Source organism: Eretmochelys imbricata, chromosome 1 (genome assembly GCF_965152235.1).
Source record: "Eretmochelys imbricata isolate rEreImb1 chromosome 1, rEreImb1.hap1, whole genome shotgun sequence".
Taxonomy (NCBI): Eukaryota; Metazoa; Chordata; order Testudines; family Cheloniidae; genus Eretmochelys; species Eretmochelys imbricata.
The window spans coordinates 156,060,976-156,133,064 of NC_135572.1; the positions used below are offsets into that span (position 1 = coordinate 156,060,976).

The window sequence follows — 72,089 nt, forward strand, 5'->3', positions numbered from 1 at the left end:
AGTAAAAGAGGCTTGCATAGGACGTTCTGTGTAGTTACTTATAGCTGTTGGCAATCACTCTATTATTAGTCTCTGAAGAGAAAGCAAGCAGGCCTATTTGGGCAGACTGCCTTTTGCTGGGAATATCAGTGAAGGCAGGGAACAGTTCAACCTGGAAATACCCCAGTCAGGAGGGAGAGAGACATAGCTTCCTTCCCCCTAGCCATTGCTAAGAGTGGGTTGACTTACTGAACCAATAAGAGGAAATAGAGGTGCAGCGGACCCAAACTGTGACACTCCGCATATAGCGGACAGCTAATTTTTTTATTCTTGTGTACGTTGTTTCAAAGGCCCCAATGCAGGGAGGACAGAAACACCGGTACATGCTTAAGCTTTCCAGGGCTCCATTTGATCTCTTCAGGATTCAACCCCCTGAATAGTTACTAAGAGCTTGGGAACGTCAGTCGGACTTGTACTGCATTTCTAACTACTGATGTGGAAGTGCTTATTGCATTTTGCATAGTTTAGCAATTGATCCTTTTACAGTTAACACCCTACTGATGAACTGTCCTCCTAATCTTGATTTCAGGGGGGTTGTTTTAAAGATCCTACAAAATCTTGACTATCTAGATCATGAAGTCTCCCACCAGACATATGGATTTGGAGCCGATACCACAGGACTAGGTAGTTGCTTAGCAGTCTACCCTGCGCAAGGGGCAGTGCGTAGCTGCACTGCCCCAGGAGCAGACGTTGAAAGTCACAATTCAGGCCCCTGCTCTCCCCTACTCCAGTGGGAAGTGCCCCAGTCCTTTACCACACACAGATTTCTTCCCTCTCTTCATGTTGCCTCAGCTATGCTGACTGGTTTGCTGTGGGGCTTAGTCAAGGCTCCACCTTTTGCAACCCCATGCTGCACATCTAAGCGGGAGGAGGAGGAGTGACTCCTGAGGCTGCTCTCCTTTCTGCACTGAGAGCTGCGATGCTGGTAGCTGTGCAAGACATTTTATGCCCCCTCATTCCCTTGTGCAAGCATGTAGGGCAAGCAATGATCTTGTGCTTAATCATTCACACCTTCTCATAAAACTGCGAGCCAAGCAGTGTGAAATGTCATCAAGAGAAGATTTTATGGAGCGCAGTTAGAATGGCATTCAATGTAGCATGGAATAATAGCTTCATATTAATTAATGTAATGCCAGAAAGCCTTTAACTGAAGGTTGAATAGAAAAGGACAATTGAAAATATTGCAATGTTGGTAGCTCAGTGTTTCACTTATGTCAGTAGTGCTGTGTCCGTTTACACCAGCAGAGAATTTGCTCATAGGATTTCCAAAACTACCACTACAGGACTGTACGTTTCTTAATAATATAGTTTTCAAAAGTACACAGAAGGTGAAAACTAGATTTGACTAGAGATGTGCTGGAAAAACAATTGCACTCCATTTTGCTAGCAGGCTTAAACTCAGGGAATCGCAGACCCGAAAGCTTAAGACAAGATCTCGTCAAAGAATGGTGACTAACAAGCACAGTTTGGCTGCTCTCACTCTCAGGAAGTAGAAACTACTTCTCCTTGGAAGCAATTACAGTCCAGAAATGAACTGAGGGAGAAGATGATGATCTCAGCCCTGCAAACCATGCTGCTGTCACTCACACTGAATTCCATTGTCCTGGGCCTTTGGTACATACAAAGATTGGGTACTTTTCACTAACACAGAGCTTTATAGTGTTTTGGAAGGATTTTCAAGCTCTTCTCTTGCCTGGTCTTGCTTTTTTACAAAAAATAATGAAGTCTGAGGATACTAAGGTAAAGTAGTAAGATTCCTTTCTTCTGGAAATTATATTAGAAAGAGAGAACCGCAATAACCTTTCCTCCTAAGTGAAATACAGAGGACTGGAAAGCAGGTCACATCTTGGATGACTATAGGTGTGATGGAGAAAACTATTAACTGTGTATATAAAAGAGTCCAATTTAGAGTGATATGAATCAAGAAGCAAAGCTGAGCAGGGAATTTTTTTTATTTTTGTAGAGCAGAAGAACATAAGAGAAATCACCCTCGCAATTCCAGGTGCGCCCCTCAACACAACACAAATTCCAAGAAATACAAATGGAAATGTTGTTTAGAGATTTCCATTTATATTTCAAGGACTAATTGTTGGAAAAATGTGTAGATGTTAGCTCAGATTCTCTGGCCCAGATAAGCTGTGTTCAACACTAGACAAAGTTATTACTTATTACGGCAGTGCCTGTAGGCTCCAGCTGAGATCTAGGGCCCACTGTACTCTAAAAACACAAGGTGAGAGAGAGTCCCTACCCCAAAAAGCTTAGACAAGGGTGCAGAAAAGTAAGTACTGTAAAAGTTACTTCATGGCTCCGTGGGGTGAACGGGGGGGTTAATCTGATATCTGGAACCCAGATAGGATAGGAGTGCTGTAGAGCCGCTAGACTGGGGGAATCCTCAGGAGGCCACTTAAGCCAGCTTTATAGCCTCTTTTGTGCCACTGGGTCCATAGTCCATAACATGCGATTGAAAACGTAAAGTGAGGAATTATACCCTTGACAAACTCATGAGCACTTGCATAGTTTGGAACAACAATTTCAAAATTTAGCCTTACATTTTTTTGTAAGTGCTGTTTGGGCTCAAGGCATTTTGGGAAAAAATACATTAAAAGACCCTCACCTGCAATTTGCATGTATTCAAAAGTTATTTTAAGCTACAACTGAAGTCTTCTAGATCTCCGGAACATGAGTGTGGCAATACTCCCCCTATAACTAGGGATGTTCAGAGTTCAGGTTGGGTCAGATACAAGTGTGCAAAAGGCTGAAAATATAAGAACAGCCTTCTCACGGTATCTTGGCATTTTCATTTGCAGACCTGAATAGAAATTCAAAGTTCCACATGGTGGAACATCTCAGAATAGTGGTGGACAACCTGCAGACTGTGGGCCACACGTGGGCCCATCAGGGTAATCCGCTGGTGGGCCGCCAGACAGTTTGTTTACATTTGCACAGCCGCCTGCAGCTCCAGTGGCCGCGGTTCGCCGTTCCCGGCCAATGGGAGCTGCAGGAAGTGGCTCGGGCTGCAGGGACGTACTGGCCACTGCTTCCCACAGCTCCCATTGGCCGGGAATGGTGAACTGCAGCCACTAGGAGCTGTGGGCAGCTGTGCAAAGGTAAACAAACTGTCTGGCGGCCCACCAGCGGATTACCCTGATGGGCCGCGTGTCACAGGTTGCCCACCACTGTCTCAGAACCTCAAATGATGGTGCTAAAAAATAGGTCACTGTTCAAGGGGTCCTTACTTTATCTGAACTCCTTCACTCATCCTCACTCTAAAGTTGCATCTCTACTTCCCCCCACTCCCCTTACCAGTCCTGATCTGCTTTTGAAGACAGATAAGTGCACGTCAAAAAAACCTTTGGACAAAGAACACAGCAAGTATGCAGCTTTGTGCTGGCACCTTTCTCAGTTTCGAACTAGCAGCCCCTTTTTGTAGGCAAATAGCCCAACAGCAGCCACTGAAGTGAAGAAAGTGGAAAATCCAACCAGCCTCAGCAGTCCTGGTACAGACGGCAAGTTTCTCTCCCAAAAAGTAGTAGTGATTGGCCGGGCTGGGACATCCTGCATGGGAGAACATTCAGTATTAGTGCAGGATCACCTCTGCTATGAAAGGGAGAGTATAAATATCAAGTATATCACAGCAGAAACAGAGATAGGTTGAATCTGTTTAGGTGTACTTTTTCTTTTAAACAGAAGTATATTATATTCAGGCAAGATCTGGCACTCTGTTGCTATTAATGCTTATCCCATGCCCTGCTGATGAATCAGGAAACAACCAGAACAGGGTAGATAGCATCTACTTGAGAAAAGGAATTAAACACAACATGTTTGTTGAGGGCCCCTAAAATCTGAAATTAACATATTTTAAAGAAAGAGCCCAAGACTGGCCATTTGCATTCCCTTGTACTCACTTCAATAAAAAGAAGAGCTGTTTAAAAGGCAGGAAACATTTTTTGCCAAAATTTACTCAAATTGTTCCTTGCTTTTCTTAGCAAAATGTTTTATCCAAATTTAAAAAAAAATTCAACCAGCGGTATTAAAGGTGGCTGTGAGCAATGAATATGTCTGAGCTTGAAAAGCTTCCGAAACGACAACAATAGGTTGTGAAGAAATATGAGGCCCAAAGCATTCTCGTCAATTTAAGGTAAGCATTGTAAAAGATACCTGTATGGATTTTTTGCCTTGTTAAAAGTTGAATACTCTTTCCTGTACCATGTTTACAGAGTATTTAGACACCCCCACCCCTTGCTGGGTACCTGTCATGTTCCCAGTTATCCAGGGACAGTTTTGGCAGCCAGCAGAATAGTAATTGTAGCTGTAGCTTATGAAGGTATTGGTTAGTCTCTAAGGTGCCACTAGTACTCCTTTTCTTTTTGCGAATAAAGAGTAACATGGCTGTTACTCTGAAACATATTTTATCTCATCATTAATATCAAAGGAAAGTTCACAGGAACTGAAGGAAAACTTACAACTGATTCTGGTTCTGACTTCCAAATTTCACCTTCTGAGATTTTCCCCATCGAACACAGTATCTGAAAATAAAGAACTGATCAGTTCCATTCGTTCTTTTAAAGGGCAAAACATTTGGCTTTCAGTTTTTGCTCTAAGCTGATGCTGCTATAATCAAGATAAGGGTTTAGCAAATAAGATTGTATGTATTCAGATTTAACAGAAAATCTGATATTTGCACATCAGATTGCTGGGAGGGGCTGTTATTTACTGACATACTCCCAGAGAAGCACCTCTTTCCTAGCTGTGTAATCACTCCAGTGTGAGTGGTGGTGGTTTTTCTAGGAAAGAAAGATATTGGTTCAGGATGAAGGAGTAGAAGAAGCCTCCTTAACTCATTCAGATCCTAATTCAGCAAGGTACTTCAGCAGCACATCTCTAATTTAGTATGTGAGTAGTCCCGCTGAAGTCAGCCAGGCTGAAAATTAAGCACATGCTTAAAAATCTTGTTGAACTAAGGGCCTCATATTAACCACAAATCTGTGGCCCATATCCTATCAAACTGACATCGAAGTAGTGCACGCAAGACATGTAGATGTAAAACAGGTACATGAAAAATGTATCGGAAGCTAATTTTGAAAAAAGTTGACCCAACACAGGAATAGGATTGAGGTCATGTGAGGGAGGGAGAGCCTAGGGTTCAGTGCTAGAAAAGCAAAATATATTCCAAAAAAAAAAAAAAAAAAAATAGTTGGTATCTATTGGTGGGCATGAAAAAGTGCTAGGATTACATGAAACAAGGAGGAGAGTATGACAGGAAGGTGAACATTATCTTTTTAATGCGCACATTTCCAAAATATAATGTGGATATCTTAATTTCTTGATATTCTATCCCAGTCCTTTGCAGAGTTAACAACATCCGACATCTCCTGAGATGTGGTCCAATTTCAGACACACATCAGATGATTGGCAGGTCTAGCAGTTTGCACAATTAACAGTGTTATGGGGATTAGTTCTTAAGTATACATCACTCCCAGGATACAGTTCTTTCCTGTTGCCCAACATCTAAGCTCTTCAGCTTTATCCTGAGCAGGAGCCTTTAGAGGTTCTGCTTTAATGCTTTCATCACTTGATGCATGACGATACTTTATTGATTACCTCCCTCATATGAGATCCCAAAGCTGACCCCTTAACCTCTTATGAAACAAATAGGAGATTCCTTTTGTTGAAGTGGATCTGCCCATAAACCACAACGTTTACAAAAATAGCTGGGAAGATGTCATTTTTACATACAATGAAGTGTGTACGTTCCTATAAATCATCATCATTCAAGATCAACCAAGCACAGGGCCAAACTTCTTCTACAGGACTGCAGCACAACTATCGTTCTTGAAAATAAACTTTGGGGCTGAGCTTTTCAAAGCTGCCTATGGGATTTGGACACCATCGTTGCCAATTCCTGTCCTTTTATTGCAAGTCTGACAGTATCTGATGTCTAGCTTACAGCTCCAGTTCCTAGAGACACATGATTAGGTAAGAATCTCAGCTTTAAAAAATTAAATGTCTAGCCCTCATGGTTGCAGAGGAAAGTATGACGTGGGTGCCCCCGAAAGGCTCAGAAATGGAATTGCAAACAAAAAGAACCCAATTTTAATTTTTTTTCAAATCTCATTTTTAATCCAATCTCATGATTTTTAAATGCTTGAGACTGGTAATGCTGAATTTTCCTTAAAATTAATTCCCACTGGGCATCTCAATCCCTTACATGGCTTTGAAAATCTCAGCCTTGATTTTGCAAAACACACTTAAAAGTTCTCCCCATGCAGCATGCCATAAGTATGGAGCTGTACCTCTCTAGCTGCTCTCTCTCCAGCCTGCACAGCCCCCTCCATGTACCCACTCCATTCTGTAGCCGTCTCTGTGCCAGCAAAGTAGATCCTACCAACTGGCTGGCGAATGATCCTTTAAAATGGACAAAAATAGGTTGTATCAGCCAGATCAGGAAAGCATGACAAAATTCCTTGGGTAAAAAACAGGAGAAGGGTGCTTTAAATACCAATCAACACTTAAGAGTTAGCAATGCAGCACGCTATTTGGATAGTCAGCCTTTCATTTCATTTCTTACATTAGACGCTTCCTGGTGCTCCTTATGTTTTCTAAAGGCTCAGAAAGTATTACTGCAATCCTCCTAACGCTATTTTTGAGTGTGATTCTGGGGCTCATGGAAGTCCAAAAGAGAACTAGACTGAGACAAGGCTTGTTGTCGCTTGTTATCATAGCCAGGACTCTAGAGATGAAAGATGGAGTTGCTAGCACTCTGAATAGCATACTGTAGCCCCCATAACACTTAAGAAGAAAGAGACAGTGGTTTGTTTTTCCTGGATCACATAGCTTTGCTGGGATCTGCAATCATCTACTTTAAGGCACTTTAAGTTCAGTCTACTTTAAAAATTGACGGCACTATATGGTCATAAATCAGGATTTCTTTAGTGCTCTTAGTTACTTTAGAATTGCAGAAATTTACATTTCAAAAAGGATCCAGAGCACTTAACTGAACATAACTGCACAACTGAATGGCAACGGCCAGGTTGGCCACTGCTGCTTTTTGGGGTCACTCCTGTTTTTATTCAAAAACCTGAATCGGGGAGGACAAAATACATGGTGGCACAGTAGTTACTGCAATAGACTCTGTCTGCTAATAGGAACAGTCCACTGAAGTCACTCATGTTCATAAATATTTACAGGATCAGGCCTTTTTACTTTATTTTTAAAATACCAATAAAATATATTAAAAAACACAAAGGAAATGGTAAAGCCAATCCCAAATCTGAAAAGCAAAACTGTCATGAAAATTTACCAATTTGGGCACGTGCACACACACACAAAAACCAATCCCCCCCACCTCCAACAATCTACTCATCTACTCTTCCCTGTAGTCAATGATGAACATGAAAATACTAATAATGAGACTCGTCCATCAAAAAAACCTAATCCAGGCAAGTGGGGAAGTAAAATTTTACAAGGCTGTTTGAAGTATTCCCTAAGCAATACTCCAGGTATAAAGAAAATTTGTTCACAGAGGACTTAAGGGCCTTACAGAGGATATTTAGCTGTTCATTTTTATCTTTCTGTTCTTGAGTCCCTTAGTGAGACATTGTACCTTCCGAACTGTGTCATTATCCCTGGTGGGAAGTAAGCGGTGTAGCACCCGCCAGAATACTGCTCCTCACACCAGTTCTTCTCTTCATAATGCACTGGCTGTAAAACAGAGTTAATGAAACCTCAGAAGGGGGAAAAACCCCTAAGGACAAAGCTGTTACAAGAACTGAGAAGGCAGCAGTGAAGAATAGCTTATGATTTGTTGTATCACCTTACAATGCCTGACTAGAGATGAGCCCATTTAACAAGTCTCTTAATGCAATGTGGATGAGACATACGCCTTAACTTCAGACACTGCAGGCCTTTTTTACTGGTTAAATTGGACATTGTAGAACTGGATCCTCCCAATTCTCTTGTTTATGTAGACTTGTGCTTCAAGCAGCAGAGGCAACATGGAGTCAAATTCAGCCTGGGTGTAAGCAGGTGTAATTCCCATTGTATTCAGTATAATTGCACCTGCTTACTCTCAGGTTGCCTAAGGCCCCAAAATCACAGATTTCTTAGGACTGGAAAGGATCCCCGTAAGCTATCCTTACTTATATACATTACTCAATAATTGCTCTGTTCTGTTCATTCCCTCTGGGGCACCTGGCATTGGCCACTGTCAGAAGACAGGATACTGGGCTAGATGGAGCTTTGGTCTGACCCAGTATGGCCGCTCTTCTGTGCTTATACAGTGATTATGCAAAGTGTGCCACTTTTGTAGCAGTACAGTATATGGGAGTTGTGTAAAATGGCATGCTGTTGTGACTCATATCTAAACATTTCAACCACCTAAAATTGCCCTCAATAAAATAAGGGATGTTTATAATATAAAGCAAATGAGTTTTCAGAAACTGGGAGAGCATACAAACCCTAACAGTTAGTTTCCCTTACTAGGAAGGTAAAAACAGAAAGAAACAAAAGCAGACGTTGCTATGGGAGGGAGCAATCGTGAGACAAAAAGGAACACTATGCAGGGCACAGGCTGGATGAGGAGGCAAGCCGTGGTGCAGCAGCTGAAAACGGCTGAGATTTAGCATATAATAATAATAATGAAGGTAACACTCCGCACTGAGGCGTTAGTGGCTCATTTTAAAATGAGCTCCTGTATTTTTAACTGCTTCACATGAACACATGTTAATCACTCTCAAATGGGATGTAAAGTTTGTCAGTATTTTCCATCTCTTCTGTACAAACTAATAAGCATGGTGAAGAACACTAATCCTGATTAAACATAGGATACAGTGCCAAGAATACTGATTTTATTGCTACTTTCCAACTTCACCCTGTGCCTTCCAACTACAATAATGAGATCGACAGGATGTGTTATGTTCTTACATGTAAGGCTTCCTCTGATCCCAAAACCTTTGCATAGAGCTCGCAGATCCTCCTCTTCCTATGGGAGAAATGCAACAAAGATTTAAACACAAGGAAGAAAATAATCCACTGCTGACACGTTCTTACTTTGAGAGAACAAAGATTATTCTGTGTCTAAATTGGAGGTTTCAGTTCTTTTGGTTTTATTCTGATTACTGAGAGTTTGGAGGCTGGGAGTTGTACTTCAGAAATGAGTCAATAAAGTTGACTGATGTACTGACATACTCTGTTTTATATGAGTCAACTTAACAAGCAGTTTTGCAAATCACTCCCTAAGACCCTGATCCCAATCATCTCAAATTTATATATTATCCAAAAGTCATTTAATCTGCCAGAGAAAGAGAGAAGTGAGGGTTTGTACTTTTGTCTCCTGGCTGACAGCCTGTGCTGAATTTTGATAAGGGAAACAAGACACTGCTGGCTTGTGCTCTCAGGGAACCAGTTTGAAATTTAAAAATCCCTCTTCCTTTTTCACTTCTTTATTTGTATGGGGCTGTACTTCCTTCTGTAACAAAGCAATAGCAATGGAGTCTGTTCCCACTTCCCAGTCATTTTCTGGCCCTTGTTGTCTGGTACTAGACATAGCCCACCGTTTCCCAAAAGGAAAAAGATCAAAATGAGACAAGTGCACCAGTTAAGAACCAAAAAAGAAAAACAGACCCATGCTCAATCCATTTTTGATGCAAATCCTGTCTCATTCATAGAAGAAATGTAGGCCCCCAGACACAGCACAAATACAGGAGGGCAGAGTATATAGGGAATCTACACAAGTGGGATCCGCATCCCCCATGTATTAGGGAGCCCAGCTTTGTGGCGGTTCAGCTACTTCCCTGTGCAGCAGGTTTCAGGGGTGGTGCAGCAATGGGCTGGGGAAAAGTGGAGATAGAGGATGCCCCACTATGCAGCTCCAAAGCCTATTCCATGCTGCATAATGTGGAAACAGTAAGAGTGGAGGCTACTACACATCCAGAGTTACAGTAGCAGCCATGGAGTGACTGGGCCATTGGTCTGCGCCCAGAGGAGGACTTCTTTCCCGCTCCACCTTCGCAGGACCCATGCCAAGCCCAGCTACCAGGGCTCTTGACAGGGAGGAAAGATTTGGTCCTTTGTTATATTTCCTCTCCTTTCTGCCCTTTGAGGAATCACCTGTTCTGGAAGCAGAAATGCTTAATGTGACAGACTGCGAGATTCACTGTTCTCACAGGATTTTCAGAGCCAATGGGTTCAGGTAAGTGCATGGGGCTTCTGGAGACTTGCTGGATCTGTGCCCATTACAGTGTGTGTGTGTGTGTGTGTGTGTGTGTGTGTGTGTGTGTGTGTGTGTGTGTGTGTGTGTGTGTGTGTGTGTGTGTGTGTGTGTGTGTGTGTGTGTGTGTGTGTGTGTGTGACACACACTGACTGTGCTGATACAGTTTAATAGTGTGCTGTCACCTGCCATAAGCCAAAACACAAGCTCTTCCAAACCCTTGTCAATTCAATTCAATTCACAGACATACCGAGCAGCCCTAAGTAACACTAGGGGGAGCTCAGAGAGCTGCAATACCTCAATGAGGGAGTCACACTGCAGTCAACAAGGAAAGGGAGCCAGTGATAATGATTAGAAGAAGACCTCTTCGCTAGTTCTTTCTTTATCCTCCCTAAAGGAAGTCCCTTCTATCCATCTCAGAAAAAGGCCCAGCTTGGGTGCTCTAGCAAGGCAATTAACAGAAAAGTGCCAGGGGACTCTGCATTCTTCCACTGGAGGCCGGGTTTCCAACCTTGCAAAAACAGCAGGGGATCAGCCCTGAAAGCCCGGGGTTCTCAGGAATCCCCCAAAGCCACAGCCACTCGACCACGCCTAGGACACTCTGCTTCTCCCCCCCACCGCCACCCACCCAGCTCTCTAACACCACAGTCCATTGGAGCCATATGGCCATTGACAGCCCATCCTACAGATGCTCCTGGAGTTATCCTGGGTGGCTCCATCACACACAGGAGTGCCACCGAAAAGTTAATACAATCTCAGGCTGTATTAACTGTCCTGACTCCTCCTCACAGAGCTGTGGCAGGAATAATTAGCCTCCCTCCAAACCCAGCCCTGGTCTGCCCTCTTCCCCGATGTGGATCACAGAACCTCCAGAAGATCCCATTGCAGGGTCCTAGGAAGGTGAACTGCATAGCAGAGGTAACCAACTTTCCTGCGGGCAGATGGAGGTCCTTGTGGGAAGAGAGCGACTAGGCTCCGAGAAGCTGTAAGCTCCACTGCTATTTGCCAACTAAATTGCAAAGACAAAATGACTTTGCAAAAGCAAAAGTAAATATTAACCTGAAAACGGCATTTTCAGACAGCCAAGCAAACAAATGCATAGGAGGGCATTATATAGCTTTAATTCTCAATAACAAATAGCTGTTTCAAAAGGGGTCGGTGACAACATTTTATCGAAGAGACTTATCTGAGTGGTCCCCACAGCGAGGGCGAATCTTTGCAGATGTGCCTGCTGCTCACACAGCTGTGCCTTTTCCCCGGGAATGGTTTCGTATTTTATTTAGATGGCCTATTGCTAACACTCTGTCCAGAGCGTACCATACATCTACATGCGCTGCGGGCAAAATCCTCATCTCCAGGCCCTGGGCTCAATCACGGCTTCCCACAAGCCTTGAGCAAAGGGAACATGTCACTGCGTTGCTCCAGAAGCAGCCGAGGAAGCATATGGTGACTCTAAGCATCGAAATCTACCTCCTGGATTCCCTCTGCTCTGTGGAGGAAGTACCTGGGGCAGGGTACTTCCCCAGTGCCCTGTGTAGCTCTGCTAGCCAGCAGATATTGTATTGTCCCTGTTGCACTGTGCAGGAGATGGGGGTGGCACTGTTGCAGCCAATGGCGGCTATTCTCCTCCCTGCACTAATACTCACAGTCTGGGCAGCTGGCACAAGGGAGCACCAGATGCCCTCTTGAGTGGCTCTGCAAGCTGGGCCACAATCTAGCCCACTGTCATTAGTGATTGGTCTTTGTCTAGGGGAGTCTCGGGGTAGTAGGTGGAGAGGGGTTTCACTCCCACAACAGGTGGGCAGGCTGCAGCACTGTTGCACTGACTCCTGTTCCAGCCAATGGGCTAGTGTAGTGGCCATAGCCTACATGCAACCCCTGGAACACATGGTTTCTGGATCCTTGGAAACCCAGTCCCAACTTCAGTGACTCCATTTGGGGGAGCCCCACTACATAGCTTACAGGTGGGTGTGGAGATGCCTCCTGGCCAGCCACTCAGTCTGCCTCTTTTCCCTGTGTAGAACTAAAGTGAGGCTTAAATTGTGTGCATGGGATGGATTTCTCATTGTAAGTAATATACTACATTGAGCACAGTGTACGTTAGAACCATTCTTTACCACTGAGAGTCATCAATAGTTTAATGTTCACTCAGTAAATATTCAAAGTCCCATTGTTTAAAAATTAATCTCAGAGTCAGATAAACATGTGAACGCTTTTGACGCCAATTGATAAATTGGTCTGTCTTTCATGGCACTCTTATAAATCACAAAAGTGTCCTTTTATTGCATAGAAATTTAAACTGTTATCAAGTACTGCATATGTTCCATTGCACTTAATATACTGACACATGGTGAAACAGGCATTTGGTGTTAATGATAGCCTGAAATGCTGAACACAATGGATTTCAAGGTGCTTGCCCAGCTTTTGTTCTGACAATCACCTATTGTAGTTCCAGCCCAAAGCTGAAATGCAGATGGAGAATATCTGGTCTATTCCTGAAAAAATGAACGAGGCTCAGTGGAACAGTGCTATTGCTCTAAGAGCTGGTGGAATAATGCTCCACATGATCCCACTTTACAAAAGCTGCGAGAGTTCACATATCGCTGATTTGAGGACACCAATATTGTCTCTAATTGGGCTGACCTTTACTGTTAAAATGTGTACTTGGACACAGAACATTCCACGTTTTTAAGTTTGAACATACCCTGTCCACGCTTAAATAAAGGTCTCCCCCGCAACCCTGCCATATAACTTTAGCTTTGTTGATTAGTCCAGTGAAATGCTAGGGATATTTTTGAGGGCAAAAAACTGCTACCCTTTAAAACCTATTTTTATTTATTTTTAAACAATAGCAGGGAGGAGACTGCTGTAACAAGATAGTGGACTAGATCTTCACGTGTGTTGAGCTCTGCCTGGCACACCTGAAGACAGAGGGTCAACGGTAGCTTTCTGTCACCTTCTACCCCCTAATCCTTAGAGCTGGTTCATCCCGTGACAAACTGGAGCAGCCTCAAGGCCGCGCTAACTTACAAAGGCTGAAATGGCCCTCTAGAGTCTGATCCAAGATCACTAGAGCACTGAGCACTCTGGCTCAGCCCCTCCCACTCCTGGCACACCCACTCCACTGTGTGGGGACAGAAGAGCAGCAGTGGGGGCATGGAGCTGGCTATTCTGGCTTTATGCTACCCAGGCACTCCCGAATACAAGAGGAATCCCCAGTTGGCCACTAAGTGAAGCTTTCTGGCCGCTTTCCACTGCCCAAACAGCTCAAAGCAGTCAAATGGGAGCCTGAAGACTTGGCTTTAACAAAGGACAGGTAGACGCTGCCATGCTTACTGCCATTTTGGATAAAGGCTTCACATGGCTCCTAAGGGAACAAAATTTAAGTGTTGCACTTTTGAAGTGACAGCACTGTGAACGGTGCTTAGTTAATAGCCAACATCCCTGTAATTATTGCATGCAGAAAATGTTTTGTCTGCTATAGGGGTGTGGGTGCGGGGAGGAGAGAGACTCTGAAAATTTAAAACAAAAACTTAAATCAGATCCTGTGTAAAACTATGGCACTTTGTTCTTACCTTTCTTCCTTTGTGAGATGTGTCAATCTTCTACACTTTCGAGCGAGAATAAAACTAAAAAAAGAAAACCACACACACAAAAAAGGAATGATGGCATCCATTATCTACACAGTGCCCTTTAAAATGCTATCAGCTGGTGGCTTGATGATGCAGGCTTCCAACATTTGTCTTTTATCTTTAGGTCTTTAGTCTTTACCTGGTGGCCACTTCCCAACCCTTTCAATTCTTACTGAGAAATGTGGCTATAAACTTTTCTTCAGTTCTGCAGGATTTAAGCTCAGCTTTCAGAAAGTTTCTAAAGGTCAAATATTTATCTCAGGCTGTCTGCTGGAGAAATTTACTAGGGCTACAGTAATGGGAAGAGAGGAAACGTCCTTCCCCAGGCAGCAGAGGGGAAAGTAACCACAGGGCAACAGTAGCCAGTGCATCTGGTGCACTCTTCCTCCTGTGGGGAGGGCGTGGGGTACAGACTGGCTGGTGGATCTATGAAGTCATATTTCTCCAGGCCAAGGCTTAATTTGTGCTGGGGCTTGCCAGGGCTGAGCCCTGGCACCTCTAGCTTGGCAGTTCATAACCCCAGCACCTCTGGGCTTTCTATATCAGTTATGAATGTAAAAAAATTGCTTTAGCCCCCAGCACCTATTCGGTTGAGCCCCAGCACCTCTTTCGTTATAAATTAAGCACAACTCCAGGCTCAGCCCCAAACACCTCCTCCACAGGTGTGTGCCACGGCATTGGCGATGTACAGACCTCTTGCTTTGGCCCCTGCCTGCAGGGAACCACACTCTGGTCAGGGTCAGACGATCCATAGGAGCTGTTTCATGGCATAGTAAACCCACTCATGACAGCTGTAGGATTTGATATGGTAATGGCAAATTACGAAGGCTAGAGTAGAATTAGGTAGTATAGTTCAATAGCCTTATATAAGGAAATGTTCCATTTCATTTTTGATTATTGGGGTCAGGGAGGAAAACCACATTTATTGGAAAGAAATCTCTTTTAATAGGGTTGGCTGAAAATTTTCATAAAAAAAAACGGCGGGGGGGGGTGAAGGATTGTAGAAAATTTTAGGGTTGTTTTTTTTTTAAAATGTTTGATTTTGGAGGTTTTCCCCCTGCCACCACCAACTCGCTTTACTTTTTTGCCTCCTCTCTCTCTCCTTATCCTTTTTCCATTTTGATAGTGGGGAGGCCAGAGGCAAAAGGAACAGGGGCAGGGAGGGAAACAGAAATAAAACAAACATCTTTTTCCAGTTTTTTCCCCACCAAAAAAATTGAAAATTAAAAAAAAAAGTGAAAAATTTTTAAAGACAAAAGTTTGGGAGCAAAATACTGACTATATTTTGTGAAATAAAATAATTCACCACTTTTCAACCAGCTCTACTTTTTTGTTAATATTTTCAGATATTTTCCTCCAATGGTAGGTTTCCATGTCTCCTCAAACCCCAGGCCCACAAAAATTAATGGGTAATGGCCCTCTTCTCTTTTACCCCATTATGGCAGGAACACTGCAATTGGGTTTGGTATCATCAAGTGTCATTCCAATCACAGCTTCCTCATCTTCAATGAGCATGGTGCCACAGTAGTCTAGAAACCAGAGAGGAAAAAAAAACGGATTTTATTAATCCAGGTAATCTGGAGAACTATGACAGAGAAGGAGGTGAAACCACCAGTGTGGTGTGACAAAGAATATGTCTGGCTCCACGGGATTGTTCTGCCAGAGATTGTGTGCTGTTCCTGGGGCTCTGAGAAGTACTATTTTCTACCTAGGTGAGATATTTTAGATATGGGATCCTGAGACTCTTAGCAACCAGTTCCGGACATCTTTAAAAAGCAGGGACAACATAAGGATATTCATATAACTGAATTTATGACCAAAAAGATGGTGTTATAACCGACATGACTGGGGTACCAATTAATTGCACAGAAACACACTGTTCTCGAGCATTGCCGGTGTTTGTGTCCAACAATTTGGCTAGCACACTAGGTTTTTATGACTGGCATATGCCAGATACAAGAGATTTCAGGATGCTTGTACTAAATGTTCTGGAAATACAGAATATAATTGTTATTAAAAACATGGCTCTCAAAGCACCAGTTTTCCAGAGCACTATGGAGATCTTTACAGACACCAATTGTAAATCTCCCCAAAAGCTTAAAGGCAAACAAAGACTGTATGGTGTATTCCTGCAAGAATTAAAGAGGCACTGTGCTCAGCGCTGTCACTTTAAATGATTTGGGCAATATTTCAACTTCCACACTCTTAGGATCTCTAGCTGGCCAAGACATATGGCTATACGTTTTTAGCTACAAACTATTCTCAAGACAAAATTGTCGCAGTCATGCAGTATATGGCATGAAATCGCTCTCCATTATGCCCCAACTGCACGATTATGTTTAGGTAACTAATGGCAGAGATATGTCTCACTCCAAGATGTCACTGAAGAAAAAATGTGGGATGGGGGTAAGGAGAACAACAAGGAACAAGAGTTAGTTATCCCAACTTCTTCCCTCATGTCCTTTATACTCTCTCCCCCCGTCTCTTTTTAGGACTCAGAGAAGTAGCTGAAGAGAGATGAAATCCCCTTCTAATGTGGACTCTTGTATTAGCATAATATAATACAAAAGAAACCCCCTGATTAAAATGTAATACCCTGTTTCCTCCAGAAAGGTTCTTTGTAGTATATCATGCACTTGATGACTGAGCCCATGGGAACCCGGCTGATCAGCTGGTTTCTCATTGGTGGTAATGGTGGGTTGAAATGAATCTTCAAATCAAGAATTGGGGGAATGGCACTAATAACATACTTGGCCTGGAAAAGAAATAGTAAGTAAACGAAATACATTATCCAATATTTGAGCCTCTCTCTATTACAGCTGGGGAAGCTTTACAGTATGTTTGTTGACAGTAATATCTTCCAAAGCAAAAGAAAGTTTGCCCCACAGCATGCAAGTTATAAAATAGACCACTCAGGATGTCTTGGTTATAGAAACTCTAAAATGATAACAAGTACTGTACAAATGACTATCCAATTGGGCAGCTATTCCTTTCTAACTGGTTGGAAGACTATTCCTCTTACAAAAGGTTCACTGGGCTCCTTTTCAATTGACCTTTCATTTTCTGGCTTGGAAGCTAACTCTGAATTGTTTCTGGAGAATGTTTCTCTTGCACTGCATTGCTATTATCATCCTGGAGATATTCTTTTATTCTGAAGCTAACTGAATGCAAAGGAGTAGAAATAGTAAAGGAATGGCACAAATACACATTCTAGAATTCTCTGCTTCTCCGGTGCCCATCCCAAGCTGTGTTATTGGTATTTCTTAGGGAATACCAGAAAATGTGACTCCTGGTTATTGTGACTTTCTTCTTTGCTACACTGTGCCCCTGTGTTACAGGCTTATTGAGAAGACAAGTGGAGCAACGAAAGATTTTAAATCCCTACAAATATTTGCTCTAATGTAAGGTAATGAATTACCTTGTATAATTCATGGTCTAAGGTCTCCACAATGACATTTTCACCTGACTGATCAATGCGGACTACAGGTTTCTCTAGCTTCACTCGGCCTCCCAGGCGTTCCATTAGCTTCTCACTAATCTGACCAGAGCCACCAACAAACTTCCTCTCCTGGAAGAGAAAAAGAGACAGTTCAACAATAATGTGAGATGGACAAACTGATTTGGATAAAATAAGAATCATACAGAACATTTGTTCTCAACCCTCAAAATAAACCCAACTTCTTTTTGACCTTTTGGAAAGTCAGGTGACTTAGTTTGGAAAGCTTATGGCTATTATTTTACGCTTTTGTGTACACCTCTGAGCTTGCTGGGTCTGTTCACCAATGGGACCGAAAGTGCCAGAAATCTCATGACAAAGCTGTTCTCATGTGACTTCCAAACCAATTCTGGAGATCCCAGAGGTCCAGCTAAGGTTTGGATAAGCATTCAAACTTGTGAATGCTCAGCTGAAGTCAGCCATCCTTGTTGGAGGTCTGCCCATCAGTAATAGTAACAATGATTGCCATAATTATACATAAACAGGCTACAAAAAGCAAGTAGCATGCTCCCAAAATCTGTCCAGTAGTATTAATTATAACTAGATTTTTTTTAAAAACCTTCTCTCATATATATCAGAGGTGAGCCAAATAGGTTCATTTCAATATAGTAGAGTGCAATTAAACATACATTCATTTCGTGCAAGAACATTAGCCGATTCTTCCCTTTCTTCATGTGTGTTACTTGCATTAAATACACTGCTTCGCACACATTTTAGGGTTATATAATACATAAATACAGGCATTTATCTTCATCAGATTGGTCTGACAGTCTTATGAACTATGAACATTGGAAAGATTTGATTTTAGTTACCTAGCTATTGGTGGTTGTGATTCAAATACTAGTCTGTATCTATCTAGGCACTTTTGCAGTTCCCATCACCTTACACTACTTAAGTACCTCTCATATATTTAGCCTGTGAGGACAGGAAGTATTACTAGTATTCCCATTTTTCAAAGAGGATGAACTAAGAGAAAGCGGGTGATCTGCCCAAAGTTGGAATCAGGAATTGAACCCAAATCTCCTGATCCCCAGTCCAGTGCCTGAACCACAAGAATGGCCTTCCACATTGATGCAACCTGAACCCTATTAATACTGAAATCAATGGCAGCTATTGTCTCTATGTAAAGTAAAAACTATGGGAGTTTGGCTGCCCTGCTAATGCAGCAGTGAACAGTCTTCGTCATTCTTGTCCTTCCTTTTAAAAACAAACAAAACAAATGAGTTTAAAGGGCTTCTGCCAAGAGGCATGCGGTGTTCTTCCAAAGATAAGAGCGGACGGTTTACTGTACCTGCCCACCATTGGTGGTTGAGAATATCCTGCCTGTCCCCCCGCACTGCTTCACGTACCACAGGAACCAGAGAGCAGAGACCTCATGAGGCTCAGAGGTGACATCCACATTCACAAACAGCGTTGCAAACCTCTTGCTAGTACTGCACATGGGATCAAAGTAAAGTTGGTATGTTACTATAAAAGCAGTAAGATGATATCCATCGCCTAGTCCTATTCTCTAGCAACAGCGAAAGAAAGGAGCCTCGCAACCCTCCTCTGCCAGTGATGTTAACAGGTATTTTGCCCTCAACGTCAATGGGACCAGGAATGGCCCGTGGTAATTAAAATAATTGTTCTTATATAGTTCTTTACACAGGAGAATTTCAAAAGAGCTTGCCAAAAATTAATTAAGCCCTACAACATTCCAGTGAGGTTAGTAAGTATTATCCCTGTTTTAAAGTGGCTAAGTGACCTTTACTGGGTGACACACTCCGTGGGAGATTATATTTTCTTCTGCTAACATCTGGAGGCAATTGTCAGTCATTCAAGATTCAGGGAACAATGAAGCAAGGCCAGACAGCTCTAATGGGCTTTGAAGCTCTGCACGTCAGCTACCTACCCCTCCAATCCCCCCATGTCACCCATGAGACCTGCAGTCCTTTCTGCTGCTGATTGTACCTGTCTCCCCACTCCTTCAGCCAGCCACAGTCTCCTCCGCTGTATAACCTCCTGAACCCTTCAGGAATATGGGAGTCTACGAGGACAGTAAAGCTCAGCAGAGACTGTGAGAGAAGCTCCAGGTGGGTAGTGATCATTCTCATCCTTGTTCTGTCCACATTTTGGATGGATTGCCATCCAGCTGCCTCCTCCTCTGTCCTTTTAAGAGTAGTAGCGTGCAGGTAATCAGTCAGAATTCCCCTTTGTGGGGACACACAGAACAAAGAAACAGCCTTGGGGGAGTCAGGAAAAAAGCAGAATGGCGAGTAGGCCTTGAGTGGAATCGTTACAGATTTATGAGGCAGACTGACAATAAAGGAGAAATCGTGATGCTATTTGCACAGCCATGTAACTATGTTGTGCATTGGACCCTGGGCATGTGCAATGGCCTCTGCCAATGAGTATACATGTAGAAAAAAGTGGGCTGTGAAATTTGATCTTTGTTTTCTCTCTTACTGTTTGTGCTTTGATTTAAGAGATGACAAATCTACTGAGAATTATTACAGATGAAAGATCTGTACAAGTTTTCAGGATGGGTTAAAAGATGTGTGAATACAGGCAGGAGTAAACATTCTTTCACTGAACTTCAGTTACTTGCTCTCTCCTCACATTGCACATTTGTATAGGTGTATTAAAGCCATGTGAAGGAAGTCCTATGTCTTCTGAGCAGAAGATGCTCATTTCAGCCGTGTAACACCACATGGGGCTCTGCAGTTACTGCCTTTGTCAACTGCAACCCAGCAAATAACCTCCAAAGCCAGTCAAAAATCCTGGTTTTAAACTATTTTGTCTTTTGTTTAGTCAAACATTTTTTAAAGCAAAAAGGCTTTTAAAAAAATTAATGCATTTAAGCAAGTTTAAATTCAATTCTTCACAGTAACAGCATCTTCTCTGTCTGCTTAATGAACAGACATTTCCACTGAAGCAAAAGGCCAAGAGCAGAGTTGCCCTCCAGGTAGGCTTGACCTTTGATCTGCTTTTATGAATGTCCTTGACAGCCCGGGAATTTTGTCTATGGGCAACTGCAATAGCAACACTACAATTTGATAAGCAGGATCGTTTGCATGTTTTGACCACCATATTTCAGCTATTCATCAGCATCTTAACTAGATGCCCAGCGCTCACCAATAAAATAAGCAATAAAAGAAGTAATCCTGTAGGGACTAGTGGGGGATTTTTTTTAGTGCTAGGTGATATTTTAAGGTAGTGATTAGATACTTGTCCATGATATATCCATGTCATTGAGAAGAAAAGCATTTCTGGAGGCAGCAATTCAACAAAGATGAAACCCAGCATTTCAGTTTAGTAGAAAGATTCCTTGTGCCAGTTTTCTTATAATCCTTTATTATAATCAGTTACTATATACCTTTGAGAAGATTAGGTGTAAACTGGGAGTGCTGGGCTCTGAAGCTCTTTGAAGTAGTGATTGATCACCCCTGCTAATGTGATACTTCCACATGTGTGCATGTTTAGTGGCTTCATGCTATTTCCTCTCTGTTAGTCACTGAGAAATTGCATGCAATCTGTGTCTATAAAGATTCTACCTCTCTTCCTTTAGCACCATAAAAAGGTTATGATTAAACAGGCATTTATTCAGTTCTTATTTATATATATTGTAAATATGATCAGCTCTGAAAGATGTTTTATTATATTTAGTGGAGGAATAAATACGTGTATTAATATTTTACAGACATATAATACTTTTAGACAATGATCTAATTTTTCCATAATATTTTGCCACTTTCCCATTATTTTTGGTATTTTAGCTCCACAATTTCATCTATTATTTCATATGGAAGTGGCTGTTTGGTTTCAATCATTAGCACACAATGCTATTTAGGCATGAAATGTCAAACTGAAGCAAATCTGCATAATCTGTCAGACAAAAGGAAAGAATGGAGGATTACCCTTCTGGACGATTGCATTCTAGGGATAGAAAAACTGCTATGGCATGTAACCTAACTTTTGATTGCACATGGCAGATCAAGTTTAGATGTACATATAAAATCTGAAAAGCATCTTGGAATTAAAACAGGCGGACAATTACGTCAAAATTCAGGTAAAATGTCAAGTCATAGTCCATCACAGATTAGAAAGATGTGACTCTCCTTGCCTGGTGCTGTACAATATTGTGCAAGATTGTACAGGGCCTCTTTTCCAATTTAAGAGGCTGGATCACCTGTAACTATGTATATGAAAGATGGCTGAGCTACACCATGCATTAACAAACACTATGCTGAAGTTACCTACCAAAGATTTTGAAAATGCACATTGCCCAATTCAAGAAACATTTCATTCATTCTTATTCTGTTTCAGTTGTCATGGATAATGATACCAATGAGAAACTCTCTGAACGCCTTTATGTCATAGTATACTAGTGGATACTTGAATGGTTTTCTTACAGACAGTACATACACTTACTTAAGTCAATAGCATTTACTATTGTTGCTCAAACTTGTTCTCCTTAGAATTTGTCTAAAATGGTTTATTCCCAGGGATCTTCCCCTTCGGGACTTCCTTCGGCAAGGTCTATGGATAACTGATTGCAGTACAATTAGATGCCTTAGGATTTTGTTATTTATGTTACATTTCCAAAGGTACAAATAAAGGCAAAAACCATAGGAAGGTTTTGGACAAATGCCTGTTGCAACTGTACTGTGTGGAGGACACCCATTCACAGTGAGCATGTGGCCACTAGTGGCTGGTTGAAGCTTAGAAATAATAGTAAGTGTGCATTTTCTAGCTGAAAGATAGCAAATAACTTCCTTTAGCTTAAGCAGGCACAGGTCTGTGTTTCTAGAGCTGTAGGCTCATCCTGGTTCTAGCTCCTGGGTGTAGTTTATTTAGTAATTCTGATAGTGTACTTCTAGAAATGGGTCTGCTTTAGAGCAACACCATGCTATAATTTTCTTATGTATGACAAAATCTAGTCAAACTGTTCTTGAGTTACAGGTGAAATAAAAATTAATGTGATGTTTGCATAACAACAAGCAGTACTGTCAGTATCTCCGTGCTATATAGTGCTGTACAGTGGTAACAAAAGGGGACACTTGGGTGTTAAGGTAATTCAGTCTCAGGACTGTATACTGAATTCTTACAGCGATTGTAGAAAATCAGCTCTCCTAACACTAAATAATTGAAAGCAATATCTCATCCAAAGTTCTATACAGGAACCTGGCTACACCAGAGCAACTCTCTTTTATTGCCAAACATTCAGAACTTCTGATTAAACTAATTACAAAATCGGAGTCTTGTTAAATCTCCTGTCATCTGACCTGGAAGCATTACACTAGACTAACCAAAAAGCAAAAGAAAATAATCTTTTTGTGCATAAAAAATATTTACAAAAACAACAGAAAAGCTGCAAATTTGCCACCATGAAGCAATACCACTATGAAGATTCAAGTCTGTAATTGCTTTGTGCTGTTTGTTTGCTCTTAAAACTACAGTATCCCTTAATGCTATGCTGCCAGATTAAATTCCAGGATTTAAGGGTGCTGCTAGCTATCAACAGATGTCTAAAAACTACGTATCTGAAAACTTAACTCTCTCTGATTTCTGGAATGCCCAAGATACATACAACATAAATTTCCAAGTTTAGTGCATGAGGCAAGCAGATATTTTTCAGTTCATCCAAACAGGCCTGATACAGAGCCAGCTGAATCCAGTTATAAGCAGATCATCAGCAAATGAAATAAAAGAGTGTATAACAAGCAGAGATGTTACCCATGGTTTCAATGCTAGCAAACATGACATTTTCATCTGATCTTTATTTGAGTTAAATTAACATGGAAAATAACGGGATGCCCTGTGTATTTGCTCAGTTATTATAGTTATCAAACCTGATCTCCATTTAGAACCCTCTGCTCTTCAGAAGGTCATTAATATGACCTTCTGAAGTGAAGGTCATATTAATGAGGATGAGCCATGGATGTTCAAGCATCAGCGTCAAGCCAAGGCAGTATTTGGATGGGACGCCTCCAGAGAAAAAAATCAAGTGCTGCAAGAAGTGCTGTTGTTGATTTGGTAGGTGATTCAATGCCCCATCATAATGTCAGTGAACACTGTATGTCTGGAAGTTTTGTCTTTCAGATTAAGATGTAAAACCAATATCCTGTTCATTTGTGGTCATTAAACCTCTTAGCGTATTTCAGCAAAAGTAGTGTTAGCTGTGATCAAATTTCAGAGAGGATAATTAGAATCTGCCCACTCCAATTACTCCGGGCACTTTCAATGGGACATTGTACTCCTCACTTCCTGTGCTTAGATGTTGCTCTTCACAGTTGGCCTGCAGCACTATCCAACTATAACCTGTTATACATTTTAATATAAAAGTGATTCTTACTTTGTCCAACAAACTTTGTCTATGAAATCTTGCATAGACATTTTGTCCCATTCTTCTGCATGTGGTGCCTTCCATGGGGCTTCATTAGGAATCTAGGACAACAGAAGAACAGCGAATGTTCAGTAACAACATTGCACACTGTGGATCTGTCTTCACTACATACAGTGGACTGGCACAGCTACATTGTGCAGCTATGCTGGCACAACCTGATAGGGTAGACACAGCATACACAGACAGAAAGGATTTTTCTGTTTGTGCAGGAACACCACCTTCCTGAACCTAGTTAGCTAGGTCAACAGAAGCATTCTTCCATCAACACACTCCGATTTGTTTTCAGGAATTGGCTTAATGGTATAAAGGATGGGACTAGAAAAGTGATCCAGAAATTATGCTTTCCCAGATTTATACCAATCATTTTTTTGGGGACAAAAGGTTTTTTCTCAGCATTTACCTTAGCTTTCTATTCCAGATAAGACTCTTTCTATTTTTACTTTATAGGCAGAATTCTTAGGTACATTTTCAGTGAAAACACTTAGCACAAAATTCTGCTTTTCTGAAAAACACCAGCCTTTCTCCCTTTTACAATAGTAAACTTGTCTCTTAACACAGACTAATTTTTAACTGAGTCAATTGATTTCACATTTAAAATTAGAAGATACAGACTGTGATTTAAGACTTTTTTTTTCAAACAAACTCTTTAAAGAAAAGACATAGTTGAATAGTTTTCTCTGATCAGTATATATTTTTGCTATTATTTTTAGTATTATTTATTCTATAAAAATTGAGGCGGTTTTCAAAGGCAAGAGAGCAACTCTTATGGATAGAAAAATATCTGAGAAGAGAGTCAGTATCAGAAGCTGAGTAATAGAAAATGTATTATTTTGGGGGCACTAATTCAGTTTCAATCATAACAATGCAAGACCACAGTCACAAGCTCACCTGCACTACAGAATTCTGTTAAATGTTCTTGCTGGAAATTTGCACAAGTTCTTAACAGAAATAAAGTGGACTTAGCAGAAGATTTAAAAAAAATAGACTAAAATGTTGCCTAGTGAGGTAAAATGCTGTGCTGGAGAGAAGTATGCAATTCTATAGCTCCCCTGTTTATGTTTCGAAGCACCTGCACTTTCCTTTTTAAACACTCCTAGCTCAACAGTATAGTGAGAACCAGTGTACATCACCTTTAATATGTACTTAGCTGATCAAGTTAGGTTAAAGACTCTGAGGAAGGAGTTTAGCATATGTTAAAGGCAGTGTGCCTTGCCTACACTAGGCTATCAGGACATGCTAGTTAGTATGTGTCATTTAACATGTGCTAACATCACATCTTTGAATCCCATACAAGGGCTAACTGCATTGGATAGCTGAGCCTCTACACACCTCCTTTCCCATTTCATCCATCGTCCTCCACAGATTGTTGAAATCTAAGACGACAAAAGGGTTCCACATAGTAGGAAATGCACCCTTAAAGGGATAACTTTTACCCTAAAAGAAAAAAAAAGCATAATCAGAATACAATTTTTAATTCACCTGAATGACCACAACCTCAATGTACAAACAGTCACCAAACAGCTCCAACCAGTATACATAGTAGTAATCATTTGACAGGTTAGTTAATCTGCTGCACATCAGAGTAGAATTAACAGGAAGAACAAACGATAAGAATGCTCTAACCTTGTATCTTTAAAGGCTGAGTCAGTAAGTTTTAGACTGACACCTCCAACCAAGACAAAAAGTAAGGTTGTTAAGCCCAGCACAAAAAGCAGGCAGCTTTGGAGTGTTGGCATTTATTTGGGGTGATCAGTTTTGTACTGTATATTTATGTTTGATTACATTTTCTTTCCTAAATGAGATTGAAAAATATTATGTTATTCATTTTAAAGGTACAATATTAGTTTCCTTCAAAATCAAAGCAAAGTGACTGTGATACGAAGACTATCTTGGCCATAGCTCAGGGGTTTTCCTGAAACAAACATCTATTTATTTGAAAATTTATAGTTTCAAAAAGACTAAATAAAAAGTTAGCGTTTGTGAATCATTAATCTTTATTAGCCATTCATTATTTGCCACAGTTGGTATGTAGGTTTCATTGAGATACGGTAACAAGTATGGAAGTCATTATTACATTGGCTGCATAAATATTTAATAATTAGATTTTACATACAGTTATTACTATGAATTAAGGAAGTCTGGCTTCATGGAAGGAGTGGGAAGATGGCTAATTTGTAGATACTATTTTGTTTGTAGGGGATTTACCTAGTTGTTTTTGTGGATGGCTGACTGGATAGTTTTGTGACGCTACTAAAAGTCACTGACCTTAGTTATCCCTTTCCCAAAAAACACATTCCAGGGCCTACTGAGAATATTCTCTGGTAAGAACACTACAGGTTATTTAATGTTGCAAGGAATACACAGCCTTGGTGAAAAAAAAATCACACATGCATTTAAGACGGTATTGCAGCAATAGGAATACAATGGATATAATATTAAATTTTAATAAACATTTCATACAGTGTCCCACAAAATGATGACTGGAAACAAATTCAAATGGACTTGTATATAAGCATTATAACACAATTTAAATGTTAAGAAATGGATAACAATAAACAACAATATATCATGTTGAGAAGTGTCTATTGGACTGTTGTATGCAGCAATGTTAGGCCTGGTTTTATTTAACCTCTTTATCAGCAATCCAGAAGAGGGGATAAGGTGAACATTAGTTAAATCTGCAGGTGTTGCAGACACCAGAGAGTGCAGCAACACTACACAAGGGGACCCTGAGAGATTAGAAAAGTGGGATGGAAATAAAGTGAAATACAACCTTGAAAAACCCAAGCTAACAACATTTGAGGAAATCTAATTCAAAGGGAGGGAACTACTTAGAAAGCAGTAATGTCAAAAACAAACTGAAGGATGATAGTAATAGCAAATTGCAAATCAATTTGTAATGAGATAGACCAACAAAACACACAATGCCATTTTGGACAAAATGAAAGAAAGACTGTTTTCGGTACACTGTTTGTAAGGACACAGGGAGCCTAGTGGAAGGCAGCTGGGAAGGCCTGTAAGTAAAACCAAAGCAGTACAAATAGGAGGAAAACAGTGGAAGGAGTTTGGGGTTTTTTTATTTTATTTTTCATATGGACATAACAGTTATTACTAGGGATGCCTGAGAACAACATGTCCTTTCACAGTAACTTGCCATGTGGGGAATTTGTCGTCAAAATATGGTGTTTCATCAAAGCCAAAGCCTTTTGCAAAGACATGTCAATTTTGATGAATTTTTTGTTAAAAAGTTTTCTGAGCTCCAGGGTGGACTGTCCAGTCACTTCCAGAGAGAAAGAGAGAGACTCTGATGGAAAACTTGATCTTTTCAACCTGAAAACTGCTGTTTCAACACCGTTTTGTTTCATGAAAACATTTGAAAGGTTTTGATTTTATTCCAAAGGGGAACAAAATACAAATTTTTGATGGTGACTGGAGAACAACAATTCCATTGTGTGGTAACCTTTGAGGTTTCAACATTTGTTTTCTTTCTGCACTGTAATTGGCTGAAGATGAACCTGGGCAAGAGTGAGATGATGCTCAAGAGGGAAACACTTGGAAGATCTAACTCCCACTATCACCTTGCCCTTCATTGAAGGAGTCTGCCCTTAGATTATCAAATCTTTCCACGATTTAGGGAGGCTCCTATCCCACTGTAAAAAGTTGCAGTTGCAATCAGTCCTCCTGCAAATTTAACAGAGGAGACTGCTGAGAAGTATGTTCTCCAGAAAGTGTTGTTTTGGGTTTTTTTGCATGGGCTTGCTTTAAGCCACGAGGATACATTTTCAGTCTCCTAACTATATACCTGAAATTATAATCTATAACCTTACTATAACATTACCGTAACAATTACTATAACATTACTAAAAACAACTATGCTCAGTGCATTATGAGCCTTCTGAAGACACCCAACATGACAAACTTTGCATTGGATACCACACAATCATTTTATAAAGATGAACATGGGGGTGTAGGGTGTCCCCCCCCCCCCCCCTTGTACAGAGCATCACAGTAAGTTTCTGCATTTCTTTAAAAAATCCAACATTGGCCAGACACAAAATCCTGGATTAGATGGACCTTTAGTCTAAATTGCTACAATTGTTAACTGTTCCTCTGAGGTGGGATATATCTCCAAGTTTTGCCGGAAAATTAGCATAACTACAAGAAAGTTGCACTATTACATAGACTAGGTGTCACAGGGTGGCTGGCCCCTGTAAATGAAGTAGGTCCAGCTCCCTTGTGCCAGAACAAGTATTCCCTGTTTGGCCAATTGAGAGGGTGGGGCAGCCGCTGTGGGCTATGAAGGATGAGGAAGAGATGCAACAAGAGGACATCCCAGTGACTCAGAGCAGACTGGTTCAGTCAGGGGCAGGTGAGAGTTACCAGAGAGCAGGGGACTGGAGGAGTCCCAGAAAGAAGCAGAAGGCGGTTGCTGGGAGAAGGCTGAAGGCAGCAAGAGGGGTTTGCTGGCTGGCATCCCCAAGCCAGGGCTGGAGGAATGAAGGCAGGAAGAGGGACGGGAACTGCCCGCTGGCTCTAACCCAGAGCCAAGGGCCAGAGAGTTGTGAAGGCAGGGGAGCAGCAGAGGCGCTCACCCGCTGATATCGCCAGGTTTGGAGAGCGGGACCCATAGGAACCGTAAGAGGATCTGGGGGAGTAAGGGATGCTCCCCTGGCAAGTTCCTGCTGGAAAGAGCAGGGCTGCACTCCAGCTGGGTGGCTGGGGTAGTTGTTATGGGACAAGGACAGGAGAGGAGTGTACTGAAGAGCCAGGGCATGGTGAGAGATGCCAAGGCGATATGTTGCATGTATTGTTTGGCTTATGCTGGGGGCATTCTGGACTGTGGGACTTTTGTTACGACTTGTGTGCACAGGATTCTTGTAACAAATGAACTTGCAACAAGGACTATATTTATACTTGGGAAGATGCTTTGTATCATTTCTGGGGAATCTGAAGGAGAGAAACTGAGGCAGGTGCATTTATGCTGCAGCCTGCAGCAGGAGGGCGTTCCAGGAGGGGTGCCCAGTGACACTAAATAACACTTTTCATCCAAAGAAGCTGCATTTGAAACATGTTGGCAATTTCTTTTAGCCTCTCAGGAAAGGCTAATGCCAAGCATTATGGCTATTAATAAATAATTTTTACAGCAGTGAAGACAAACTTGACTGTGAGCCTAAACGATTTTGGAATGGTGGAACTACATTTCAGAAGTGTAAATCTTGTACCAGTCTTCCCTAAGAAAGTGTAAAACTGTTCTGTTTCAAGTACCTTACATTTTCCAGGCCTACAAGCATGAAACACACATGCATGCTGTGCTCAAGAAAAACCAAGACAGAAGCAGACAGCATTCTCTTTATTCTAAATTATTGATTTTGTTCTGCGCTTCCTTCTCCACCTGAGGCACTTCTGTCTGAGTTATCCCCTCTGAATTAACTCAAGTCTCATGAGTTCCCTATGCTTCTGCTGACTAACACTACACTTAAAATATTCTCGTTTTGGTACTCTTCTTACTCTTTTATGGCATTTGAACTGCAGAAAGGGAGAACTCAGACGTGTCTCCTGTGCAGAAAACTGTGATGCCTGATTTCTCATATAGCACAAGGGTATTTCAGTCTGGATAAAGAACAACAGTTCTAGAACTAAAGATGCCTTGGATGCAAGCTATGTAAAAGTATGTGTAAGCCATGCCTGCTCAGTGTGGCACTCTGTCCCCATCTAGTAGTGGCGAGGCCAGCTAGAGAAACTGATGAGCCTGTTACAGCCCTGGCTAAGAGAAATGCATCTTTTACTCTGGCAGTAGAGGCTTATGCATTAATATCAAGAGGTCCTAGGTTTGACTCCTGCTGCCAACAACTCACCCAGGGGTGTCAGCATTACATATGCACTGCTATAGTCATTCTAGTTTTAGCTTACCATGTAGGGCCATGACTACTGATGCCAAAAGCTTTCCAAAGAAAGGCCAGGCCCACAGATGAAAATAATGTGCCAGGATGTGCAAACTTTTTACCTCTTTTCATTTCTTTATATATAACCAAGTGATCAAGTCAGACTGGCCTCGGAAATATAACTATAAATGTTACTCCAACTGCATATTTAATTTCACTTCTCAACATCAGTACCCAATGCCCAAAGGCATGGATTTTCAAAGGCATTTTATTCATAAACTTGTGATTTTGCCAAAAATAGAGCCTCGGTGAGAACAGCGGAAGCTGGACCTGCTTCAGTATAGGACTCTCAGCTGCTTTGAAAGGTTGATGCCATGTTATACAGTAACAGAGGATGTTGAAGAGGCTGACAGTACAAAGGGCAAATGTAACAAAACCAGGCAAACCATCAAACTTAGACACAAACAAAAAGAGAACCAAAGAACTTAAGGTAAAGTCGCACCGGCTATTACACCCCCAACCGGGGCTCTAAAAGGAAATTATTCCATTCATCTGCTTTGGAAAACAGCATTACAAATAATGCCTTTCTTAGCTAATATAAGGGCTATGGGTGCCAGTCTCCTGTGCACACCCATTCTTAGATTATATTAAGCCAGTGCTGTGGCACAAAAAGAGAAAAGTGTAGGCATGATAGAATCATAGAAATGTAGCACAGCCACAATAGGGATTGCCTGAACTGGGGGTGGAGGTTGTGCTCCAGGTACTTTCTTTGGGGAGCAAACAGACAGAGAGTGAGCATGGAGTAGGAAGAAGGAAGCCATAATTCTGCCCTTTCCCCCACAGTAGAGCTTGCTGGTTACAAGGGAGAGTAATGGGAGGGTTCTCTGCTGCACTCCACAAAGCGGTGTTGCCTATTACTGTTCCCTTCCAGCACCTGGGGGAGCCCAAATGAAACTATGCATCTCTGAGGCACAATGCCTCCTGATGCTTATGCACCACCCCCTACCATTAATAGAGAGTGTTGAAGAATGATGAAGCAGCCCTTTGTCTGTAAAATATTAGACGTGGAAGCACTGTGTCCCATTTGTCTGTAAAACACCATACCCATTTATCCTAAATAAAAATAATCTGTTCTTATTTCAAGACAGTGGCTTTCAACCTGTGGTCTGAGGACCCTGGGGGGTCCACAGACTATCTCTAAGATTTCCAAAGGGGTCTGTTCCTCCATTTGGAATTTTTTTAGGGGTTCACAAATGAAAAAAGGTTGAAAACCACTGCTCTAAGAAATTGCATGTAATGCGCAAAGCATTCTCTGCATCATGCTACCATAGTTATTCCTTTAGCTAAACTGTCTCAACCCTGGAGACATAGGTGCTAATCCCACCACAAATGTCACCCTATAAATTGATTCATTGCTATGTATGTTTGTAAGTATGTGGTGCCCTGTACTGATTTACAGCATGTGCATAATCATACAAGTTTTCTTCCCTGCTTAAAAATGAGTGATACCATGAGTGATGTCTGATACAGCAAGGAACAAGATACTACAGAGACATGGTAAAGAGCCAGGTTAGTATGAAATTCAATCTATGTAGAAACCACACTGTTTCTCACCTGCAGCTCTACAGAATATATCTGGAAATTTGCACTCACTTACACAGTGAGTAAGACACCTAAAATTGTGCAGAATTTGTCACTTAATTCCTGTGCAAACATAACTCTTATTAAAGCATGCTGGCTAGCAAACCAAGCCAAGCAACACTCCTGCCGCTGTGATGAACAACTAGAACTACACATAAAATTGTATTAGAGTTGTCAAAGAATTTTATTTCTAATTAGAAAAAGGCCAGTTTGACCTACAAGCTCCATTCTCTATCTCTTCTTGTTGTTCAGGACTCCATATGTTGAGATAATTAGTTACCATAGTCATCTGTATGCTATAAATATACAGCTGGAGTAATCAATCTAATTTGAAAAAAATATATATTATATATATTAATTCCATATAAAAATATGAACCAAAAAGACCACTGAAGTTGCAAAGTCAAGAATTCAGTTAGGAAATATGGTTGTCTATGCAACCTTAACTTGGCTCTCTTGCACATATGCATTAGAACAGCTTTTAATTACTTGATCAAATGATATTAATTTTAGTCCACTATGATTGTCAGTGTTTTGTAAATGGTGATATGCAGGAGTATCTCCATTTTACATGCAACATAACCAAGCACATACACTTGGAACAATCATTCTGAAAGGCAGTGGAGCTAAGTGGCTAAAACTGGGGTCTGTCATATTATAGACCTGAGTTCCATTCCCTGTTCTGCCAACAAGTGACCTTGTACAAGCTCTCAGATCCTTGGTTATCTCATCTGCAAAAGGTAGAGTAGGGGAAAGGATACTTGCCTGCCTCCTACAGTAGGATTATGGGGCCTTGCTTTATAATAAGCTTTTTGAAGTGCACAGAATTAATACCAATCAGTGGAAGAAGTGTTACTAGAAATCATTGCATCTGGAATCGCAAACCTTTCTATGCTTGAATAAAAATGCTTACAAAATTAAACCCATTGAAAATGTTTCCTATTTCATTCCATAAAACCCTTTTGTGGGTGTTTCTGGATTTTTTTCTCTTTCCTTTTCTTTTAAAGGAAAAAAATGTGGGGGAGAGGAGTTTCAGTTTGGGAAAAATATCACCCTCGGTTGACTTGCTGGTAAAGAGACAGGGCCCCTGTGCAAAACCAGATAATACAGTTTATTAAAAACAGAAGAGAATGTTGGGATCACTCAAATTTTTATGATGCTCCAGGCTCTGAAATTTGTTGGTTAAAAGCGATGCATGACACCAGATCGGCTCCAACAGGCATGTGTGAAACCCCCAGGAATTAAGCAGCAGCTCCTGTTTGAAATAAGCATTTGTCTCATCTCCGTTTTTATGATGATGCTCAATCAGCAATATAAGGAAAAAACCAGTTATTACAATAAAGTGCAATTTAGGCTTTGCTCCAAGCAGCCTAGATTAAACAAGCTGAGTGGGTACTATGGCTGCTTATCCTTATCTCCTAGGAAACAGAAGGAAAGGACTCAGAAAGGTTCCTTCCATTCATCTGCCAATTCTAATTAATCAAAAAGCCTTGTTTGATCATGTAATTTTTTCTTATTCCTTCCATCCGCACACAAACCATAAGGGCACAGTTGCCAGAGTTCAAGTGAACTTCACTGATATTTAGCATCTCTGACCAGACCTGCTCTACAGACAGCGCTGAGAGAAGCGACCACGTACGCTACAACTTTGCTTTTGCAATTTTGTCTGTACATCACGTAGCATCTTTTACCCCTGCTATAATAGATTTTTTTTTAACAAATAAAATCTAACTGTAAATTCACTCTTTGCAATCGTTGCCAGATGGCCGGCACTCGAAAGTGAAGATGTCCATTTATCCACAGGGCAGGGCCAAAGCAGACAGCACAAGAGCAAGCTTCCTACACATTTCCATCAATAAGAAAAGGAGTACTTGTGGCACCTTAGAGACTAACCAATTTATTTGAGTATAAGCTTTCGTGAGCTAAAGCTCACTTCATCGGATGCATAAGCTTTCGTGAGCTACAGCTCACTTCATCGGATGCATGCAGTGCATCCGATGAAGTGAGCTGTAGCTCACGAAAGCTTATACTCAAATAAATTGGTTAGTCTCTAAGGTTCCACAAGTACTCCTTTTCTTTTTGCGGATACAGACTAACACGGCTGCTACTCTGATTCCCATCAATGATTGCTACCTCAACTACAACATGGAGAGAATCAAGCTTGGGGGTCAGACCATATTTTCATCTCTCTCCCCATGCAGTCTTTGGCCTCTCTTTTGAGAGTGTCAATGAGGCGGACTGTACAAGGATGTTTTTCGTGATGTGGACTGCTACCTCTCCCCACTCTTGAGGTTATTTTATAGCTGGGGAAAATGTGAGCTGATGACCTAGAAGTCAAAAAGTTCCATACCCCATTACCAACACGTTCAACCTCCACGTCCCCCTGTGATCATGTAATTAGAAAAGTGACTTTAAATTTATTTGGTTTCATTTTCGCACCACGAGAGGCTCAACTTCTGAAAAGATGCAAATTGATTCTACACAGTGGCCTAATTCCTACTTGCACACAGCTATCAGGTTTTCAATTAAATAATCCCCAGTAACTAAGGCAAGGGGAAAGGAGGGATGACGACATTTTGAGTCACCTATCACGGACGGCAACTAAGAGTCTCACACACGTTGATGACAGTGGCATTCAGAGGAAGAAGATATGCACTGAGGAAAAGTGCTTCAATTTCATCTAGTCATTTAAAACCCATTTAAGCCATTACATGCTAAGCTATGCTACCAGAACCTGCCATTAATTGTTGTAAAGCAGGTCACAGACTTAAATAAATCATATTGCTCAACTCTAACATACGTACATTTCACGGATACCACAGAAATACACAAACACCACTGACCTATGTGCTAGAGATACAGTAATCACTTATCCCATTGCCAATTAAATCCCAATACAACAGTGGTATCATGTCTAGAATTCATAAACAAGACCATAGCAAACTGCATTTTAATAACACTGTCAGTTCCACGGTAATATCAAAAATGAAGGACAGCCAGGAGGACTGCAAAGATTTTCTACACAGATACAGAGAGCACTCTCATTAATGCAGATTGGTAGTTTCAGTGAAAGATTTTATGTAGACAAGAGTAAAGATTCTATCAACATCTATCAACAGAAAGTAATTTCAGTGACATGCCAGATAATTTGGCTCACCTGGAATTCCTCCTAGGAGTTCCCAGGCTGTGCACACTAGTGTTACTGCTGGCTCAGTCTTGAATAGGATGCAACACAACCTCACCCACAACCGGACAGCACTGTTGGCTAATACATAGGTGGGGATAGAGCTCCACCTTCCTCTCTGTCAGGCGCATAGCTCCTGTGAGGGTACTAAGGGGGGAACAGGAACTGTACTTGCTGTCAAGAATCTGTCCCAACCCTGTGATTGGGATGCTCCTTGTTCCATTGATGGCCTTCCATGAACCTGTGTAGGACCTGGCCAGTCTGGCCTTTAGTGTTTTGCAAACATCTAGTGGGATTTTGGCAATTGTCACTCCATGAGGAAAGTTCCAGGTACAGTATATTTCAGAACAGAGAGACAGATATCATTTTCAGGGGTTACTGCTTGCTGTTTTCAGTGCACCAAAATAAGACAGTAGGGAGTTTAAAAGGAATAGATGTGTTGTTCCACTTATATTGATGATGTCCTGGTCTGGGGCAACATGAGAAACACGATATTATGAAAAGTTCTGATGGTGGCAAGGAGTAGGAGTTTGAGATATAATGAAGAAATGTACCATAAAAATAGCACTAGTGAGTCCACCCCAGTCTCATGGATGGACTTAGAGAAGCGAGCTCTGTCAGGCTGCTGAAACCCAGGTGTAAATGGAATGTTGTGATGTTGGTGAGTACATCTGGAAATTCACTGCAGGTGAGAATGGGAAAGACAAGGCCACAGACATGACCAAGTGCAGCTGGTGTGAGATGTGTTGGTGCAAGGGTAGACTGTTCTCTTCCTACAGGAAAGAAGCACATTTTTAAATTCAAAGTTGGAGGATCATTACTTTCACACACACAAAACTTTTCTATACACAGGTTTTATGTAGCCCAGCCTCCTAATTCCAGTCATTACACTTGGCAAAACAATTTCTATTTTGTACATGATAAAAAATTGCAGATCTGTGTTTTAAACATCAAATCTTCCTGATCATATGGGCATCGATAATGGGATTAGACCAAGTTTGAGATACAATATTAGTTAAATAAATAGGCAGATCTGTTGATAATTTGATCCTGACAAATGGTAAACCCACACCCATATTTCAATACATTTGTTTAAAGGGACACTTAAATGGTTTAGGTCCCATATTTGATATAAATTAACAGTGATGTAATCAGGTGGCAAATATTACCTGGATTTTAAATATCTTTTCTGTTTGTTTAAAAAAAACCCAACAACTGACCACCAGTAGAACACAACAGCCAACATTTTGGTAAGGCAAGTAAAACCTTTGGACAAAATTTTCTTGAATTCATATTTAGGCTCCTAAATAAAAATGGTTTAATTTTAAGAAGTGCTTAACACCCACAACTCAAGTCAATGGGATCTGCATGCACTTAGAACCTTTGAAAATTCAGTTATTTAAACAACTAAATAAAAAGCATGTATTTAGGAGCCTAATATTAGGCATGCATGTTTGAAAATTTTGGCCTACAAGTACACATTGCTTTTGCTGGCTTTTTGCAGCAGTTAAACTAACAAAAACTAGTCCCAGAGCTGTAATTATTTTTCTCAGTATGTTGATATAATGTCCTTTAGAAGACTAGCGAAGAGAGAGGTCACTTGTCACCAAAACAAAACATGCAGGGCTAGAATTATTATTTTCAAACTTCTATGAAGGTATCATAAGCAATGCAAAAGTAAGGTGGAAAAAAAAATCCTGCGGTAGAACTGGGCACTTAAAAAAGATTAAAGAGAAATAAACACAGAACCCAATCTAGATGGCAAAGCCTAATGATGAGGGACTCACTCAGAGATAAACAAAACCTAGTCTTTTAGTTTTGAAGTACAAAGGAAGACCCATACATTATTCGAATTTAAAAAGCCTCTGAAATGAATTAAATTGACTTTAAAAGGCTTGATTTTGCTCTTGGGCACATGTAAAGGCAGTAGCTGATTTTAAAACATGCACAGGGATCCTTGCTAGAATACTGGAAAGGGAATGGAAAAAATTAGATTTCTTCCATTTCTCAAGGAACACATCTTCCAGAATTTGAGTAGGTTTGGCCTGCACTACAAAGTTTGGGTTAGTATTTGGATCTGAACCCACTTAGAGCTGACAGACTTTTGGACATTTTGAACTTTTAGAGTTCAGCTTACAGGAAAGAACTTCAATCAAAAAAGTTTTAATATCACCTAGATTCCAGGGTGCAGACGAGTATATTTTCCATTTGTCACCATCTAGACTGGCCTCCAATGCTTGCATTGCTTCTGGAATAATGCGGGAAAAAGCTTTGGGAGGTTGTATGGTAAAAGACAAGAGATCTGTGAGAAGTATACTTAGGCACTGTATAAATAAGAACCAAGAAATCCAATTGCAGGAAGCCAAGATTATGAAACAGATTTAGCTGCACCAGAGAAGCTACTGGCCAGTGCATGTGCTTTCTGTCTCACGTACAAGATCCAACCTATTTAATTGTAATAAGGTGTTTATTTATGATACACTGTGACAAACGGTTTTATTTTTATGAGTATGATGCATGCCTCTGTGTGTGTTTATGCTGGGTTACTTGCTATGGAGTCAGATCAAGAGGAGTTGTTACAGAAACTGAGCAGAAGATGTACAACAATGGTCTAAATAAGTAACAAAAATTCAAACACAACAGCCAGGTTCAAAGCTTTGAAGAGGCAACTCCTCTGCTGAATCCTGGAAACACAGCTGTTATGCCAAAGCTGAGAACAGAGAAATCAAAAGGAACACTATAACACTAGAAAACCTCAAAGACCTTAGAAAAAGGAGGGGGTCTGGGTGAGCTGCAAGGGACTTCCCAGGGTGTCAGTGAAAAGATGACAGGTTGGCAATCACAGAGACAGAGGGAGGTTAGCTGCAAGGGCAAAGAGGGACCTCCAAACTAAACAACGATCAACCACCAAGTCAGGCAAGACTTATACATTTTGGCTTTGCAAAAAGAAAAGGAGTACTTGTGTCAAATAAATTGGTTAGTCTCTAAGGTGCCACAAGTACTCCTTTTCTTTTTGCGAATACAGACTAACACGGCTGTTACTCTGAAACCTGTCATTTTGGCTTTGATTTACTTTCTTGATCCAACGCGCCTAAATATCATACTCCTGTTTTCTAATTAATAATGGCTTGTTTTGAAAAGGTCGTCCTGTGTCACCGAAAATATCTGCTGGTTGCATACCTCCAAGGGAGGGAAAGTCTCCCACAGGGTTCCAAGCTACTTTAGATCTGCTGAAAAAGCCACAGTGAGACACAGAGGTGCTGAAGTCCCAGACCCAATCTCAAAGTAGCAGAATCACAGGGCTCTTCCTTGAGAAAAGTGGAAGCCCGGGGCCTATCACCAAGAGAGAGACACTTCCAGAAAAACTGTTTAAAGACCAGTGGCAGGTGCAGCCCTGTGGCTCTGTGACAATAATATTATAACAATATTCTCCCATTGCTGGATAAATGTAGAGGTGAATGGAAAAAAATAATCATGGTGAAATAAAAACATTTACTTTTAAAGAAAAAATTATTTAACCCAATACAGCATTTGATATCTCATCAATTTTATTCTTCTTATAATATAAAAGATTCATTATGTACATTCTATCCTATGGTCTCATGGATGCTAATTCAGCAGTAACAACTGTTCAGCGTCAGCATAAAAAGCTGCATCACTGGCTTTGAGAACAGGCTTATTTTTCATAAGAATCAAGGAGGAAAAACAGTTGAGAAGAATCTATGAGAGTGCAGATCTTTTGTTGCAGTTACTGATTAAGTCCCTTGAATTTTTGTTTAAACTTTGATTAGCATCAGAAATCCTGAAACTTGACTGGCTGACACATTTCACCTGTTCACAAGAGCATGTAACAATAGCTTTTCACAGTGTTTTACTTATGTGCGTAACATTAAATTTGAAGCTCATTTCCACAGGAGCAGCTGCAAAACTTAGAAAGTCTCTCCTCTGGGAAGATGCACCATGGTTCCATGTTTAACAGGTGGAAGGATGCTCTTTTGGGTCAGAGCATAGGACAAGGACTCAGAAAATCTGTGCTTTTACCAGATCTGCCACACAGATGTCTTGTTTCAGATCTTGGACAAGTCATTTGGAACCTGGTTGCACAAGCTTTTGAGCACCCTCAAGTCCCAGGGCACTCAGCACCTTGTGAGATCAGAGCATTACCTAATCTGTATAATAGTTCCCCCATTGGTAAAACTGGCCTAATATTTGACTCGTAAAGTTTAATTCTTAGTCCAAAATTTTCTGAAGTGGCCACTGTCTTAGTTGTGCCCAACTTGAGACACCTTGGGCCTGATTTTCATGAGTGCTGAGCATCCACAGCTTCTCCTAACTTCCGCAGCAGTTGTGAGTGTTCAGCACTTCTGAAAGTCAGGCCCCAGGCAGCTCAAGCAGTGCACCAAAAAAAAAAAAAAAAAAAAAAAAAAAAAGTCACCTGGAGTCAGTGATCACTGTCAAAAAAGTTGACTTTAGAGTTTGACCCATTTTGAGATCTTTTAATTGAAGGCACGATATGTAAGCACAAATCGTTACTTAAAACTTCGTAAGCGGGTTAATTAGCAGGACATGTTTATAGTACTTTGCTACCAATTTTTTTTTTTTCCAGAGGCAATACAGGAGATAGTACTTCTAAACTACTACATGCTACAAGGGGCCACAGCAATGGTTCCCTCAACCCACCCAGCAATATTGTTCACCTATCCAACTATACTCTCACCCCGCAGAAGCGGCTGTCCTATCTCAGCGCCTCTCCTTCTGCCCCTCCACCCCCACAAACATGATACAGTTCTGTGGTGACCTAGAATCCTATTTTCGACATCTCCGACTCAAGGAATATTTCCAAAATACCTCTGAACAACATACTAATCCACAGAGGCCTCCCTACCAACATTACAAAAAGAAGGATTCTAGGTGGACTCCTCCTGAAGGTCGAAACAGCAGACTGGACTTCTACATAGAGTGCTTCCGCCGAAGTGCATGGGCTGAAATTGTGGAAAAGCAGCATCACTTGCCCCATAACCTCAGCCGTTCAGAACACAATGCCATCCACAGCCTCAGAAACAACTCTGACATCATAATCAAAAAGGCTGACAAAGGAGGTGCTGTTGTCATCATGAATAGGTTGGAATATGAACAAGAGGCTGCTCGGCAGCTCTCCAACACCACTTTCTACAAGCCATTACCCTATGATCCCACTGAGAGTTACCAAAAGCAACTACAGCATTTGCTCAACAAACTTCCTGAAAAAGCACAAGATCAAATCCGCACAGACACACCCCTGGAACTCCGACCTGGGATATTCTATCTACTACCCAAGATCCATAAACCTGGAAATCCTGGGCGCCCCATCATCTCAGGCATTGGCACCCTGACAGCAGGATCGTCTGGCTATGTAGACTCCCTCCTCAAGCCCTATGCTACCAGCACTCCCAGCTACCTTCGAGACACCACTGACTTCCTGAGGAAACTACAATCCATCGGTGATCTTCCTGATAACACCATCCTGGCCACTATGGATGTAGAAGCCCTCTACACCAACATTCCACACAAAGATGGACTACAAGCCGTCAAGAACACTATCCCCGATAATGTCACAGCTAACCTGGTGGCTGAACTTTGTGACTTTGTCCTTACCCATAACTATTTTACATTTGGGGACAATGTATACCTTCAGATCAGCGGCACTGCTATGGGTACCCGCATGGCCCCACAGTATGCCAACATTTTTATGGCTGATTTAGAACAACGCTTCCTCAGCTCCCATCCCCTAATGCCCCTACTCTACTTGCACTATATTGATGACATCTTCATCATCTGGACCCATGGAAAAGAAGCCCTTGAGGAATTCCACCATGATTTCAACAATTTCCATCCCACCATCAACCTCAGCCTGGTCCAGTCCACACAAGAGATCCACTTCCTGGACACTACAGTGCTAATAAACAATGGTCACATAAACACCACCCTATACCGGAAACCTACTGACCACTATTCCTACCTACATTCCTCCAGCTTTTACCCTGACCACACCACACGATCCATCGTCTACAGCCAAGCTCTGCGATACAACCGCATTTGCTCCAACCCCAGACAGAGACAAACACCTACAAGATCTCTATCAAGCATTCTTACAACTACAATACCCACCTGCGGAAGTGAAGAAACAGATTGATAGAGCCAGAAGAGTTCCCAGAAGTCACCTACTACAGGACAGGCCTAACAAAGAAAATAACAGAACGCCACTAGCCGTCACCTTCAGCCCCCAACTAAAACCCCTCCAAAGCATTATTAAGGATCTATAACCTATCCTGAAGGATGACCCAACACTCTCACAAATCTTGGGAGACAGGCCAGTCCTTGCCTACAGACAGCCCCCCAACCTGAAGCAAATACTCACCAACAACCACATACCACACAACAGAACCACTAGCCCAGGAACCTATCCTTGCAACAAAGACCGTTGCCAACTGTGCTCACATATCTATTCAGGGGACACCATCACAGGGCCTAATCACATCAGCCACACTATCAGAGGCTCGTTCACCTGCACATCCACCAATGTGATATATGCCATCATGTGCCAGCAATGCCCCTCTGCCATGTACATTGGTCAAACTGGACAGTCTCTACGTAAAAGAATATATGGACACAAATCAGATGTCAAGAATTATAACATTCATAAACCAGTCGGAGAACACTTCAATCTCTCTGGTCAAGCAATTACAGACATGAAGGTCGCTATCTTACAACAAAAAAACTTTAAATCCAGACTCCAGGGAGAAACTGCTGAATTGGAATTCATTTGCAAATTGGATACTATTAATTTAGGCTTAAATAGAGACTGGGAGTGGCTAAGTCATTATGCAAGGTAGCCTATTTCCCCTTGTTTTTTCCTACCCCTCCCCCAGACATTCTGGTTAAACTTGGATTTATGCTGGAAATGGCCCACCTTGATTATCATACACATTGTAAGGAGAGTGGTCAGCTATTACCAGCAGGAGAGTGAGTTTGTTGGGGGGGGCGGGTGAGAAAACCTGGATTTGTGCTGGAAATGGCCCACCTTGATTATCATACACATTGTGAGGAGAGTGATCACTTTAGATAAGCTATTACCAGCAGGAGAGTGGGGTGGGAGGAGGTATTGTTTCATGGTCTCTGTGTATATAATGTCTTCTGCAGTTTCCACAGTATGCATCCGATGAAGTGAGCTGTAGCTCACGAAAGCTTATGCTCAAATAAATTGGTTAGTCTCTAAGATGCCACAAGTACTCCTTTTCTTTTTGCGAATACAGACTAACATGGCTGTTACTCTGAAACCTACTTCTAAACTGGTGACATCCCCACAGAAATAAAAAAAAAAAGCAACTAACAACAATCTACACCGATCAACGTTGGTGTGGTTTAGAGATGCATTCTATCTTACCTTGACATGGTGAATAAGATGTTCTACTTCATTCACTTTATACGTCTCTATTCCTAGCTCCTTAGACAACCGCAGGATGCGATTTTGTGTTGGCCCCACGTATGCTCCTCCAAGGTCCACATACTGGACTTGCTTATTCTGGTTTCCCAAAAAAAACAAAAGAAGGAAGATAAGCCCTTTGCAATCAATCATGAGATAAACAATGTAATCCAGAGGAACTATTTATGTTAATTGAGTATTTGAGGCCAGATTCCCTGCCCTCTGCCCCTGACCAGGAAAAAACCTGCAAGAGGAAGCCACAGAGGTGAAAACTCTGCATTGGTTCTCTTCAGAGACATTTCTCCAGAGCATCTCTCCAAGGGGATATTTTGCTACATACATAGTCATCTTTTCCTTCCATGCGGAACAGGTGAGAGGGGAGGTGTGATAACCCCAGAACCTGCAAATATCCTGGAAAATTCTGTGTCGCCACAGAAACCCCATACTTTTTCTCGCCCCTGCTTCTGCACTGTCAAGGACTTCCCTACCTGCCACTGCCCTGGAATTCTACCCTCATGAGGGGTTCTTCAGTATGCAGGAGGCTCTGCTCAAATAATCAGTGCAATAATTTAGATAATATGTGTGAGGATAATTACCCTTGCAGTAAAAGTTCTTCCTCCAACTCTGTCACGGGCTTCCAACACCACAACACTCAGCCCTGACTCAGTCAGCAACTTGGCTGCTGACAGACCTAAAGGACAAATGAGAAACAACACTTAACAACTCCGCACAGTGGATTCTGTAGCCTGCATGGCTTCTAGACAGTCAGTAGTCAGCACCCCCAGCCATTTAGTAAGAGGTGTCATGAATTTTGACTATAAAGAGCTTGTAAAGGGGGGGAAAAAATCCCAAAAGGCAACTAAAGGTGAATATAAAACAAGATAGTGGTCACATTTTCACATGTTCCAAGCACCTTCAGCTCCCAGTGGCTTCAACTGGGGCAGAGTGAGCTTAGCCCCTCTGAAAGGCAGCTCTAGCTGGGTAAAAATGAGAGAAACAGTCATTTTGTTGTACACGGAACACACATACATGTGCAGTTCTCTGCAGGGGGGAAAAGCATTTCATTCTCTAATTCTGTTCTTTAATTTCTGAAAGTGTTGTCTTTTTTTTTTAAACCCGCCAGGTAAAATGGACGGAGTCAAGTCTATACAGGCCTAGTATCAGAGGGGCAGACGGGTTAGTCTGTATCCACAAAAACAACGCGGTGGGTCTGGTGCCACCAGACACCTCGTTGTTTTTATGGTCTAAAGATCCTTCTGGAAACAAACAGATTGGAGCTCTGAAAAATGCAGTGTCCATCATAATAGACCATTATTAAATCTTCCAAAACAAGAATCAATGATATTATTAATCATTTATATTACAATAGCATCCAAAGGCTCCAATTAGGAATGGGGCTTAATCTGCTTATCATGCTGATGTATTGTCAGTATTATCTGCTGTTGTCTTCTGCTCTCTCCCCAGCTACTTGTTGCATCCACCCTGTTGTCTCTCATCTCATACATAGATTCTAAGTTCTTTGGGGCAGGAATCATCTTTTTGTCATGTGTCTGTACAGCACCTAGCACAACACGACCCAAATCCATGATGGGAGCCGCTAGATGCCACTGTAATAAATAATAATTATACCTAGCTCTTATATATCACTTTTCATTAATAGATTTCAAAGCACTTTACAAAAGAAGGTAAATATAATTACCCAGATTTTATTAATAATGATAATGCTGAATGAAGAGACAATCTTTTGCCCAGAGAACTTAGAACCTAAACGATACACATACAGCCAAAGGGTTGGGGACAATGATATAACTTCGAAATAAATTAACATGGCATCATTTTGTTAGCTACATTTTGGGGGGGGGGGAGGGATGTGAGAAAGCTGTTTTAAAATGCAATAAGAGTTGCAATGGGGAAAACATACAAACGGTAACCCTGTTTCTGGACCAAATTCAGAATTTTACCTTTTGTGTGGACTCAGGGGTTATTTTTTAAACTCCTATGAACAGAGTGAGCAAGTATTGACTCCATAAAGCAAAGTCCAGGAAAAAATCTCTTATGTGGTGTGAAATCTTGTTAGCTGTTCAGAACTGTACACATTTCAGCACAGCTGCTGGTTTACCTGTCATTTTTTCTTGGATTGCAAACAAAACGCCATCCCTTTAACTTTGCCTAAGATTTTAGAGTTTAGACAAACAGATCAACATAAAGGAACGTGTCTAAAAATATGACTAATGCCCTTATTGTTCAGATTTCTTCTGCAGGATATTTTATATTAAAATGGTATTTTTTCCAGAGAGATTTCTACACACTCATTGTTATGTAAGGAACAGTGCAGATTTCACCTAAGAAAAAAAGCACCAGCTATCTTTTTTCACCAATTCAGAGGACAATAATTTAGTGCAGCTTCCATTACAGACTTGCTTAGTTCAAAAGAAAAGAGTTTTTCTACATCCAATTCACATAATGAAAAAGACATACTGAGTGCTGCCATGGTAATGCAGTAGCCTTAACTCTGATTCCTCCATGAGAATCAATACCTAGAAAATTAATACACACAATAAAGAAGCAAAGAGGACAGGTCTTATCTGAAGCCTCAGACTCCTCCTACCAGCTTCCTTAAAATAAGACAAATAAGACTGACAAGTGAGACAACAAAAGTGATGATCTTTTGTCAGTTGTTCAAAGCATAGAGATAGGTTCAAACTTTGTCCAATGCAGAATCCAAACTCAGATCTGATTCAAATTTTTCCACTGCCCCCCCACTCTGTCTGAGATAAAAAGAAGCCCCAGAGATAAGCACACCTGAACTTTGGGGTGTTCTAAAGTGGATCCAAATTTTAGAGCTCAGATCCAACTTTATCCAGAGCCAGTATACATTTCATTAGGATTGTACAACTCTTTCAATTTTAAACCTTAGTATTCCTATGAGAATTGTATTGCAAAACACAGGATAAGTTGAACCTCCAGTACTTTCTAAATGATATTTACGGCATTTCCGTATAGTTTCTGTGTATTGAGGAAAGCCTATTGTTGTTCCTTGGATTGTTAAAGCTGCATACAACAGGTCAGTCATGACTTTCCTTCTCCCTCAAACTAAGCTGAACAACTCTGCAGCATAGTAAGTCTCCAATACTACCATTGTCTATGAAGGAGTAAATGGATCATTTTTTAAAATCTCTCTTCAGGTTCATTTATCTCTTTCTGCAGAAAATCACATGGAAATGGGTTCCTGGGGGAAGCAAAAATATCTTCCTACAGGGACACTTTGACAAATAATTTGAAGAGGGGTCAACATGCACACATTCTTCCCCCACAGACCAAACAGTGGATTATCTCTTCAGATCCTGAGGATTATCAGGGAATCCACAGGAAAACAAGGCCACCTGCATGAAGCCCTTGTGTCCATCAACATCAGCTCTTCGGCTACCAAGATTTCATTTGCCATAGCAGCCCACAAGATGGGGGAGTTCTGAAACATGGAGGAGGACCATGGATTCTATTTTAAGCTCTTTGATGGCCCCCATTGTCATATTACCTGAGCATGGCACAAGCTGTAAGGTATTTATCCTCACAAATCCCTTGCGAGGTAAGGAAGTGTTAGTATCTCTATCTGTAAGATGGGGAACTAAAGCACACAGAGCCTAAGTGACTAGCGCACAGTCACAGAGCAGAAACTTGAACCCCTGTCTCCAGAGTCCCAGACTACTGCCTTAACCACTTGCCCATCCTTCTTCTCTGATACTCGACAGACCTTTGAGGTTTGGGACATCAACCCCACAGTCCTTCCCTTGGCTCTCCTCTTCTTCCAACAGCACAAGGATTTCAGGAATATGATAATCTCCTTCCATTCCTTCCAGTAATATCCATACCACAAGTTTTTAATGTGAGAGTTGTTTTTTCAACAGTCAATTCTTCCAGGTAAGTGTGTTTTCTGGAATCAGTAATCTTTTCATGGCGTGAAGGCCACACACACACACACACACACACACACACACACACACACACACAACAGTAACACCTAGAGGCCACACCCAAGATCAGGGCCCCGTTGTGCTAGGCACTACACAGAGACAGGCCCTCCCTTGAAGATTTTACAATCTAAACAGACAAAATGATGACGGATTATCATCCCCATGTCATAGATGGGGAAGTAAGGCAAAGAAAGATTAAGTGATTTGCCGTTCACCATGCAAAGTGTGCCTATTAGGGGTGGCAGCAGAAGCCACATTTCTCAAATTCCAGTCCAATACCTTAGCCACAAGATCATCTTTCCCTTCTGTCTCTCACACAGTCTTCTAAAGATTTAGCATTTTCATGGTCGTTAATTAATAGGAACATAGGAACTGCAAGACTGGATCATACCAGTGGTCCATCTAATCCACTGTTCTGTCTCTGGCTGTGGCCAGTACAAGATGCTTCAGAGAATGTAGGATAATCTGGCTCCCACATTAGGTCTCACCCTGATCGCTAATATTTAGCGTTCCTGATCTATCTTTTTTATACCTTTCTTTATTTTATCATGTCCTATCATCAGTCTCCTTTCTAAGGTAAACAATCTCTAATGTCTGTAACTTGAAAATTATCAACAAATTCCTCAGTTTTAATTCTTCTAGGACCTAAGTAGTGCTGCCCCTGCTTCCTGCCATGGGTGCTGGGGGGAAATCTGCAGCAAGAAGCCAGCCAGAGATTCCAGCCAGTAGGAGCAGAAGCAGCCAAAGGAGGACTCTCTGGAACTCTGGACATTTGGAGAACTTTCTACAGTTATGATTGGACTTTCTCTGTCCTTACTTCAATCCTCCCCCAAAGTCTCTTCAATTCAGCTTCACTCCACACATGCCCCTCTTCCTTCTTGTCCCCTCACTCCTTTCCCTTTAATGTCCCCTCTTCCTTCCCTTTAGCTGACCCAGTCTTAAGTAACCCCGCCGCCCAAAAGAGGAACTAGCATGTCATTTGCTGCCACCACAGAGTTTACTCTGCTTGTATGTTCTACCCCTTCCCCCACCTTGTGTTCTGTCTTGTCTATTTAGATTTGAAGCTCTTTGGGGCAGGAACTGTCTGCTACTCTGAATTTGTACAGTGCCTCGCACAATGAGATCCTGTTCTTGGTTGACCCTCAAGCACAACTGTAATAAACATGAATCATAGAATCATAGAATATCAGGGTTGGAAGGGACCTCAGGAGGTCATCTAGTCCAACTCCCTGCTCAAAAGCAGGACCAATCCCCAACTAAATCATCCCAGCCAGGGCTTTGTCAAGCCTGACCTTAAAAACTTCTAAGGAAGGAGATTCCACCGCCTCCCTAGGCAATGCATTCCAGTGTTTCACCACCCTCCTAGTGAAAAAGTTTTTCCTAATATCCAACCTAAACCTCCCCCACTGCAACTTGAGACCATTACTCCTTGTCCTGTCCTCTTCTACCACTGAGAATAGTCTAGAACCATCCTCTCTGGAACCACCCCTCAGGTAGTTGAAAGCAGCTATCAAATCCCCCCTCATTTTTCTCTTCTGCAGACTAAACAATCCCAGTTCCCTCAGCCTCTCCTCATAACTCATGTGTTCCAGACCCCTAATCATTTTTGTTGCCCTTCGCTGGACTCTTTCCAATTTATCCACATCCTTCCTGTAGTGTGGGGACCAAAACTGGACACAGTACTCCAGATGAGGCCCCACCAATGTCCAATAGAGGGGGACGATCACGTCCCTCGATCTGCTCACTATGCCCCTACTTATACATCCCAAAATGCCATTGGCCTTCTTGGCAACAAGGGCACACTGCTGACTCATATCCAGCTTCTCGTCCACTGTCACCCCTAGGTCCTTTTCCGCAGAACTGTTGGCTAGCCATTCGGTCCCTAGTCTGTAGCTGTGCATTGGGTTCTTCCATCCTAAGTGCAGGACCCTGCACTTATCCTTATTGAACCTCATCAGATTTCTTTTGGCCCAATCCTCCAATTTGTCTAGGTCCCTCTGTATTCTATCCCTGCCCTCCAGCGTATCTACCACTCCTCCCAGTTTAGTATCATCCGCAAATTTGCGGAGAGTGCAATCCACACCATCCTCCAGATCATTTATGAAGATATTGAACAAAACCGGCCCCAGGACCGACCCTTGGGGCACTCCACTTGAGACCGGCTGCCAACTAGACATGGAGCCATTGATCACTAGCCGTTGAGCCCGACAATCTAGCCAACTTTCTACCCACCTTATAGTGCATTCATCCAGCCCGTACTTCTTTATGATTAATAAATAAGAACCACAATAACAGGAGAAAGAATAAATGCCAGTCAATCAGATGTTCTTATTGCCTCATAAATACCAGCCAAAGGTAATAAACATCAAATGCATCTTTAACAACTTCCCAGGCCAATCTAAAATGGCATGTTGAGGGTGAGGAAAATGCACTGGTCATACTTGTCCTGTACTATTCCCTGAAATCACCGGAAGCTCATCATACATAGATGCATAGATCTCTGCAGTTGGATCTCCCTAGATCTTTTCCTCCCCTAAATAAAAAAGAAGTATGGATTTTAATGAATAAACAGCAAAGATTACAATTGGGAAAAAGAAAAAAAAAAATCTAGGAATCCAGCAAAGAAAACCCTGACAGTTTTCACACTGCTTCCAAGGGCTACTGTACACACAACAGGTATTGATAACAGTAAAACCAAAAACCCATCATAATGTTTGTAAAGGTAAATTGAGGAAATCCTCTCAAAGGAGCTAGTGCTTTCAAAGACCTCACCCCAGATATCACTCCCACTGATGCACAGGCTAGGGTTCTACTGGTGAAGATGGTAAAACCCGTGCAGCAGAGCTACTCTATTTACGCTGATCTCTGGGCAGGGGAACAAGCTGGTTGTGTATTTGGTTGTCATGGTAATAGCACCTTGTTGTTGCTATGGCAACTGAGTTCGATTATTAGGGGATAGCCCAGCCAGTTTTGGCTGGTTTGGTCAGTTCAGTGTGGAAAATAAATGACTGCTTTCATGGCTCACAGCTCTCTGTGTCTCAAGTGATTTCTTCCTAAAACTGCTGCCCCCAAGGATACAACAAAGTGGCGACGAGGGTGGGATCCCTGTGCTGCCCCAGCAACAGAAGGAAGTAGAAGTCAAGGTAGAAAAAAAAACCTACCAAAATCTTTTAGCTGTTGGAAGGGGGTGTGAGAACTGGCTTGTTGGCACTGACTGTGAAACCTGAAACTAAAACCATGGCTACACTTACAGGGCCACTGGAACCTTTTGAAGAGAAAATAGTGCAATGGCATGTGTATACTGAGCATTTTGAGCTTTTTGTTATTGCAAATGACATTACAGCAGAGAAGAAGGTGCCAATATTCCTAACTGTTGTGGGGGCTAAAACCTACTCCCTGCTACGCAGCTTACTACACCCTGTTAAGCCAGAGACCAAATCTTACAGTGACATTGTGGAAATCCTGGGGTCCCATTTTCCCCCAGGACCACTGGTAATTGCTGAAAGATATAGGTTCCACAAAAGAGACCGAAAAGAAGATGAAACAGTTGTACAATTTGTAGCAACTTTATAAAGGCTAGCAGAACACTGAATTTAAGGAGATGTTAAATGATGCCCTGTGTGACAGGTTAGTGTGTGGCCTGTACAGTGAAGCTATACGGAAGCGCCTATTGACAGAGGCTCAGCTTACCTTACAGAAGGCTGTTGATATTGCAGTCTCCATGGAAAGTTCATCTCACAGTTAGCCGCACTGCTAAAACCACTTCACGAACTCCTTGCGTAGAACAAGACCTGGAAGTGGACTGAAGCCTGTAATGTTGCATTTAACAAAGCTAAAGATGCATTGCTAAATTCTGAAGTTCTAACGCACTTTGATCCATCCTTACCCTTACAATTGGCCTGTGATGCCTCCCCTTATGGAGTGGGTGCAGTCGTATCACACATTATGCCTTCGGGAGAAGAGAGACCTATTGCTTTTGCTTCACACACTCTAAGCAAAGCAGAAACTAACTATGCCCAAATCGAACGTGAGGCATTGGGAATCATTTTTGGAATTCGGAAGTTTCATCAGTACCTGTTTGGGCGGAAGTTTACTCTTCTTACAGACCATCGACCTCTGACGTCAATTTTTGGACCCTACGCAGGCATTCCCCCATTAGCTGCTAGTTGTATGCAATGTTGGGCATTGTTACTTTCAGTGCACACATATGAAATCAAATATCGGAAATCCACTCTGCACGGCAATGCAGATGGTCTCTCAAGGTTGCCTTTGCCAGTCAAACATCAAGATACTGCCCAAAAGGAAATCTTCTACTTTGAACACAGAGAATACACCCATCACTGCTACTCAGATAAAGAAGGCAACTCACGTTGACCCAGTATTGTCCCAAGTCATGGACCTGGTGATGCATGGAAAATCTCGATGAACTTCTCCAGTCTCACCCGACCTTGTTACCTACATGTCCAGGAGGACGGAGTTATTGATCCGATCTGATTGTTGTGGGGGAGATATGTCATTATCCCACCACCACTGAGATCACAGATGTTAGAACAGCTACATTCTGGTCACTGTGGAATAGTGCGCATGAAGGAAATTGCATGAAGCTATTTTTGGTGGCCTGGATTGGACAGTGCTATTGAAGAGAAAGCAAGAGCTTGTATGTCATGTCAGGGTGTCAGGAATGCACCCCCGTGCGCGCCCCTACACCCATGGGACTGGCCTGAAAACCCGTGGCAACGTATTCATGTTGACTTTGCTGGCCCCCTTGAAGGAAGCATGTTCTTGGTGGTGGTCGATGCCCATTCTAAATGGCCAGAAGTCTCTATAATGCAGTCCACTACTGCAGAGAGTACTATCCAAAAACTACGGGGACTCTTTAGTCGTTTCGGTCTGCCAGAACAACTTGTGAGCGACAACGGACTGCAGTTCATCTCTCAGGAGTTTCAAAATTTTATGAAGGCAAATGGGACACACCACATCACTTCAGCACCATATCATCCATCCACCAATGGATTAGCTGAAAGATTTGTACAGACAATGAAACAAGCTTTGAAATCAGCAAGGGAACACCACTTCATTCAAAAGCGTCTGGACACCTTCTTATTTTCCTACAGAAATACACCTCATGCAACAACCAAGGCATCCCTGGCCTTTCTAATGATGGGATGACAGCTGCGTACTTGCTTTGATCTGCTGAAACCTTCTGAATGCAGACAAACTGTGCAACGTCAGCAGCAATAGCAAGTCATCAGACGTGCACCCAGAGCAAAAGACTGAACCTTTAGCTCGGGACAGCCAGTTTTGGCTCGGAATTATACTTCTGGAACTAAATGGGTCCCTGCCACGATCATCGTTCAAACAAGACCTGTTTCCTACACAGTCCGCACTGCAGAGAATCTCATCTGGCAGCGACATGTAGATCAGCTGTTGCCAGGTCATGCCAGTCCTCAGGACACGTCTTCAGTTGAGTTGTCTGACTTCACCTCTTCTGGTGAGACATCGAATCAAGAATCGCCTGTTCCTGACTGTTCTCCTCCATTACTGCCGGCAGCTGAGACACGCCCTTGCCCGGAACAAGCTGATACCACCTCCTCACCTGTTTGCGCTATGAACCCTGAGCCCGTTGTCAGGCCTGCGCCCAAGGTACTTTCGGGTGCAGCAACACCAGAAGTTCGCCATAATCCACCTAGAGACAGAAGACCTCCTCAATGGCTGGATCTTTAGCTAAGGCAAACCCATGATTATGGGGCAACATAGTCCCCAGGGGTTATCCAGGAATGGAGGCAGTCTACCATCCTTCTCTAGTTTAGTGTTTGTTTTATTTAGGGGATGTTCTTATTAAAGGGGGAGGAATATGTTGTGTATTTGGTTGTCATGGTAATAGCACCTTGTTGCTATGGCAACTGAGTTCGATTATTAGGGGATAGCCCAGCCAGTTTTGGCTGGTTTGGTTAGTTCAGTGTGTGGAAAATAAATGGCTGCTTTCATGGCTCACAGCTCTCTGTCTCTCAAGTGATTTCTTCCTAAAGCTGCTGCCCCCAAGAATACAACAAAGCTGGCTAAAGAAAATTACAGCTCCCTACATGACATGTCTTCCCTGAGCTACCCCAAGGAGCCTATAACTAATCTCCATGATCTACCTCAGTATACCTTAAAACAAGTAAAAAACAGTTCAACGTATCGTACAATAAAAAGTGAGGAGGTCTGGCTTTCTCTTTCCCTCTCCCCTCTCTCTGTTGTGAGAGGAAAATAGTTGATCTGGACATCTCTTAGGGTCCAAGACTAGAGAAGCCTTTCACTGAAGTATTTTCAAGTAAAACAAATATAATTACAAGAATTGAATATCTGCTGCTTAATCCAGTCATTATAAAGAACTACAATAATCAGAGGATTATCGCTACAATCTCAGGCAACACACCTGTGAGAATTCTGTTTCATAATTCTCTTAAACTTTAAAATGGAAAACTACAGGTAATGCCTGCTTTATTATGTTCAACTTTACCCGCATCATTTCACTTCTCTTTATTTTGTTATGCAATGCATTTGCCAGGCAACTACACAAGGAAAAACAAGTTTGATTATGTTAGAACCATTACCACTTGTTGGAGAAGGAGAGAGGAATAACATCAGTCTACTTGAAACCAAGAAACATCTGCCATGTTACCTGTGGATTCTTCCTTCATTCTCAAACTATTTCTAATCTACTATATGCTAGGATGTGAGATAACAGATTCTCACTTACTTTGGAGGCTGCTGACAGAGTAGCCAGAATTAAATCAGTACTGAAAAAAAACAAATACTTTGAGGCTCAGAATTTCAGGTGCGCTCCATGCCATGAAACAAACTCAGTATGAGCCTTTAGCACAAAACACACTTAGAAAGTGGCAGGACAAACTCAGTCTATTGGACCTGTACATCCTTTCAAGAGTAGGAGAGAATTTGAGTAATGTAACTGAAAGCTTCACAAAACTCGGGGGAGGAAGAGCGGAGAAATGGCATAATGAATGCATCTCCCTCATACAATTACTGGTTAAATCCAGGGAGATTAACTGAGATGGCTAAGGAAAGTAGAGAGGCATTGCCTACCCCAAGTATTAAAAAAAAATCACAAGTCAAGCCCCACTAAACCACGAGACTCACTTAAAAGCATGAGATTTTAAAATAATACATTTGGGGCTCTTTTTGTTCGCCTTGTGGTTTCTGAGCTGTAGCAGTCACATTTTCATGTTATTTTCTATAGTCAAGAGGGCTAGAAATTTACTTTCTTTTTTCAAATGAAAGCTGACATTCCCACAAAATCAACCGACTTCAAGAGCTGAAGCTTTCAGAAAAAAATCCTAATTTTATGGTAAGTCTCATATTTGGGGTTGTCAACACTGCTGGGGAGAGGGAGGAGAGCACGCGGGGAAATAAACTGCAATGAGGACTACACTTCTTCACCACAATAGTCACTATCTATAATCTCTGATGCTCTACTTCTCAGTCTGGAGCTAACAGCGGACAACAGAGTCAATAAATGCAATATGAATACATTAATTTGATTACAATTGAAGTTGCAGAGCATAATGCAATACAGCTATCTTAACACTTCAGAAGAACTTCCAAGGAGAATCCATGTATTTTTGGTTGAGACCATTACAAGGTTCTATGGAAAGCACAGAGGGAAAGAAAGAAGAACATACCCCAAAGAGGTGAAGTGGGGGTGGTGGGAAAAACAGTCATGGCTCCATGAATCAGGGGAACCAACCCCCTGTGCCAATTTCACAGGCTACAAAAACTAGCTCTGTTAATGGACAATATGTTAGCTTTTGTTCAGACCTCATTACTCTAAAATTAAAATACAAAGCCTGTCTGGTTACACTTTTGGCTCCCTGACCTACTTTTTAGCATTTTTTTTTTTAAACACCCTCCAAGTTTAATCTCAGAAGCATGATATATGGTGCAGCTGACTACAAGACTGAAAGCAACAGACCTTAGGGCAGAGAAGTGGAGAGGACACTCATCTTTTGTTCACAGCTAAGCAGCAATTTCCCATGTTTTGTTTTTCTTTGCAATGCCCCAGATCGTCTTTATTGCATTACTGTGCTAGAAACTGGTATTTAATAACATTGTTTTTATGTTGCTGACTGCTCTAATGAACACAACCTGATTACCACTCAGCAACTGAGAGATTGAACCTGGCACTGACCACCTTTACCTCTGTGCTTGCTCACTGTTAGTCAACAGAAACGTTTTCATGGAAATAATGGCTTGTGACACCATCACTGGCAAGATCATATATTCGTTTTTAAAGCCCTAACCTTGGCCCAGTTTCAATTTGATGGGAGAGGTGGGTTATGCAGGCATTTTTTAATTTTTATTGACTTTACTGAAAGGTTGAGGTTTTTTGCTCTTTCAAAGAAGATGACAAGTGTGCATTATGTTTTCAGTAGACACACTGTGATCTGTACACAAGCAACAGTGATGGAGGAGAGTTAACTGGCTGAAAATCGGTTCAAATGACAGTGATGTGGCTAAGGCAAATGAGGACATAATAGATAGTCCCACCTTTTACCCCTGAAGAGAGAGGCTTGCATCTTGGGGACATTTCAACATCCAAGTTGCTCCTGCATTTCTAGGTGACAGTATTGCTCAAAAGTGCAATCATGGAGGTACGCTCTCAGCCAGGATGCTATTGAGAACTTCTATGATATGTTACAGCATGGCCTGGATACTTATAGTTCATGGCTTCTCAGCCTCATCTGATGCCATTTATTGAACTAACACATACATAATACATAAGCTTTCAGGAAGAGGATAGTCCTTTCACCATGGCATTTTATATGATGGTTCAATTAAATAGAAGAGGTCCATGTTAGCTAGCTTGTTAGCCTTAATTCTTCAGGAAATCTGCATTATATTAAATACCTTAGAGGTTAGCAGTTAGATTTAATAATTTTATTAAGATGATAAAATAAAAAGAAAACAGTACAGAGTTTAAGCATAGAAGTTTCTGGTTATCAGGGAATAACATACAGATTATCAAGGGGTGCAAAGTTCAGTTTAGGATCAGGTGGTGTAAGGAATACATAATCTGCAATATCCCCGATTGGGGGTAAAAGGTTAACGGGTCAAAGAACAGACATTGAGATATGAGGGTATGTTGTTCATATAATGGCTATGTTCAGGTGTGGAGTATAATGAGTGGATACGATGATGGAGGATGGATTTACGCTCATTTGGTGAGATTTAATGTTCACTGAGTTTATGGTTCCAGTTCATATGGTCCAATGGAAAAAGTCTCTCAGTCCCTTTCTCATAGTTGATGCACAATGTCATTCCGCTGACACCTCCTGGTACTGTCGGTGGCCGGTGATATATTCGATGTAGATGTCCCTGGACCATCAGATGGTGTCCGAGACCATGAGGTGCCGTATGAGCCGTGCATAGCATCGACCGATCCCACAAGTCCACAGCACACACTCGTTGTAGGGGTCCCAGGCGCCCAGGGCTCCGACGATCAGGGCATCCATCTGCACCTCGTAGCCCTTCACTCTCAGGGTGTCGGCCAGGGGGGGCATATTTTTCCAGCTTACAAGCTTGGGCTTCACGGAAGGCCAGGGTCCTGTTCTCAAAGGAGACCGTGACATCGACAAGGTGATCTTTTTCTGGGCCTCGTTGGTGACTACCACATCAGGTTGCAACTGGCTGTCAGTACTGGGGATGGCGCAGTTCACGGCAACCTCCCACAGGCGCAGTGCAATGGCTTTAGCAGGCGGTTACTACAGTCAAAGTCACCCGAGAAAATGTTAGGGCAGACAAACTTCTCTGCAGGAAATAGCTTTGTAGAAGTAGAGCAATACTTTTGATCGCTATGGTGCATGCACTGGATGCAGTTTTGAATGCCATTAAGATGAATATCACTGTGTAACAACATGAGCGCTTCCAAGAAGTGACAATTTCAGAAACTCTAAGGTGCGTAGACTGTTAATATGCTTGTTTGTTTAAAATATTTGTACAGGGATAAAGAATTTCTTCTTGGGATATGCAAGCGCAATTTGTTTTTTCCTGACATTTCAGACTAGTGCATATACTGAGTCTGCTCCAGAGCAGACCTGATCCTATAACCCTTCCATTGACCTCAATGGGAGTACTTCTGTGAGTTAATATTGCTTAACATGAGACAGGGTTATAGAATCTGGCCCATAGTTATCAATGACTTTTCTCCTAGTACAATACTTTTTATGCAATTCATATACTGCACAGACTGCAGTATTGAAAAGAAAAGATAAGAGCTGTCATTGAACTTATTCCAGTTGAATTTGTTCCAAGCACGGTATCTGCTAGGTTATATGGAACCTGGACAGTTTTAAGTACAGCTATAGTATCTTAGGCCCTAATCCTGCAAATTGTGGTGTGCAAGCAGTTCACTACACCTGTGAGGAGCTCCATTAACTTCAGTGAGTCTCTACATGATGCAACCATGCACACATGTCCAGATCAGGGCTTAGGGTACAGTTTCATTCCAGTTACATGGGTACAATTCCCTTCAAAATCAAGGCGGTGGTAGCTGAGGGCAGAACTGGACCATCTAGTTACTCTGGGAGTGCCCCATAGTGAAGTAAAGGCTTCCTATTGGTTCCATTGTGTTTTCTATTTTCAGGTGCAAATTTTCAATGGCTAAAACTGGGCCTTCAAGGCGTCAGGAGAATATTTTTATTTTCAGTTTTTTCAAACACAATCGGTTGTAGGTTCTACTGGGGTAAAAAAAAAAAACAAAAAAAAACAAAAACAAAAACCCAACACCAATGGGGTTTGAATGCTCTCTATTTAGATCTCATGAACAGAGCCCCAAGGATCTATTGGGGAAACAAGATGCATTTGTACTAGCAGTAGTACTGCCTGAGGGCTCCAGCCAGGACCCTGTTTTGCTAGGAACCCTACAAGCACCTATTTATAAAAAGAGAGACAATCCCTCCTCCTAATAGCTCACAATCTAGGTTGCATCAGAACAGAACAGGTGGAGGAAACAAACAAATGAGAGGGTGGAGGGAAGAGAAGTGGCAGATGAGGTGTCAGTAAAACAAGCATATTTTAGCACAATGAGCATTACATAAGAACAGCCATACTGGGTCAGACCAAAGGTCCATCTAGCCCAGTATCCTGTCTTCCGACGCCGGCCAATGCCAGGTGCCCTAAAGGGAATGAACAGAACAGGTAATTATCAAGTGATCCATTCCCTGTCACCCATTCCCAGCTTCTGGCAAACAGAGGCTATGGACACCATCCCTGCCCATCCTGGCTAATAGCCATTGATGCACCTGTCCTCCATTAATTTATCTAGTTCTTTTTTGAACCCTGTTATAGTCTTCGCCTTCACAACATCCTCTGCCAAGGAGTTCCACAGGCATGTGATAGCATTAGTCGTAGCTTGCCACCTGCCATGTCATTGTCGGAGAGTAGTTTTCTGAAAGCATCACCTACGAGATTAATTTTAAAGAGGGATTTAAAGGTAGATAAAGTTACGGTTTGATTAATTTTGTTGGTGAGTTTTTCCCACTCTCACACAGGATCATGGGGAAAAACATAAAGGTGTTTTGGGTGGGGAATGCATTTACACAATTAAACAGTGATTACTTCAGAAGAGGAGAGGTTTTTGATGTAGAAGTGGGGATGAGTTGCTCCCTAGCTGAGATAGGGCTTTGTGTCTTAAAACTGATCATTCCAAAAACAGACCTGTCAGCCAGCAAAGCTCAGGTGGAGCCCCCTGGATAAAAGATGGAATCAAACCTGTTACAGCATAGTTTGCATCAATTTGGTATTGGTGTGCAAAAGCAAGGGAGTAGATAGGATGTAGCAGGAGAAGCAACTAACAGAAACGTGTAAACCAACACTATTTATACACCTTTCCCGCTTCATTTACATCCAATATGTACCATACCCCACTGATTAAGTCACCAGTTAAATTGTTAGTTTATTCTGCTTTACAAAATGAGTCCAATGTACAAAAGAGGTATCTTGCTTCAATATTTAATGTGTTCCAACCAGCTACCTACCCCAAACCAAACATAACATATGGTTTATATGCAAGCTATGTAGTCAGAATGTACAGCATGAACTACCTGTTTGATCAGCTGTCACAGTGTGTGGTGGACTAAACAGACTGCATTCAATGTTTGATCTCAATGGTCTAAACAGCATATAAAGAGCATCCGGCTGACAAGGAGGTTACAAAGACATCTTTTTTCTCTCTCCCAACTGAATTACAAGGTAGGAGCTAAACAACATAACGGAAGAAGTTTGTCTAGCAGAGGAAGAAATACATTATTTGTATTATGAGCAGAAGGGTTCGAGTTGGTTAAAACTTATCAGAACTTTTTGCCCAATTATAAGAACATGAATCATCAAATAGCAATCAATCATTCATAATCATTGTTATACTGTGCAAAGTGGGTGTAAAGTATTCCCTCATCAGAATGTTTGCTTTTTCCAGCCACTTTGCCCACGTATTAAATATCACACGTGGCAAAAGGCAGGGGAGAATCAGTCATCAAAAATATTCACCAAAGTTATACCTTGTGACAGGGTGTTGGCCCTCCACTCCTGACATCCTGAACAAATGGCTCTGATGCCTCCGGTTTGTAACCACTGGTGTGTATTAGTGTTATTACCAACCACGACTCTCTTACACTCCCATGCAGCAATTCTATTACAGTCTCATACAATCATCATCCCCTTTTGCCAGAAAGAAGAGTGGAAAGAGAGCCCTCCGTACAAAGATCTTCCTTTACCCTAGCCTTTCTCACTCCTTCTTTCCCTCCCTGAGCCCTTCCTTCCAGTGCTCTTTTAAAATCACTTGCCTGTTAATGGGATAATTAGCACATTAACTTCCTAACCCAAGGCTGTCCTAGTAATCAGGCACACCCCTGATTGCTTAGGCCTTTTCTGTGAGGTGCGGGGGGTGGGAGGGGAATGGACTGGACAGGACCTAATTGGTGCTAAAAGTGACCAGAGTGCTGGCTCAAGCTCCATCTCATGTCTGTTTTTCAAATCAGGTGGCTGAGGTAGACAGGATCAATAAGTTGCCCAAAGCCACAGAGGCAAGCAGTGTCCAGCTATGATTAGAAAATCAGGAATTGCTGTCCCCCATTTCTGAGCTCAAACTACTAGATCACACCCCTTCTCTCAAGAAGAGAGCTGGGGGTCAAATGCACTGCAGGTTTCTTAAGCCCTTTGCTGCTGGCCTCTACTGCAGCCTCTATGGGTACATGTCAAGTACATAAAAGGTTGTTACAAGGAGGAGGGAGAAAAATTGTTCTTCTTAACCTCTGAGGATAGGACAAGAAGCAATGGGCTTAAATTGCAGCAACGGCAGTTTAGGTTGGACATTAGGAAAAACGTCCTAACTGTCAGGGTGGTTAAGCACTGGATCAAATTGTCTAGGGAGGTTGTGGAATCTCCATCATTGGGAATTTTGAAGAGCAGGTTGGACAAACATTTGTCAGGGATGGTCCAGATAATACTTAGTCCTGCCTTGAGTGCAGGGGACTGGACTCTCGAGGTCCCTTCCAACTCTATGATTCTATGATTTCTATGATCTACAGTCCAAGTGGAGATGCAATTCTCGCATGGGTAGACATACTTATGCTAGCTTTAATCTTACAAGCATGGGTAACAACAATAGTGAAGACATGGCAACATGGGTTTCAACATAGGCTAGCTGCCTGAATACAAGCCCATTGGGTACCTTGGGAATGTACTCAAGTTGCTGACTCACACCACCATGTCATCACTGCTACAGTTACCTGTGCTTTCTAGATCAAAGCTAACACCATGCTACAGTCACACCTTTACTTGCAGCATAGACATATCCTGAGAAGCAACATCCTTATACATGCCAAAGTTGAAGGTCAGAACATCAAAGGTGTGGGTAGCCACATGTAACAGTTACAAATAGTAACTAGATAATGATGAAGTGGTTTGTCATTCTTTGCCTCTATTTCACCAGTGATAACATGTCTGTTTCTTTACAATGGTCCTTCATGGCTTCAGAAGTTCCTTTTCTGGTTACTCAGCTAGATTTCAGGTTCTGGACAACCAAGTACTATTGAGGCCGTGTCTTTTTTTTCCTGCCCTTCAATGCATTCTGTGCCAAACAGTCATGATACAATTTTGTTGAGCAAACACAATTTTTGCAGGGACTACACACTAACGTTATTATCAAGCAAGCTGTCTGAACTGACATCACAAAAAAGGCTTGTACTGCCTTTGTGAAGATATATGGGACTACCTGAGCTGTCTTGCCAAATGTTTTCAATCTGTCAAAAGAACCACATCCTATGTCTACACTGCAGCCACCTGCAAGCATAGCTACATTAGTCAGGGATGGGAAGAGATGTGATCCCCAACTGATATAGCTGTGCCAGCAGAGGCCCCTAGGGCACACACAGTTAAATTAGCAAAGCTGTTCTTTTACCAGTGTACTTTGTCTCGCTTGTGGGGGGTAGTTTTACTAAAGCATTACAAAGCACAGCTTTGCCAGTGTACCTGCATGCACACTAGGAGCGCTCTGCTGGTATCGTATAATAGCATTCTTATACCAGTAAAGCACTCCTAATCGAGACATGGGCTAAGAGATTAAGGTATCAAAATTCCAGTGAATAAGATTTGGGCCCTAACTCCCTTAGGCTCCTTTAAAATCTCAACCATAACTTCTAGACATTAGGATGTCTTTACAAGTGGCCCAGCTAAATCTGCTACATTCCACTGAGCCACATGCAGAATTCCCACACAAATGCTTCAGATCTGGGGCAACATGGTCTGTGACCACTGAAGTACAAAAATTTGGACAATTTATTTAAAAGAATCCTTTATGTTCACAGTTTAAATCACAAAGGTCTAAATCCTTCAGTCCTTACGCAACAATCCCACTGGCCTCAGGGCTATTTGGCTTTTTATTGGTTTTGCACAAAAGTCTACACCACATGAAAATCCACTTTACACCAAAGGAAGCACAATACACTGTATGATCAGTTTAGAAGCACAGCTAGATCATTATCAGCACAGACTGCACATCCTCACTGACAATACAAATAACTTAACTGTGTGCTTGTGAGTGCACTAGGATACATTCTGTGCAACGTAAATTTGAAGGAAACTTTTCACATACTGTCAACAGTTCTGGAGTTAACTACACCTCTGCCCCTTCCATGGTCTGCTCAAAGGTGCCCCTTTAGGCCTCAGGCCTCCAGACTTCACCTTTCTGTGGGCAGGTACCTGCATTCCTCTCCCTCCCGCTCCATACCAGAATTTTAGGGTTGCAGTCCCTGTGCGATTCACTGTGCGTATCCCACTGAGATCGGACCTGAGTCCAGTGCCTGCAGTTCTGCCCCCACCTCCAACACCCAGGGGCTATGACAGGGTTACCAGTGACCAGCTAGCTTTTACAAAGCACAAAACATATATTTTGGACAAAAACATTACAATAATAAAATAAACAGTCTACACAAATGCTAAGCCTATCAAGTGTCACCCATCTTCCACAGGGAGACCCTGGCAAGTTTCTGAAATCCTTTAACCCCCTCCAACAGGGTTTTACCCTCTTTGTTAAAGTTTCGTGTCAATTTGTGGATCAAATGAAGACCCATCTTGGAGTCAGCTGGGGCTGACACTTTATAAACTTTTGGGCCTTTGATCCCCAGGCTCTTAAAACAGGTAAAACCAGTCAATGCCCCTTTCCCCAGAGATAAAACTTCAAAGGCTGGGTAGCTGCATAATCAGCAATGGGACTTTTCATTAGTCACCCCCCTATTTATTCCAGATTCCACAGGAAACCCACCTGATGAGCCGGGAAAACAAAGACATGTATAATACTTACTGATACAAGAGTCCATGAATATTGCATGTGCCCCTAGTGTCTGGCACATCTCAAAATAATAGTCTTTGAAATTTCCATGCTTCCAATGTCTCACATCTGTCAAGCCCACTTTTAAGTTCTGTAACGTTACTGAGTAATGGTTTTGTACACAACATGGAATTTTGCCATTAAAATCAAAGTTCAGTACAGTAACTACTATAAAGCTATTAAGAAATACTAGGACAAATGTATTCTTATAACACAGGGAACCAGCAACAAGGACAATACCACTACCTTATCTTTAAGTAATAGAGATATTAAACTACAGCTATCAGCTTTACTACAACAGACAATGGGAATTTGACCAATACCACCCAGCTTAACTAAACTCTGATAGTTTTATAAGAAGAAACTTTGACCTTATGATGAAACCACTCACAAATCCTAAGCCAGATATGATGAACACAGGCTTAGCTTTGGGACTAATGTAAAAATTTTGTAAATATTATCTGTATCTCTGTTTGCCAGGTGTTGTATGCTGTCTGCTTGGGGAAGGTTACCAAGCTCCTTCCAGGAACTAAAATCAGTGGAGGAGAGGGGTAATTACTGCAGACCATAGGACAGGTAGCCAACTCCAAAGAAATACTAGCCCCTGGGATGAACTGCATATGCTACTTCAGACTGGTTCAAGAGACACAGGGACCACAGAAAGATTTTTGGTATAAAGTATCAGCTTAAACTCACCAAGAGGCCCTCATTTTCATCCAGCTGACATTCCCCTTTGACCAAAGGGGAGAGGAAGCAAACCCTGCTGAAGGGTGTGAAGGACCGAATTTGCTAGTGTTTCCATGCGGAAGAGGGGAGGACCTTTGGTAAGCTTAGCATGCAGTTAGACGTTTTATTGTTTTATCGTATGTTTTTCTGCACAATGCTTTTGTCCCAAAATAAATCTACTGTGCCCTGTGTAAGGATATTTGGTCTCTGGTAAACCACTGTCTTAACCTTTGAGAGAGAGAACGATACTGCAAGTGCTGAGCTAGTTCAGATCTGTTGGGATAATCAGAGTGAATAAAAGGGAGGCTGCAAACCTCCCACCTGGAAGGAGAGTCACAGGACTCTGCCTATAGAGAGGTGATGATGGCTGGAGGCTTGAGACCTAAGGAGGTATCATGGAGCAAGGGAGAGGTGCAGTTACCCTGAAGATGTGACAAGTCCATCATTACCTCATGCTTGAAATTATGCAAACACATCCTTAGCTAACTCCTGAATGGTTTATTGTACCAAAAGTATTGTCAGCTTATTTCTGCTGAGACATCATTGCAGTATGAACCTGCAGTGCTCAGGTTTTCTTTTCTATATGTGCACAACAAACAAGCCACTTCAGCTTCTGGCCACAATTCCACTCTTTGGACTGCATCCTATCCACTTACCAGCTGTATCTTGGGGACTATCAAACTAACAAGATCTGTTTTGGCAATCCTAGCAAGGGTAGAATAGAACCTTTTACTATGTGTTTGTACAGTGCCTAGCAAAATGGAGCCCTTACCTCGACTAGGAACTCTAGACTTTACTACAATCCAGATATAAATAATAATCATAATCATAAAATATGGCACTTGGTGTCTGCAGCTGTCATAACAACAAGGCAATCCCTTAAAACTGTACGCAATGAGAAGACATCATAAAGAACCACAGTGCTTAAGTGGCTGGGAGCTAAGAGTGGGGTTGATAGTTGCACAGGGAAAAGTATGTCCCTAGCATTATTGTTGCTTTTGCTGTAACCAGAAATTAAAGAGAGATCAGTGTTCCCAGAGGCACAGAATTGGATTTGTTGGTGACCTCTTGACTTTTGCAGTTTTGATAATAACTAAGAGAAGAGAAAAAGAGAAAACAGAGAGGAGAAAGAAAGTTGAAAGGGAAACAGGACCATGTTGCAACTCAATTGTGCCCAAGATGGCAAAGTAAATTGCCTTTACATGTACCTCACATAGCATTCAGATTTGTTACTATTTACCTCTATCTCTGAAAACCCCACCCCCAAAAAAATCCCCAAAACGTTTAGAATAGTGTCAGCTCTGATACAATTAGAATTTCGAATGACTAGCTGCAAATATGCAAGATGTTTGTGCACAGACATGCCATAATAAAGGCAGTTTTACTGAGAATCCAAACTTGCTGACCATTTGATCAAATGGAGACCTTCAATATCAAATCCCAGAATTAGAGCTGAATCAGAGAGTCTGAAAAATCTACTGAAATAAAATTAGGGTTGCAATTTGTGACTTAAATAAATAACGAGCTGAACTTTAAGACAAAGTTGAGACAGCCTTTCCTCTGCCCAACCCGACTTTCTAAGAAAACTCAGCTCTAGAATTTGGAAAGCATCTTGCTTACCTTTGCCCTTTTATAGTCTGAAGGCTAACTGATAACTTTCCCAATATGTGGGTTTTAGCTTTCCCCAGTTTTGCAGCACATGCTCAGTGTATGTATACATACACATGGTTAATACATAGTTGCCTACTGCAGAGCAGAGACCCAGTTAAAAGTGTTATTTAAAACAGTGTAGGTCATTAGAAAGATGCAGACGTTTATGCTTCTACACCAGTGGTCTCCAAAGTGGGGGGGCGCGCAAGACGATGGATTGGGCGGCGCGGCAGGAGGAGCACCGCCGGGGGGACGGGGGGGGGCCAGAAAGGGGGGCGGCCCTGAGTCCTCCGGCCCGCGGAGGAGCAGGGGCAGCCGCGCAGCCAGCGGCCGGAAAGAAGCGGCGCTTTCCCCTTCAAAGCCGCTTCCCTCCGGCCGCTGGCTGCGCGGCTCCCCCTGAGTCCTCCGGCCCGGGCTCGCAGGGCTTTAGAGCTGCAGGCCGGGGCCCTGAAGTCCCTCAAGCCCCTGCGTTCCGGGTGGCCCTGCCTGGGGGGGGGGCAGATCCCGAATCGTGGCCATCGGGGTGGTGCTGCGCTGCGCAGAGCCCCCTGCACACCCCCTGCACCAAACAGGAGCTGCCCCAGGTAAGTGCTCTGCACCTCCTGCCTGCCCCAGCCCTGAGCACCCTCCCAGACCCCGCACCCCACCCTGAGCGCCGGCTGTATCACAAAGTGTTAAACCAAGATTTTCAAAAATAATAAACCATAGTCAATCACACTGCTCTCACTAAAAATATTATTATTAACAATAATTTTTAGTGAGAGCAAAAAGGTTTTTTGTACTGTTAATAAAATATTTTTTAAAAAATATTGTTTATTTCATCTTTATCTCATCATTTTTAAATTTCTATTTTTGTGTATGCTTTATAATGTACATAATATAGTAGTACAGTAGTACGTTTATAATTTATACATAAATACATATATTGGGGTGCATGCTTAAAAAATTTTTACAGATAGGGGTGCGCGATCAAAAAAGTTTGGAGACCACTGTTCTACACCGTGGGTGAAATCCTCTTCCATTGAAGCTAATGGCAAAGCTCCCATTGACTTCAATATGGCAAGGATTTCACCCTGTGTCTTTAATATTATATTAGAGTACCATGTTGCAAGCTATCTTGCTGCGTAAGGAAAATGTCCTTTCAGAAAATATTAAAACTAAACTCTGTCTAGTGATCAGTGTCCTTATAACCTCGTGAATAAATATTACTGGTCAGTTCTTGACTGGATTTGAATGAGACTGTTGTCCAAAGGGTAACAAGTTGAGTATATGGTATAAAAACCATAGGTACACTGAGATACTAACTTTGTAGTGGTGAGTAGATACTGGGATGAAGGAAAGGGAGAAATTGGATATAAAGACCACATGGCCCACCAGAGGTCTTACTGAACCCACATGACCTCTGTTCAATGTGGATAAAAATCAGTTACTCCCACTGAAATCAATGAGAATTAGGCACCTACCCTGCCTAGGTGTTTTTAAAAATCCCACTAGGCATCTACATCTTTAGGCACCCAAAAACCTCTGAAAATCTGTCCCATGGTGACCAGAAACAATCCATCGATTCACCAACTACAATTAATACTTCCTTTGTTTAATAAATCAGTTAATTTTAAATGCAAAATCTATTATGATAAACATTTTTGCTCAATGATCCAACACATTTAAGCTAGCTTTATTTAACTAATAGAAAACAATTTTAAAATGCTGTTTTTCTCCATTTTTAGTTGAATGCCAATTTCCATCCAAATGCAGCTTGACAAAAATCCAAAGTAATTAAAAAAAATCTAATGAATAAGAAATGTAACAGTCACCATTTTCTAACTTAGTAAGAAATGTAAAAATTCTGATTCTGAATAAAATGTATATTAGACAATATAATTCCTTAAATAAATGTGTATAGATATAATGTAACTTCTTGGTAAGCAAAAAGAAGTGCCAAATATAGTGTAAAGGCTAAATTGAGTTGCAATTAAACATGTTTTAATGATTATACCAACCAAAGAGAATGAACCTTTCTTTAGGAACATTAGTAAAAAGTGCAGATGCAAAACAACATTAAAAGCAACTGTTGATATCAATGTTTCCTGCTTGCTTATTTAAATCACAATTAAAATTGGTGATTGATTTAAATCCATCCATCCTGCTCTGTTAGCAAATCTGGATCAGATTAGTAATGTTGACTTGGCTAGTCAAGCATACGTAAAAATGCAGACAGGTGCTTTAAACCTGATAAATGCAAGGTCTTTCTGCCACACAGTAGCATAAAACCACAGAGATTTAAAAATTATTATGTCATCTAATCTATCCCACTGTCAGTGAATGATTATTCCACATAGTGCTTCATCCACTATTTCATAAAATGTTAGACACCACTGATGAGCTGTCCATTCTTAATAAAATGTTCTATTATCTGATCCTTGAAAGTGAAGTGAGACTGATTAATAGCTTTTAGCCTAAGCAGGCTGATGATGTGAAGCCTTCTTGGAAAATTCACATATGTAATCTCTCTACCTTTATGCACTTTTGCAGTCCATAACACTGGCATCAGTCACTATAGACAAAAGATGTGGATTCTTCCAGTATGTGTATCCAAAAGAGTCACCAGTGAATTCTTCATACAAAGAGTAGGTCTTCTATCTTTTTTTTTTAAAGTGACAATCACCATAGTACATAGATGCCAAATATATCATAAATGAAGTTATTTCTATGTGCAGAGTCAATGAACATTGTTTGCTAATAATGTTGTATATTCTGAATGCTTTCTCATGATCATGATAATGAAAAAGCTTTTCCTGCTGATGCATCTATCTGAGCCTCCAAACATTACATCTTTTGCAATTATAGTGGAAGACTTTTTCAAAATCCACTGTCAGGCCCATTGATTGAAACAGGCCCAGACATTTTGCCTGTTTGACATGTGCATTGGTTACCAAACCATCCTGATACAACATACAGTTCACTTCATGCATCCGATGAAGTGAGCTGTAGCTCACGAAAGCTCATGCTCAAATAAATTGGTTAGTCTCTAAGGTGCCACAAGTACTCCTTTTCTTTTTGCAAAGACAGACTAACACGGCTGTTACTCTGAAACCATAATAGACCTGTTTGCCATACAAGGTTTATTGCTGGTTACTATCATCATATTTGTGAATGTACAAGGAACGAGAGGCCAAATGTCAGGTTCCAGATATTTAGTCTCATTTTACTTTATAGTGAAAATGAAGGTAATTGGGGACAAAAAAAAGAACCTTTGATGAAAGAGAGCAGTGGGAATGTGAATGTAGAGGACCATTAAATCTAATGATGCTAGAAACTCCCTGGATCAATGGGTATTAGAGCAGACATCATTGGCATTCTGAGGGACTAATTGACATTCTGAAGGACTACACTCACAGGGACTGCTTCACCCATTTAAGGTTGTTTCATCCACCCTAATATTTTTAAACAGTGAAATATCTGGCATAAATATCGTATAATTTAAAAAACTTTGGAGATACTTACGTTAACACTGCTCTCAAAGATATTTAATTATGACAAAAATTGTCATCGTCCCGCCCCCCGCTAACTGGGATATCAGGAAAGTCTAAATTACTTCCAGGACAAAAGAGGTAAATAAGCTTTGATCACCTATAGTCCCACTGCAACATACACCAGTTTATCCTTGAACAGTGACAGGTTGTCCTCTACTGAGGTCTTCTGAGAAATGGGATGAACATCATCATATATTACCTCTACTACATCTGACCTGCTTTTATAAAGTATATTTTTATTGGCTCATAGATATAGTGAGAGCTATAGCAAGTATGCAATGCATTCAAGCATCATATAAACAGTAAACAAATCTTAGGAGAAAGAGGAGGATAGTCTCATGGTATCATCATGCTCTAAATATCTAGAATTATTTTATAGAGCCAAAATTTCGGTTGGATTTTTTTTTTCTTCCAGTAGATTTTGGTTTAAACAAAGTGGACATGTCAGGTTTCTCATGCTGAGAAAGAAAAGATGCCTCTGCCATGACGTTAGCTTAAAGATTTATTGTCTCTTTTAACACAGCCTCTTTTAAAGCCAAGAAACCACCTACATTTCATTCTTAAAGCCAATCTGAACAGCAAGAGATGGCAAAGGCAGGCTGTTCTGAAAACACAACTGGGAAATTTAGAGAAACTGTTACACTCTGAAGAGATTCCCAAAAATTCATGTAAAGTAGCTATTGCCACTGGTATCACATAAATTAAGGCTCTCAGCTGGTATGGTGGGAGCCCCATTGCTTTTAATAGAATATCAGGGTTGGAAGGGACCTCAGGAGGTCATCTAGTCCAACCCCCTGCTCAAAGGAGGACCAATCCCCAATGGCCCCCTCAAGGATTGAACTCACAAGCCTGGATTTAGCAGGCCAATGCTTAAACCACTGAGCTATCCCTCCCCCTCTTTTTTCATAGTTGTCTCCATCTTTCTGTCTAGGAATCTCTTCAGGAGCAAACAGCTGATTCTAAAGTAAAAGACAAATCTATCACCAAGAGATTTTAAGCTTTCTTACACATTCCGTGCTAAATTTTTGTTTAGCATCAAATGGCATTATATAATGTACGGCCTGGTGCTTTCACAAGGACATTTTTAAATCAGGAGAGTTTCTTCCTGAATAGAGCCCATTTCTTCAGTCACTCCATGCACAGAAACTCCAGTGACTTCGGCAGAAGTTCTACCCTCAGAATAGAATCTGACCCTTAAAAACTACAAGATGAACAACCATAGCATTTTGGTTGTTACTTCTTCCCACAGGAAGAGAGCTAATGCTTCCTGTTCCTCTGCTTCCTTAGTTGGCTTAATAATTGCATTAAGAGATGACCTGAAATCTTCAAACAAGCCACAACAATAGATTCTTTAGCCTCTAAGGGTATGTCCACACTACAGTTGGGAACGAGCCTCCCAGCTCAGGAAGACAGACTCAGGCTAGTTTCGCTCAAACTAGCACACTAAAAATAGCAGCGTGGACATTGTGGCACAGGCGGTGGCCCAGGCTAGCCACCCGAACTCAGACCCAGGGTGTCAGGCAGGCTTGGACTTGGGTGGCTAGCCCAAGCCACCACCTGTGCCACCACATCGTGCTGTTCTTTGTAATGCAGTAGCTCAGGCAGAGCTAGTGCAAGTCTGTCTACCCTGGCTGGGAGGGTTGCTCCCCACTGCTACTGTACTTATACCTGAAGGATATGGAGAAGAGCAGATTTTCATTACTGAGTTAGGAGCTGAATCATCAAACTGTTAAATTTTATTCTTTGTTTTTCAACAAACTTCTATACTAAAAGAGCCTAAAAATGATTAAACTGGGGGAGTAGCAGCTTGGGTTGGAATCTCCTCACCTTACTAAGAGGACACTGACTGTGATGGCTCTGAATGATAAGAAACTGGCAAAGAAACTGGCAAAGATCTAACAGATCCTTTCCATCCCTAAAGGTTGAAAATCTCCTATCTAAATCTGGATGTAAAGAGGCCACAATGGATGGAGCTGCTTGTCAAGGGTGGCCAGAGCATTATGGATAGGCATACTTTTAAAGCATTTGTATGCATCTAAATAACAAACATCGTTGGAAGGAATCTGTTTTGTATGTTTGCTCATATTGCTAGATTAGTACTGCAAATGATGCATTTCCACCTGTATTTTACCTTCTTTTTTGCTGGTTTCTGTAACTGCTAAATCAAGGATAGTTCAAACTTTTACTGACCATTTCCTGAGCATTTTGCCTCAGGGGGTCTAACGATGCCTGTCTCACAGAATAGGGTGACCAGATGTCCTGATTTTATAGGGATAGTTCCAATTTTGGGGTCTTTTTCTTATATAGGCTCCTATTACTCCCCACCCCCGTCCCGATTTTTCACAGTTGCTATCTGGTCACCCTATACCAGAAGACATGAAAAAACTGAAGAACAAGAGACTTGACTGATATTCCTGTAACGTGAAGGCACGATGCTTTGTGGAGGAATGACCCATCCAATCTGGACTGGGGACAAATCTGGACTCAGTAATATGACTTGCATTAAAGTTGATCTGCTCCACTTCCCCAGTGGAACCAACACAACCACACAGCAACTGTCACCGACACTCTACTTGGTGTTCTCACCAGGAGCATGGAGACGTAACTATTATTTTATCATTCAAACGTATGGTCGATGCTTCCCAAACAAGTATAAATACAAGGTCACTGCCCCAAGGATTTTAAAAACTAGATAGACAACTCCCAGGTGGAGGATGGCTGGCAGGAAATAACTGAAGATAAATGAGCGAGTGGAGGTGTTTAATATCTTGCTTGGTTCCACTTTCTTTGTGGATGTGTTATTTTGCTAACATCTCTTGGAGCGCAGGACTAGCATTATTAGGCCAAGGGAAGGTAAAGTGTTTTGGACAGGTGCTGACTTAATCCTTACAATGACAAAGCAAAGTGATTCCTTGCAACCCCCGTTATTCACTTCCATCTGCAGGTAGCAAAGAATGAAGCCATTGCTTGAACAGCATAAACCACCTCGTCTCTGCCTGGGTTTTGGCCATTTTTTCAGAATTTATTACAGAAGCTGTACAGGAATTCCACACAAATGTTCCCATGGCAACAATGAAAAAACAAGGTTATATAAAAAAATACCTATTTATGTCGTGCCGAACTCTCTGACTCCACTCATTAAGCAGAAGGGACCCATAGTACTGATGCTGTCTAAAAACATGCAACTGAAATCTGTTTCATTTAGAAGACATGATCAGAAACTACAGTAACATTTACTATAATAGCCTTTCAGTGTGAAATAATGTATGAGTTAAAAATTAGCCAAATTCTCAGAATCATTCTTAGTTTACAAAATACTAGTGGTTTCTTTTTTGCTGACAGTTTAAAAAAATCAACTAACAGAAAACTGCAGACATATCAAGTATTTGGAACTTTTAATAATTAATAAAATTTAGTCATCACAGAACTGGTTTTGGATAATTTTGTTAGTGAATCTAGTATCAAGTGCCATAAAAACTAGTCTGCACAAATAGATACTTTTAAGTTAATTGAACACTACTTAGGAAGGCCTCTGAAACTGACACTGCATATGGAAGAAGCCCAATTTGTAAATTACACGCCTTAAATATGATGGTTAAAAAAATCCTAAGTGGGTAAGATATAAAAAGCAAATAGTAGAAATAAAAATGTCATGCAAAAAGTTAGATTTTGTCATTTGCTTTGTGAAAAGTGCATGGATTTATTTATTTGTTCCTAGTTATGGAATAAGTTCCTGGTTGATTTGAGGACTTAAGCATGGGCTTAACTTTCAACACATGAGGAAGCCGATTGATTTTAATGGGACTATGAGTGGCTTTTCTGGACAAATGCTTAGAATATCTTAAAATAATTTAGCCCATTTTCAGCGCTTTCAATTCACATTTTCACTTTCCCTTTCACTCCTCCCACCCCTCTTCCTCGTCAAAACAGGTAAAATCCCAGAAGTTTCAAAATTAGCACTGTCTGACTTGCGCTCCCTCACAACAATACTGAAATCAGTCGATGAGAGACAAATCCTGCATTCCTTGTGTAGGTAAAACTTCCGTGGACAACATGGGAGTTTTGCATGTGCAACAAAAGCATGATTGGGTAGTAAAACAAACAAAGAAGGCAGCAATAGTGTATGTCAGGGGTGGCCAACCTGAACCTGAGAAGGAGCCAGAATTTACCAATGTACATTGCCAAAGAGCCACCGTAATACGTCAGCAGCCCTCATCAGCTCCCCCCCCCCCGCATCTCCTGCCCACCAGCAGCCCCACAGATCAGTGCCTCCCCCTCCCTCCCCGCACCTGATCAGTTGTTTCGTGGCATGCAGGAGGCTCAGGGGAAGGTGAGCAAGGGCAGAGCCGGCTCAGGGGAGGGGGCGGGAAGGGGTGGAGTGGGGGCAGGGCCTGTGGC

At 41.6% G+C, this 72,089-nt stretch overlaps 1 protein-coding gene across 1 annotated transcript; it reads right to left on the reverse strand.

Annotated features, from left to right (window-relative positions):
* Positions 1-3,438: 3,438 nt before the first annotated feature.
* LOC144259051 (amine oxidase [flavin-containing] B-like) lies at positions 3,439-25,100 on the reverse strand. Its single transcript, XM_077807229.1, has 12 exons — positions 25,089-25,100; positions 23,709-23,800; positions 18,666-18,807; positions 17,297-17,446; positions 16,474-16,633; positions 15,311-15,407; positions 13,822-13,875; positions 8,962-9,019; positions 7,643-7,740; positions 6,333-6,444; positions 4,503-4,565; positions 3,439-3,594 (listed from the first exon to the last, which is right to left on the reverse strand). The coding sequence occupies exons 1-12, from the start codon at positions 25,098-25,100 to the stop codon at positions 3,439-3,441; spliced, it is 1,194 nt and encodes a 397-aa protein (XP_077663355.1).
* Positions 25,101-72,089: the final 46,989 nt, after the last annotated feature.

Excerpts from the sequence above, each read along its gene's own strand:
- LOC144259051 (XM_077807229.1), bottom strand. Across the intron at positions 18,808-23,708 it reads GACAAAGTTTGTTGGACAAA|TACTAGCAAGAGGTTTGCAA; the intron begins GTAAGAATCACT and ends TCCCATGTGCAG. Across the intron at positions 17,447-18,665 it reads CAACCACCAATGGTGGGCAG|GAGAGGAAGTTTGTTGGTGG; the intron begins GTACAGTAAACC and ends TTTCTCTTCCAG.